The sequence below is a fragment of the Talpa europaea genome (assembly GCF_964194135.1).
Source record: "Talpa europaea genome assembly, chromosome: 7".
Classification (NCBI taxonomy): Eukaryota; Metazoa; Chordata; class Mammalia; order Eulipotyphla; family Talpidae; genus Talpa; species Talpa europaea.
Genome location: NC_140074.1, coordinates 132,986,372 through 133,054,803, shown reverse-complemented (window position 1 = coordinate 133,054,803; position 68,432 = coordinate 132,986,372). Strand labels below are relative to the sequence as shown.

At 54.9% G+C, this 68,432-nt stretch overlaps 6 protein-coding genes across 7 annotated transcripts; 2 read left to right on the top strand and 4 right to left on the bottom strand.

The window, feature by feature from the left end:
- Positions 1–1,673: 1,673 nt before the first annotated feature.
- Positions 1,674–3,134, top strand: NT5C (5', 3'-nucleotidase, cytosolic). Its single transcript, XM_084239145.1, has 5 exons — positions 1,674–1,952; positions 2,141–2,241; positions 2,328–2,388; positions 2,622–2,736; positions 2,854–3,134. Exons 1-5 carry the CDS (start codon positions 1,767–1,769, stop codon positions 3,033–3,035), a joined length of 645 nt encoding a protein of 214 aa, XP_084095271.1. The 5' UTR covers positions 1,674–1,766; the 3' UTR covers positions 3,036–3,134.
- Positions 3,135–4,336: 1,202 nt separating this feature from the next.
- Positions 4,337–13,318, bottom strand: ARMC7 (armadillo repeat containing 7; the record flags this gene model as incomplete). Of its 2 annotated transcripts, none has more annotated exons than XM_084239429.1 (3): positions 4,337–4,698; positions 13,006–13,149; positions 13,228–13,318. In XM_084239429.1, the coding sequence occupies 3 exons, from the start codon at positions 13,316–13,318 to the stop codon at positions 4,337–4,339; spliced, it is 597 nt and encodes a 198-aa protein (XP_084095555.1). The 2 variants fall into 2 exon arrangements, with proteins under 2 accessions (XP_084095555.1, XP_084095556.1); XM_084239430.1 differs by having other exon boundaries at positions 4,558–4,698; positions 13,070–13,149.
- Positions 13,319–16,848: 3,530 nt separating this feature from the next.
- Positions 16,849–22,875, bottom strand: SLC16A5 (solute carrier family 16 member 5; the record flags this gene model as incomplete). The annotated part of the gene is made up of 4 exons (XM_084238073.1): positions 22,665–22,875; positions 20,185–20,328; positions 18,127–18,936; positions 16,849–17,081 (listed from the first exon to the last, which is right to left on the bottom strand). The coding sequence occupies exons 1-4, from the start codon at positions 22,861–22,863 to the stop codon at positions 16,849–16,851; spliced, it is 1,386 nt and encodes a 461-aa protein (XP_084094199.1). The 5' UTR covers positions 22,864–22,875.
- A 13,882-nt stretch (positions 22,876–36,757) lies between these two features.
- On the bottom strand, positions 36,758–41,639 carry LOC311173987 (E3 ubiquitin-protein ligase TRIM47-like; the record flags this gene model as incomplete). The annotated part of the gene is made up of 6 exons (XM_084238072.1): positions 36,758–37,314; positions 38,169–38,231; positions 38,449–38,611; positions 39,338–39,571; positions 39,764–39,859; positions 41,043–41,639. The coding sequence occupies 6 exons, from the start codon at positions 41,637–41,639 to the stop codon at positions 36,758–36,760; spliced, it is 1,710 nt and encodes a 569-aa protein (XP_084094198.1).
- Positions 41,640–49,349: 7,710 nt separating this feature from the next.
- On the bottom strand, positions 49,350–61,457 carry KCTD2 (potassium channel tetramerization domain containing 2; the record flags this gene model as incomplete). The annotated part of the gene is made up of 6 exons (XM_084238539.1): positions 49,350–49,379; positions 50,364–50,489; positions 52,853–52,948; positions 57,508–57,599; positions 59,431–59,539; positions 61,122–61,457. 6 exons carry the CDS (start codon positions 61,455–61,457, stop codon positions 49,350–49,352), a joined length of 789 nt encoding a protein of 262 aa, XP_084094665.1.
- A 1,521-nt stretch (positions 61,458–62,978) lies between these two features.
- On the top strand, positions 62,979–67,087 carry ATP5PD (ATP synthase peripheral stalk subunit d; the record flags this gene model as incomplete). The annotated part of the gene is made up of 5 exons (XM_084238071.1): positions 62,979–63,103; positions 63,345–63,441; positions 64,660–64,731; positions 65,899–65,961; positions 66,956–67,087. The coding sequence occupies exons 1-5, from the start codon at positions 62,982–62,984 to the stop codon at positions 67,085–67,087; spliced, it is 486 nt and encodes a 161-aa protein (XP_084094197.1). The 5' UTR covers positions 62,979–62,981.
- Between the last annotated feature and the right edge of the window lie 1,345 nt (positions 67,088–68,432).

Genomic DNA, 68,432 nt, shown 5'->3' with positions numbered 1-68,432 from the left:
ATTAGGAAGTTTGGGGTATATAAGGAAATAAAGCAAATGAAACCGAAACTTTTAGCTACAGAGAAGAGATTGGTGGTTTCCAGGGGGTGGGGGTTAGAGGTGATTGGGTTCAATTTATGTGGCGTGGAGTGGAAATTCGACTTTGGTGGTTATGATGCTGTGCAACACAGATGCTGGACTGGAGACGTTATAAATCAATGTCTCCTCAGACTTTTTTTTTTTTTTTTTAAGATTTATTTATTTTACATACAAGAGCTGGGGTACAGGCCAGAGATGTGGGGGGTGAAAGGATTCACCAGAGAGTGTGGGGAATAGAACAGGAGACTGAGTGATATACACTGCTGAGGGGAGCAGCGGGCGAGGCAGGAGAGGTCTGCTGCGCCATGTGGGTTGCTCCCTGGCCAGCTGGGGATTGAACTCGTGCTGCAGAGGCTGCAGATTGCTTCATAGTGCGGTGCTTAACCCATTGTGCCACCAGGGAGGCCCCTCTCCTCAGACATTTTTGAAGGAAAGCTGAGGGTCTAGAAAGTGAAGTTGAATCATCTAAAAGTAAACATTAAACCTGCAGTCGGCAGAACCATTAGGTTTCCTTGGTGTTTTGCTATCCCAGGTTCACCATCAAGTTCTAGCGATTTGAAGGAGCATTTTGGTGCCCTTGGCATCACTTTCACGGGTGTCAGTGGTAAACAGGGGAGACCAGCCAGCCGGTCGGCAGCAACTTGAGTCCCCCCAAATCTCTATACCTCTTTTCTCTGGCGTTCTCTCGTGGTCTCTCCCTCTCGCAGCCCTTCGTCTAGGGGTGACTCCGCCTTGTAGCCCTGACCTCGAGGCGCAGGTGTGCACACTGGCACATGCGCACACACCCATGCGCAGGTGTCCAGTCAGGCACGCGCGCCCACACCCACAAGCCCAAGGCCGCAGGTGATAGCCACAGAGGCCAGCGGCTTAACAGCCTGACCAGCCTCATCCCCCTACACGTGGCGATGGGAGCTTTGACCCAGTTCGTGACTGTGGGGCGCAGTGAAGGAGCCCGGAGAGCAGTGGGGAACCCCGCGTTCTTAGGTCCCTGCTCCGAGCTTTAGAAATCACATCACCTTAGAAGGCCGAGCCAGGCTCCCCTTCGCAATGCTGGTTCCATTGGTTTGCAAATTCTGGGGTATCGGCTGGGGAACAGGAAGGTGGCCACTGGCTCAGATCTGAGTTTGCCATTTGTAGCTAAACAACCCGAGGCGGGCGTTGCAAGCAGCTGCCGCACCCACAAGCCGGGCTCCGCCAGGAACTCGCCTCTCAGGAGCGGGACCCGCTCTAACCACAGGGGCTCTGGGGTCCGGCTCTCAGGGGGGTACCGCATGGGGGCGCGCGCCCTCCGGCTCCGGGCCCCGCAGCCCCGGGGCTCGGTTCTGAGAAGGTGCCGCCAGGCCCCGGGTTAGCCCCCAGGTGCTCAGACAAGCCCCCCGCCCCACCCCACCCCGGTGCGTCGGGAGGGCCCCTGCGTGGCCCCGGGGCGGCCGCCTCCAGTAACTCTTGGGGTTCGCGGCTGGAGCGCGGGGGGCGACTGCAGGGGGCGCCGGCGTGCCCGCGGCCAAAGGGCAGTTTTCCGCCAGGAAAGCGCCCCCCCGACCCCCCGCCGCCCCGCCGGGCCCGGGAGCCTCCCGTTCCGGCCGCCCGCCCCCCGCGCCGCATGCAAATTAGCCCGCGGCGGCCCCGCCCGCGCGCGCTCCGGAAACCGCCTTCCCGCGCCCCGGCCCCGGCCCCGGCCCCCCGCGATGGCGGCGGCGCGCGCGCGGCCCGTGCGGGTGCTGGTGGACATGGACGGGGTGCTGGCCGACTTCGAGGCCGGGCTGCTGCGCGGCTTCCGCCGCCGCTTCCCCGGGGAGCCCCACGTGCCGCTGGAGCAGCGCCGCGGCTTCCTCGCGCGCGACCAGTACCGGGCGCTGCGCCCCGACCTGGCGGTAGGAGAGGGGCGGGGGTGGGCGGCCCCCCCGGGAACCCCCGGCACCCCCACTTCGGAAGCCGCGGTTCCCCCGAGACAGGCGCTGGGGAGGGCCCCCCGGGACAGAGCCCCGCGGATCGGTCCCTGCGGCCCGCGCCGGGCGCCTCTGCCGGAGGCGGCGCCGGGCCCAGCGCGTGTCTTTCTCAGGACAAAGTGGCCAGTGTGTACGAGGCCCCGGGCTTCTTCCTGGACCTGGAGCCCATCCCCGGAGCCCTGGCCGCCATGCGCGAGATGGACGCCATGCGCGAGTGAGGCGGGTGGGCGCGGGCGGGCGCGGGCGGGCGGGGAGCGGGCCCCGCGCGCGCCGCCGGCCCTCACGCGCCTCCCCCCGCAGCACCGAGGTCTTCATCTGCACCAGCCCCCTGCTGAAGTACGACCACTGCGTGGGCGAGAAGGTGCGCCGCCCGCGCCCCCGGCACCCGGAGCTCCCAAGCCCTCATTTTAAAACAATGCTTTCCTAGGCTTAGTCCTGATTTCAGAAATAAAACCCAGCAGCCGCCAAGTGCGGGGTGGGGCGGGACGGGGCAAGCGGCATCTCTTAGGGGACCCCACTCACACCCACTGGTTCACCGGCCCTGAATTCTGGGGCCCATCAAACCCTGCTGACAGCCTGTGTGTCCCCCACCAGTACCGCTGGGTAGAGAAGCACCTGGGGCCCCAGTTCGTGGAGCGCATCATCCTGACGAGGGACAAGACGCTGGTCTTGGGGGACCTGCTCATTGATGACAAGGACACGATTCGAGGTTGGGCCCGCGTTCGCGGCGGCCTCCAGGCACGGGCCTGCAGGCTGAGGGAGAAGGCGGGAAAAGCACCTGGCACCAGGTCACAGCAGGTACGCTTGGCCTTTCTCTCCTGTCCAGGCCAAGAGGCAACTCCGAGCTGGGAGCACATCTTGTTCACCTGCTGCCACAACCAGCACCTGGCCCTGCCCCCCACCAGGAGAAGGCTGCTCTCCTGGGGTGACAACTGGAGGGAGATCATAGACAGCAAACGGGGAGCCCTGCAGCTGGACCCAAAGGGCCTGGAGCTGCTGCGGGAATAAGCCGAGGGACACGACAGTGGGAGGGGAGGCAGACTGGCAGGGAACCCCGGCAGCACCCAGGGCAGGGCAGGGCAGTGCCGCGGCTGGGCAGGAGATAGTGACGTGTGGTCTCACAGGCCAGCCGGCGGAGCCTCGTGGGACAGCCGGCCTGGAAACCTGGTGGGAAAACAGTCAGGAAACTTTTAATAAAACACTTTGGCTGATTGGGTTTCTGAAGGTCCTTTATTTGGGAAAGTAAGGGATAGGGCCCCCTGGGAGCGCGGGGGGGTGTTGGGATGGAAGCTGATGAGTTGGCCCAACTCCATGCCCACCTGGATGCCATTACTCTGGCAACTGCTTTTCCTTAGCCCTAAGGGTCAAGCTTGAGATCAGGACCCCCACTGCTTCGAACCCCAACTTTCTATGGGGTCCTGTCCTGTCCCTGTGCTGACAGCACTCACTGTGACTAAGCCGCGCTTCACGCCAGGATCTGCGCCTCTTCTGCCCTGAGCACCCTTTTATCTGCATCCCCGAGGCCCTCCCGGGCCGGAGATGCACTTCTAGAGACCCTCGCCAACCCTGATGGCAGAGGAGGGCCAGGGTGGTGAGGGGAGAAAGGTCATGTCTTTATTAAGGTGGGTCATCACCCCCATGGCCTTGGCCTTAATGCCTGATGGCGATGTTAGTCACGGGGGCCACGCCACTCAGAGCAGGGCCCTAGCTAGCCTCAGTCCTTGAAGCCCTAACATGGCGTTTGGCAGACAGGGCCCTACAGAGAAACAGTTGACAGGTGGGCATTTGCCACTTCTAAACGGCCAGCCTGTAGAGTCTGGACGGCAGGTAGCCAGTCTCCAGAGCCCCAGAGTGAGTGTAACACCTTCGCATTTTCCCAGAGCCCCAGGAAACTCAGATCTTTAGTTTCTGGTCCTAAAGATGACTCCAGACCCCAGTGCAGGCAATTCTCCTAGGTGCAGGCCGAGCTCCTCCTCGTGAGTACCGCCTTCTGCACAGCCTCTGACCTAGGGTGCCAGCGGCTTACAGGAGGGTGAGCGCCTGGCAGGGGACTGCCCTTCACCTTCAGCTACTTGGCTGAGAGCAGGCCACCTGGGATTTCTGTCTCCACGTGTCTCAAGTCGAGCTTCCTCACTCACCTCCTAATACCTCATCACAGTGTAAATACCTATCATTTGGGCAAACTCACCTTTGAAATGGCCGGAAAGGCGCCATTTGGGAGAAGGTGCACAGTGGGAGCTATGCTGAGCTCCCAAAGGGAATTGGGTCTGTCTGGCATAAGGTTGCCATGGCCGTGAGGTCTCCTTAGATCAGGGCTGCTGTGGGGCCTCAGTCCTTGGCAGTGGGATACCCAGGGCAGAGTGAGCCTGCCAGCTGCGGGCTTCGGCCACCTGGCTGGGAGAACAGAAGTCTTCTAGGAAGATCTGGGCAAGGTTCCGGAGCCTGCTGTTGGCCGACAGAGAGAAGCGCAGCATGCACTGGACCACAGGCGTGGCCGTCAGCTCGGGGTGGGAGCTGGGGCCAGGCGAGCTCAGGTACATGATGGTGGTGACTGCCGACAGCACGGTCTCCTCGTTGGGACTGGACAGGCAGTTGATGATGAGAGGGACGCCCCCTGTCTGCAGGATGTACTCCTTGTTGGCCCTGTCTGGGCACAGGTTGCAGAGGCCTCCTGGGGAAGAGCATTGTGTGTGAACGCCTGGGCCTGTGGCTCCTCCCGCCTCCCTCTGCCTTATGAGTCCCAGGCCTGGGAGAAGGTGTCCCTGGGACAAAGGTCTCCTGGCCTCTCTTTCAAAGTTCCTGCCACTGCCCAGCCTTTGGACCCGCCACTAAAACCTTCTTGGTTCAGCCAGCCCAGTAAAAAAAAACAAACCCATAATACATCATCACTTTAGGAGAATTTTAACGTACAGGAAAGGTGACAGTTACATAGGTGTGTGTGTATATATATGTATACATAGGTGTGTGCGTGTATATATACACTTATATACATATACACATATATATGCACACACATATCAAAAAATGTATCAAATCGAACCCTTTAAATACGTAGTTTACGATGTCAAGGCTATCTCCATAAAGCTGTTAAAAAATCAGAAAGCCAAACACAGGCCATCTCAATCTACTGCCCATTTAACATTTGCTTTTCATTTTGCAATTTTTGAGTACATATATTTAAGCAAAATCTTTTTTTATTTCATCACCCCTGCGGGGCCCTCCTGTCCACTGTCTGTCCCCACCACTGGGCACCATCTGGCGGGTCCCTGCTTGCTGGTTTACCTCTGCATCAGGTGCCTGCAAATGTGATGGATACTTACTGGACACATTCTGAGAACAGGACCAAACCCCGCAACCCCCATTAATGGAAAAAGCTGACGGGGGGGGGGGGGGGTGGGGGGCGGGAGGGGAGGGATTGGTGTCAGAATGGGGGGGGTTGCAATTGTATGGGGAATATAAAAATAAAATTTATCATTAAAAAATAAATAAATAAAATAAAATAAATCTTTAAAAAAAAAAAAAAGCTGAGTAACTTGTCCAAAGGTGATGGAGAACTCTTTGTCACTCCCATGGAAAGTCCCTCTAGAAGACACAAGGACAACTAATCCCGCCACGGGCAGATGCCAGGCTCAGCCAGGAGGGACAAGTGGGAAGGCTCTGGTGCGCTTCTCAGACACGTCTACACCTCTTGTGAGCTGAGAGCCAGGAACCAGCTTCCTACCACAGCGCACGCAACTTGGGGGGTGGGGGGGTGGGCGAGGGGCCTTATCTCTGCTGTGAGTGAGATACGATGAAGCCTGAGTCACTCTCTGGCTGGTGAGTCATCTCTCACCCAGGTGTGCTGGGTGGGGCACTGCCACCCTGCCCAGGGCATAATCTGCTGGGGGTGGGGCAGGAGAAGGCCCCAGCTGCTCCCATCTGGAGACCTGGCAGGCCTCTGAGGGTGTTTAGCCTCCTGGACCCCCAACGCAGGGAACTCTCTACACCCCCCTGCCTTTCGGCAGTGACCCAAGAGGAGAAGAGTGAGGGCCTGGGAAGAGAAGGGCCACAAGGGGCAAGAGGCCAAGTTGGAGAATCGAAGGTGGAGATAGGACCCATAGGAGGGGAGGCCATGCTGCAGTGAGCTTCCCTCCCGTGCCCATTTCTGTGAACTCACCCTGAAGAACAGAGGAGGGTGATAGAAAAACAATGCAGAACCTGGAAGCACCCTCCATAATGCCCAGCGACAGCAAGCTGGTTAACTACATCAGGCGCATTTGTCGAGCAAAAAATGACACAGTTCTGTGCCTCCCCGGTGGCACAGTGGGTTGAGTGCAGCGCTCTGAAGCTGTCCGCAGCTTCTGTAGTGCCGGTTCGATTCCCGGGGCCGGCCAGGGAGATTCCCACATGGCGTGGCAGACCTTTCCTGTCTCGCCTGCTGCTCCCCTCAGCAGTGTATTTCGTTAGTCTGCCTGTTCTGTTTCCCGCTCTGTTTCCGGTGAATCCTCTCACCCTCCCATGCATCTGGCCTGCACCCCAGTTCTTGTATAAAAATAAATCTTTAAAAAAAAAGAGGCAAAAGGAAAAGATATTCATAGACAGAGAACTTGCCTTAGAATCTAAAGAACTCCTTCCAGCATATCAATAAAAGGTGAAAACAATTAAAAAATGAGCAAAAATATTTCAACAAACTTTCACAAAAAGGTCAATATAGATGAACATGTGCTCACTGTTATTTTTCAGAGAAATGAAAATTAAATTGATAACAAGATGTCGCTGACCACACACCCGCCATGACGGCTAAAACGAAGAGGGCAGGCAACACCAAGTGCAGACAGGGGCAGGCTATGTTTTTATGGACAGTGTGCCACGGCATGATTGTTTTCGGAAACAATTTGGCAGCTTCTAATAAAGTTAAACATATATTCATTCACCCTATGACTCAGCAACTCTACTCCTATGGGAACCCCAGAAAAGTGAGTACATATGTGTACAAGAAGACCTGCATAAAAAAAGATCATAACAGCCCCATTCATAGAGGATCCCAACTGGAAACAAGGCAAATCTTCATCACAGGTGAATGGATGAGCAAATTGTGGCCCATTCATTCAAAGACCTGAACTGCTGATACTTTAACAATTTGTTGTTTTTTTTTAAATATTTATTTATTTATGCATACAAGAGCTGGGGTACAGGCCAGAGATGCGGGGGTGAGAGTATCCACCAGAGACAGAGTGGGGAATAGAACAGGCAGATTGACTGAAGTACACTGCTGAGGGGAGCAGCGGGCAAGTCAGAAGAGGTCTGCTGCACCATGTGGGTAGCTCCCTGGCTGGCCGGGGATTGAACTCGTGCTGCAGAGGCTGTGGACAGCATCATAGGTTGCATCTTAACCCTTGTGCCACCAGGGAGGCCCTGAGACTTTAAAAATTTGGATGAATCTCAGTAACACTGAGAGAAAGAAAGCAGACACAAGAGTTCACCCTATGTGATTCTAGGTACATGAAGCTCAAGAACACACATGTCCCATGGGGGTGGGAGGGGAGAAGTTGGGAAATGGGTGTCTTGGGGTAGGAGATACTAACTGGGAGAGCCTGTAGGAGACATTTCTGGGGAGATGGACACATCTTCTATCTTAAATGCTGAGTACATAAAACTGTACTGAGTTTAAAAAAAAAAAACATCAAGCTGACACTTGATATGTGCATTTTACTGTGATGATCACGCTGTAATTTAAAAAAATGATTACCAAACAAAAAGGACAAGCTCTGACTGGCTGATGAACATGTTTTGGGCAAATCAGAAGAGGCAGAGAGAAACAACAGGCAAAAACAGGGCCCTCCTAGGAAGCAGGAGGCTCAGGCGGCCCTCAGTAGAGGCAAAAGAGAAAACTCAAGTGCTCCTGGGCTGAGACAGCCAGAGGTTCAGAGAGGTCAGGCAGGGGACTCTGGATGGATCACACAGCAAGTAGGGCATGGGGTGCTGGGAGATTAGGTCACGCAGACAAGTGCTTCGCCAGGACTGGTGCCTGGGCCTGGGCAGGGCTTCCCGCCCCCCGGCCCCCCCCACGAGGGCACTGGGCTGGCTGTAGTCCATCCCGCAGGTGAAGCCACTCTGGGATGGGGGACGACAGATATAGAAGTATATGCGCACATTTGGGGGCTAAGGGGGAAAGACCAAGAATGGAGGTGAGAGCTCTCTGAAAATACCTTGCAGAACAGTTCTGCCTTACACCGAGGAAGCTTTCATATGATAAACAACAGTAAACTACATGGAAAGAAAAAAAAAAATTATGGCTTTTCTACCTCTGATTGAGATAGGTCACGTCTACAAATTTATTGCAAAATGACACACAAATCAGGTTCCCCAGGGCAGCAGCGGTGAGAGTGGCCAGACAGAAGCTGAATGTCCAGTCCCAGGCGGAGGCGGTGCTAACTGACCAGCACAGGGAACCAGGCAGCTCTGTGTGAATGGATGCTGCAGGTGCACCGACATACAACATTGGAGAAATTAAAAAAAGAAGCAGGACGGACCTCCCTGATGGCGCAAGGGGTTAAGTCTAAGCACTATGAAGCTATTTGCAGCCTCTGAAGCACCAGTTTGATCCCCGGCCAGGGAGCTGCCCACATGGCGCAGCAGACCTCTCCTGACTCACCCGCTGCTCCCCTCAGCAGTGTGTTTCAGTCAATTCGCCCGTTCTTTCTCTGATGAATCCACTCACCCCCTGCGCCTCTGGCCTGTACCTCAGTTCTCACATGCATAAATAATTAAATCTTGAAAAAAAAAAAAAAGCAGGACATATAAACGTGGTCTAACACTGTCATATTTGTAGACCATGCAAAAAAGCAGATGCGTAAACAAATACATATTTGTTTGGAAATCCCAAACCTATCTCTGGGAGGATACACAAGAAACTAGGAAGAGAGGATGCCTCCAGGAAAGGCTCCAGAGACATCGCCTTTAGAATTTAGTAATGTGAACAATGTAGTCACGTAAATTATATTCACATAAATTGATCTCTCTTTCTCTCTCTCTTTCTGGGACTAGGACAGGGAGTTGGTCTCTACCAGTCAAGGAGGGATGGCAGAGGCCAACCTGGTCCAAGTGAGGATGCCCAGGAGACAGCCTCCCGGGCGAGGGAGGGAGAAGCAGTGGGGTAAGAACTGATGGTACCACCTCCTCTTAAGGGGATCCTGCCGTGAGCTAATGGCTGAGGAATCTCTTTGAAGCAGAAGACCCCAGTCTAACTGACCCATGACAAGAGGTGCAGAGGAGCCCCAGAATCAGTGTGGGTCCAGTGGGCATCCCAGAGCTGCCGCTGAAATCTAGGTGACCAGAGCAAGCAGCTCTGCTTCTTGAAGCCTCGGTTTCCTCAGCAGTCAAGTGGGCAGAGTTAAGAAGGACAAAGTCTCCTCCCTGGCACACAGCAGGACCAAGCACACCTGTTTATAGCCCCAGAGGTGGGCACAGAGCCGTAACTGCAACCCACACATACAGAAAATACAGCCATTTAACAGACGGATAGCAGGTGCCATGTGACCAGTGCAGAGGTCAAGCAACAAAACACTGTCAGCAATTCAGCCTCTGCAGGTCCCTCCTAGATCCAATTCTCTCCTTCCGTCAGAGATGGACGCCTTCCTGATTTGTAATCATTTAATAAAACAAATTTTAATTGATAAGTAGGACCTGGACATTTTTTTTTAATTTTTTTTTTTTTTATAGAGGCATGTTATTTATTTATTTATTTATTTGTTGGTTTGTTTTTGTTTATACAAGCACTGGGTACAGTCAGAAGCGTGGGAGGGTGAGAGAATTCACCAGAGCCAGAGCGGGGAGCAGAGCAGGCAGAAGGACCGAAGTACACTGCTGAGGGGAGCAGCGGGCGGCAGGAGAGGTCTGCGCGCCATGTGGGACCCTCTTCGGGAGGCCGGGGAGCAACCGGGGATTGAACCGGCACCGCAGAGGCCGCGGGAGCGTCGCAACCCAGCGCTCAACTGCTGCGCCACCGGGGAGGCCCGGACCTGGACATTTTTTATTTATACAAGAACCAGGGTATAGGCCAGATGTGCGGGAGGGTGAGAGGACTCACCAGAGACAGAGCGGGAAACAGAACAGGCAGACAGATGAAATACACTGCTGAGGGGAGCAACGGGTGAGACAGGATAGGTCTGCTGCGCCATATGGGACCCTCGCCGGCCAGCCGGGATCGAACCGGCGCTGCAGAGGCTGCGGACAACTTCATAGCAGTGCTCAACCGCCTGCACCACCAGGGGAGGCCCTCTGGAAATTTTTTAATTAAAAAAAATTTAGTATTGGGCCTCCCTGGTGGCTCAAAGGGTTAAGCACAATGCTATGAAGCAATCCACAGCCTCTGCGGCACCAGTTCGATCCCCAGCTGGTCAGGGAGCTACCCACATGGCACAGAAGACCTCTCCTGTCTCACCTGCTGCTCCCCTCAGCAGTGTGTTTCAGTCGGTCTGTCTGTTCTGTTCCCTACTCTGTCTCTGGTAAATCCTCTCACCTCCCACCCCACACCTCTGGCCTGTACCCCCAGTTCTTGTATGCATAAATAAATCTTATAAAAAAAATTTTACTATCCACACAAGTGGAATCACGTTGCCTGTTATGATGTGCCTGGCACAAGAGATACATCGTTTACTTAACATTATGTGTGCAAGATTACCGCAGGGAGCTGTGGACTCATTTACAGCACCCCACAGCGCTGGTCTCCATTCTACCATTGTGTTTCCATTGTGGGGCTGTTACAGCCTGTTTGGAGGTGCATGTTCCCTGAGTATAATGTAACCGTTGGGGGTGTGCTACCTTCGGTTGTGCTAAATACTGTCTTCCGAGAAAGGCCCCTGAGGTTTTGTTTATACTTTTGTTTAGAGGAAAAATAGCCAATTTTTAAAATGTGTTCATTTCTTGCATTTGAAGTATTCCTCCAGGATGTCCTTGGCCTGGGACACTTTGCCGCAGACCTTAACTACCACACAGCTGCACCCTATACTTGGGTTTCCCTTCTCTGTCAATTTTAGAGGAGTCCCCAACCCCTAGCTGTGCTGTCATCAGCCATAACTGGGTTGATCTGGTGTCCAACACAACGGGCCTCTGCCAACCCGACAGACACAGCTTACCAGCTGCATGCAGCACACAAAGACGGGCTTGGCGCGCGGCTAGGCGCTCAGCTCTGCAAATTCTGTGTCCTGGACTGTTGTGGGTAAGGGCGGTCTTCAGCATTTCTTCTCAGGCAGTAGTAACGTGCATTACACCCATAGCAGCAATGACTTCCTCAGCCATGGCAGTGGGTTAGGTTTCCGATGGCGAATCCTGAATGCACAGGGGTCTCCACCTCCACCCAACTCAGTGGGCAGAGAAAGAGCAGTGAGCATTTCCCAGCAGTTTCCTGAGCACCACCACCATCTGGTGGCAGCTCTATGTATTTCAGGAAATAGAACTCAGGAAAGCAAGTCAACCTGAGATCTCAGAGGCCATCTCCTTGAATCCCGCGTTAGTAACAAAACTGCCAAACATTCTGTGATGTCCTAGGTTTTGGTGAGTTGTCATGGAAACCACTCATGAACATTAGCAAGCCAGAAAGATGCAGAGGAGGGCCTCCCCGGTGGCGCAGTGGTTGAGCACTGGGTTGCGAAGCTGCCTGCGGCCTCTGCGGCGCCAGTTCGATCCCCGGCTGCTCCCCGGCCACCGGAGGAGGGTTCCACATGGCGCGCAGACCTCTCCTGCCGCCCGCTGCTCCCCTCAGCAGTGTACTTCGCTCCTTCTGCCTGCTCTGCTCCCCGCTCTGGCTCTGGTGAATCCTCTCACCCTCCCGCGCTTCTGACTGTACCCAGTGCATGTATAAATGAAACAAACAAACAAACAAATAAATAAATAAACATGCCTCTAAAAAAAAAAAAAAGAAAGATGCAGAGGAAACAAAGAACAAGCTTAGGAAGACACCCGGACTTTGGGCCTTGGCTCTGTCAGCTGGGTCCCCTGGGCCGGAACTGGAAGGCAAGACTGAAACGGTGAGCCTTGGGCAATGGACCTAAGCTCACCTCGAGTTGCCTCCTCGAATGGAGAAAACCTAGCACTACCTGCTGTGCCTCTGCCAGAGAGCGTAGAAGAAACCCTTTCTCCTCCTGCTCCATTTTATGGTTCTGTTTATTCCTTCAGAATCTCAGCTTTTTTGTTTGTGCACTGCCCATCTCCCCAAGGATAGAAAGCTCCTGGATGGTGAATCCATCTTCCCAATTTGTCCACCCTCTCTCCAGCATTTAGAACAGTACTGTACTCACATGGTACATGCTCAGCAAGCAAGTCAACAGGTCCCAGATCATACCAACTACAGGAGCCATCAGCTACATGTCCCATACAAGTCACCTCTACTTCTCTTGATATTAAAAATTTTAAGTAGGGGGCCTCCCTGGTGGTGCAGGGGTTAAGCATCGCACTATGAAGCAATCCGCGGCCTCTGTAGCACGAGTTTGATCTCCGGCTGGCCAGGGAGCAACCCACATGGCACAGCAGACCTCTCCTGTCCCCCTGCTGTTCCCCTCAGCAGTGTATTTCAGTCAGTCTGCCTGTTCTGTTCCCCACTCTGTCTCTGGTAAATCCTCTCAGCCCCCGCAACTCTGGCCTATACCCCAGCTCTTGTATGCATAAATAAATAAATCTTTAAAAAAAATTTTAAAGTAAAGCTTTTTTTTTTTTTTTAAAGAGCACTAAACATTTTTCCCTCCAAGCACCTTCAGTCCATTCCCTCATTTATATTATCATTCCCTCATCTCTAAGCAGGGGGAAGGGTGGACATGCAGAGGGAGGCCTGGGCAGTGAGTTCCCTAACTCAAGGTAGCTGCCTGTGACATACACGAGACAACCCCGGAGGCGGCACAGACACGTGAAGGTTTGCAGCTGAGCAACTGTCTTCCTTTCCCGACAAATCACGGTTAACTCTCCCACATCCCACTGGCATGTGGGCGGGCGGTCGCATTCTTACCAATAGCAAACTCCACGAGGGTCTCATTCTCCTCCGACAGCGAATCGAGGAATAAATCCAGGACCTGCAGCTGCCTGAGATACTGGTAGTTGCTGGGGTCATAGGCGAAGTTGGCTAGGTTGGCCAGGACTTGCTCCTTGGCGTCTGCAGCGGGAAAGAGACACTGGAGGCAGGTCCGGGGCGACCTCGACCTGGCCCCGACCCCGACCCCGCCGCTCTCACCTTGGCTCTCAGTCTCCTGGAATTCCGTGACCAGCGCCTGCAGGTAGCCCAGCCGCCCGACGTGGGGGTCTACCTTGGGCTTCTGGGCCATGGCCGGGCGGCGGGACCCCCGGGGGGCGGGCAGGAGTGTGAGGTGAGGCCGGCGCGTCGGGCAAACCTCTCCGGGCCAGGCGGGCCCGACCCTGGCAAGCGGGTCCTCTCCCGGGCTCGGGCCTGCAGTCACTTGCAGCTGTAGGTGGGGTGAGGGGAGAGGAGCGGGGTCTCAGGACACGGTAAAAGCTAGGCGTGAAAAGCTCCAGTGGGGCGCCGGGCTCGAGAAGCCGGCAGCGAGGCGGAGCGGGGGTCGCGCGGCCCAGACCAACAGCGAGTTCGGCTGCCCGCCGGTTCCGGCTTCCGGCGGCGCCGCGCTTAGCCCCGCCCAGGGCCGGAAGGGGCGGGGCTAGTCACAAGCTCCGCGCGTGCGCAGCGCGCTGCCTGCGGCGTGGCCGCGGCCTCTGCAGAGCAGGGCGGCGGGGTCTTGGGGTTGCGGCGGGAGCTCCCTGGGCGGCGCCGGTGCGGGGGTATCTCCCCACTCCCCCGCACCTGACGGGAGGGGGGGAGTTCAGCTTTCGCCACTTAGGGTCACCCCGCTTGGAGCGCCGTCGGCTCCCTTGACCCCAGCGACTCGGGCCCTTTGACACTCCCTTCCAAAAGCCGGGCGACCCCTGCTCCCCAGCCTGGCACTGAATCCCCGAGCCCTGTCTAGACATCCCGGGAGCTGGGTAACCGGGAGCGCCAGTGCTCCCCGTTGGCCCTGGAAGGAGCCTCTGTTTAGCCAGATATTTCACTTTGGCAGCTTTTTTTTTTTTTTTTTTAAGATTTATTTATTTATGCATACAGGAGCTGGGGCACCGGCCGGAGTTGCGGGGGGGGGGGGGGGGTGAGAGGATCCACCAGAGACAGAGTGGGGAGCTTGACAGGCGGACCCACTGAAATACACTGCTGAAGGAAACAGTGGGAAAGACAGGAGAGGTCTGCCTGGCCAAGTCAGTGTCTCCCTGGCCGGCAGGTATCGAACTCCTGATGCAGAGGCTTCAGATTGCTTCATAGTGCAGTGCCTAACCCCTTGCGCCACCAGGGAGGCCCTTTGGCTGCTTTTGAGGTGTGGAACACAGGATTCAGGAGCCCTTCGGCCCATTCCTTCTCAGGAAGGTGGCGATTGATGAAGACAGTGGCTGCCATACTCCAGCTGAGGACAGCCCCACTGAGGGCGGGCCTACTGCATGTCCTCAGATCCCTGGGCAGCCCCTGCCCTTTGCACAGTCCCAGGGCCAGAGCTAGTACCATAGTCTGGCTCTGTGACAGCTGTGGCCCCAGTTCCCTCACCAGGCCCTTCAGCTTCTGTGGGGAACTGATGAGACCTGAGGATGTACTTCTTAGCCCAGGGTGTGTGTGTAGGGAGGGTGGGGGTGCTTCTGGCCAGAGAGATCAGCAAAAGCCTGGGGAGCAGGAGCTCAGGGCTTAGAGACAACATAGCAGTGCATTCAACCCTGCGCTGGTCAGGAACTGCTCCAGACTCTAGGAATCCCGGGACTCAGCCAAGAGGGAGTGCTGAAATCAGATGTGCCACATCACCCTCCCTCCTCTGTTCCCTCCAAGGCCTCCGGGGCCCTCCTCCTGGGGAAGCTTTTGTCTTGGCTTTGTGCTGTGGGCAGCAACTAGGTGTTACTACTCTCTCTCTAGTCCTTGGCACACAGTGGATGCCAAGCTTGGCACACAGCAACATGTCTTCAAGGGATGCTGTCCAGAGATTATTGTCACTCTTGCCAGGGCCAGCTGAGGTGGAAGATTGTCTATACTGATATGCTGAATGTTCACTTATTTTTTTTTTTTTATCCTTAAAAGACAATGTTTGTCCTTAAAAGAAATGTTTTCAGGAAGTGACATTTAGGGGATGCACATTTCAAAGCCTGGTGGCTACCAGCACCAAAAGCATTCAGCTGCCCCCAGGCCCAGCTCCCACTCCCTCCTTTTCCACTCAATGAAGGTGGGGAAGCTAGAACCTGGTAAAATAGGTCCAAGAATCCCCCACTCAGTACATAAACTGTGGGTAGTGGCCAAGCACAGAATTGGGTGAGGCGCAGGAAGGCAACGCCAATCCTCAGGATAACACCTTCCAAGCTGGAAGAGACTGTAACCAACCTCCTTTCTAATGGCCTAGAGATGAACAATTTGCCAAAGGCAGGCGGCTGCAAATGGTGGCACCCCCAAATATGAAGTTTGCCCCTGCACTACTGTCTTTGGCCATATGGGGGCACTCGTGGCAGAGCCCTGGAAAGACAAGCAGTCCCCAAGGATGGTGATTCTTGCCAGCTGGACTTGGAGGGGAGGGAGGCTGCTGTTGGGTCATAAAAATAAAATCAATTCTCCTGATAAGGTTTTCTTGTTGGAGCCGGGTTTAGACTGAATCAACAAACAAGGCTCAGGGCAGACGCTGCCCCTGCTGAGTTAGGAGAACTGAAGAGGGAGCGAGGGAGAAACTTACTCCAGGCCTGTTCTCCAGTTTCATTAGTTCACAGGCTTTATAACCTGCTGCAGGAAACATTTTTCTCTGCCAAATTCAAACAAAATCTGTTTTTCCATTCCCTCTGTTGGACAGGCCTAGGCTGATGACAGCCAGCCCCCAGGTTATGACATCAGGGAAGGGTACCTGCAAAAAAGCCTGTGTATGGGGGAGCTCTGACCTCCAGACCACAAACACAGGCCAACAGCTACTTACTCTAGGGTTGACACTCAGACAGGGTGGTGAGGTGGGGGTGGGGGCTCCATTTCCACAGAGGTCCTCAGGGCCTGCCTAGCACCTCTTCCCCTACTCCACTCCCCTTTCAGCCTAATGCTGAAAGATGCTCTGCATCTTCCGCCCAAGATGCAGAGAAGAAGATGCTGGAGCAGGACCTGTGAGTGCCCAGGGTACCTCTCACACTTCACTAATGCTAGGACCCAAGCCAGGGGCTCCCTTCCAGTTCTCTGCCCAGGGAACAGGATGGGGACTGCACCCAACATTTAACCCAGGCTGATTCCTCAGCCCGGCCCTCCACCACCGCAGGTCACCACTGGTTCTCACAAGGCCCGTCTTCCCAGAGCTCTAGTCAGTGTGAGGCCCAGCTAACTGTGCTGAGTGCAACCAAAGTGCCAGCCTTGGTTACCCCAACAATGATGTGGGCTGGGTCACTTGGGAATGGGGACGGGGGGGCGGAGGAGGGGTGAGCTCCTTTGGAACCATCTGGAAGCTAGAGAAGGACAAAGAGATTACATTGGAGGCAGCCAGGCTGGACTTCGAAGTCCAGTGTATTGAGTCATAGCAACAGCTGCACTGGGGCAGCCCCCAGCAGGGCCCTGACCCACACCCCAGGAAGCCGGTGCCCAAGGAACATGAGGAGGATCTGCTCCTGGAGTCCACTAGTTGGCAGGACCTCTGAGTCTTCAGAGGGGGCCTGCAAGGCCCCAGCTCCTAGCTGAGTCCCGATGCACAGACCCTGGCCAGCCTGTGGCCTAGGTTTCCTGGGCAGCCCTCCATCCCAGTCCTGGCACAGCAGCTGGACATCCCATTCTTGTCCGAGGCAGAGGTCACTCACTGAGGACTCAGATGCTGGTCACAGATGTGGCCTCTGAGCACAGGCGCTTCTCGGAACCATCTGCGCCCTCCACGGGGTGGCCCTTGCTGGCTTCTTCTGCTTCAGCCTGCCTACCCTGCCTCTCCTTCTTCTGCAAGACACAGAAGCTGCTGCCCATGAAGAGAGCAGCTGAGATGAGGAAGAAGCTGGCCATGTAGAACACATAGCTGAAGTTGTTATTGGTGGTATCCAGGAGGAGGCCTAGGGGACACAAGCAAGTTAGGTCACTGCCTGAAGCTACTGGGCCTCCCCAGCTAAACTGCTTTCAGCCAGGGTACTCAGTGACCATCTGCTGAGTAAAAGAAGGAGCAGGAGATAGGAAGCCTGTTCTGGCCTGGGCAGGAAGAATGCTCAAGAGGAGGAGACTTCAGGGCACGTCTCCTTTGCCCTTGCCAGCAGGAAGTCCAGGACAAGGGGGCCGGTGGAATATGGGATCTCTGCTCGGTCACACCCTGGCCCTACCTGCATTTCTCCTGGATAGCTCTCCCCACTTGTTGGCTTGGAGAACAAACTTGGAGACCGGGGATACCTCGCCACCCCTGGAAGAGTGCCCTCTGTCTTCCTGTAATAGCCACAGGTCCGTGTCCATGATTGCCCGCAGCCCGAGGGCGCCACCAACCTTTCCAAGGACTCCCAATGCCCTGCTCTCGTGCGGGTCGCTGCTTCCCTGCCTGTTTCCAAGCACCATTGGGATCACACATGTGTCCCTGCTTTGATTTCCGAATCTCCCACCAGGAGGTAAGAGAACGGAATTCCTCTCTGCCCTCAGCCATGCCCACCCAGTGACTGGCATGGGGGAACTGGGGCTTGTGACAGGTTCTTTTCTGCATTTTGCAGATGACACTGTGGCTCAGAGGAGGAAAATGACTTGCCCAGGCCCCATGGGCAGGAAGTGTGAGAACTGGGGAGTAACTGAGTGCTTACTCGGCCCTTAAGCTCTTTGCTTTACAAACCTCCCAGGTAGATTCTATTGTCACCCCCATTTCCCTGATAGGGAAACAAAGGTAGAGATGGGAAGATGAAGGACTCAGATAAGTCTGCTATGCAAACCCTATTTTTAACTCTTCACACCTCAAATGCCAGTTGGGAAACAGGCTGTAGCCAGTCCCCAGAGGTGCTTCAGAAAATCCCAGAGTCCAAGTCCCTACCCCTTGACACTGAACTCCATCTATCCAGACGGTTCTCCTTTGCCCCATCCCATGTTCTGCCCACTCACGTCTGGCCACCCTCCCTCCCAGGGCCTCACCAGCCAGCGGCGGGGCGATGAGGATGGAGATGCTCTCCAGGACGGTGACGAGTCCCAGGGCGCTGGAGAAGCGATCCATGGGGACGAGGTCCATGAGGACCTGGAAGAGGAGGGCACCCACGCCGCTCATGGACACGCTGTACACCAGGCAGTAGCCCACCAGCACCCAGAAGTTGGCTGACACTGTGCACACCAGGTTGGTGAGCCCGTTGAGCAGGATGGCCAAGGTGAACAGGTACTTGCGGTGGCCAGCAAAGGTGGGCCGGCCGGCCAGCATCCCTGCCAAAGGCCGCAGGAAGATGTTGCTGAAGCCGATGATGGAAATGAGCAGGGCCGCCTTGTGCTCGTCCACCCCGTGCCTCATGGCGTAAGGCACCAGGAAGATGTGAGGCAGCGGGAAACCTAGGATCATCCACATGATGCCCAGGGTGTACACGCGATAGCCTGCGTTGTGCAGCAGGACGTCGAAGGCCAGGTGGCGCTGGATGGCCTGGCCGCACTTTGCCAGGCAGCTGGGAGCCGGTGTCTTGGAAGGCGGGTGGGGGACTTCTCTGGTCTTAGCGGCCACCCTGGTGGCCATGGGCCGCATGATGGCTCCACAGACGCAGCAGTGGAGAAAGACCCCACCGAAGATAAGGAAGGTGCCCCTCCAGCCTAGGTCCTCCAGGAGGTAGCGGGAGAGTAGTGGCCACAGCGTGATGCCCAGGGAGACGCCCATGGAGGCCAGGGCATTGGCCAGCGGCCGTCGGCGGGAGAAGTAGAAGCCCAGCACAGTGATGCTGGACTGGAAGCTGAAACACAAGCCCAGGCCTGCAGGAGAGAGGGAAGGCCAGCTCGAGGGCATTCGAGGCCTCCCATCCGCCCCCGAGTGGGGCTAGGAGGTCATGTCCCACATCTGGCCTCCTTCCTTTCTAGCCCAGACCCACTTCCAGGTCCCCAGGTGTGTAAGATGAAATTGGCCTGCCTTGACACCTCCCTGATCTGCCTTCCTGAGGCTGCCAGGGCCACACCCACTCCCCTGGGCATAGCACCAGGGTGCCCTTTAAGAAAGGAATTAGATTGCATCTCTTCCCTGCTTATCACCTTCCAAAGATTCCCCACTGCACCTAGGAAAAAATCCAGAATATTTACTCTGCCCTGGAAGGCTCCATGTGGGTTGGCTCTTGGCCACCTCCTCTCTCAGGCCACTGCCTGTCACTCACCCTGATCACGTCACGTCAGCGGCTCTTCTCTGCCCCTGGACACCAAGCAGCCCCCTCCCTTGGGACACTGGTGGTTGCCTCTGCCTAGAATCTGCTTCCAGACCGTCCTCTCCTGACTCAGTCCAGTGGGGCCTGTCCGTGCCCCCCTCACGCCTGCACTTGCGTAGCCGAATACGCTGGGGAGGAAGCTCACGACCAGGCCACGAGCCCTGGTCCCAGGTCCTTGCCCCCTTCATTTCCCACCTTCTAAATGAGCCCCTGGACGTCTTCCTCTGAGCACGGCCTCAGGGTGGCGCTACAATCACCCTCACCCCAGTCAGGACCTGGCCCCTGCCCCCGCCCCCAGCTGGCTCCGCGTTGTGTTCTCAACACCACAACAGAGGGGGGCTTTATGAATAAGGGTTGCGTAATAGGAATGAGACCCCCATATTCATGCCCCTCTACCCTTCTGGCCCCCTCAATGTTCCCTGACAGTTCCGGCTGTTCCTTCTCTGTGGAATGCTCTTCCCGGGAGACCCTCATGGCAGACTCCCTCACAGCCTTGGGTCTCTGCCAGCTTCTCTAACTGCCATGTTGAAACATGGTGGCCTCCCCAGCCCTCCTGTCCCTGCTGCGCCTGGTATTCTCCTGACTCACTTGATCTCTGCCCACCCTCGCCCGAGCCGGGACACTGCCCCATCGGTGGTCCTGTCTTGTCAGGTGCTGGTCACGAGCAGAAACCACCCTTCTTAGTATTCTGTTCATTGTTGCTCATGCTCCCTTGCAAAACTGGGGGTGGCCCCATAAGTAGGTGCTGTGCCCGCCCTGTTCACCTGCACCAGGCGCCTGGTGAGCCTTGTCATGGAATGGCAGTCACCTGTGATGAATCCTGCTGTGATGTACAGCTCGCTGAGGGTGCGGCAGAAGGAGCTGGCCACCATGCCCAGGCAGGCCAGCACGCCCCCCAGCATCGCTGCCACTCGGCAGCCAAAGCGGTCCACCAGGATGCTGCAAAGGGGTCCTGCGGAAAGGGGAGGGGAGTGAGGAGCCAGCCAGTTGACTGCAGAGGTCTGTGGGGAGGGGACAGTGAGGCTGGGACAGGTTCTAGCAGGAACCAGCCAGCTGGCTTGAAGGGCACCAGCCCTGGAAGCTCCAGGCCTAGATTCTGATCCCCAACCCGCCACGGAAGGTTGATGCCTCGCTGTGCCTCAGTTTCCTCCCCGACAGAGGGAGGGCTCAGACTGGGTCATGTCTGGGCAGTGGTGAGGTGAGGTGCTACAAACATTCAGTCTCACCTGGTAGGGATCCCCAGGGAGACAGATCGAGGGCCTCCTCTGCACTGACCTGAGGGCACCTCCAGCCTGAACCAGGATTGGCTCATGACCTGAATGGACACAGCCCAGGGCATCTAAATCCTGGTGAGCAGGGCCTCCCGGGTGGTGCAGGGGTTAAAGTCTCAGCACTATGAAGCTATCAGCAGCCACTGCTGCTTGAGTTCAATCCCCAGCCAGGGAGTGACCCACATGGCGCAGGAGACCGCTCCTGTCTCTCTGCTGCTCCTCTCAGCACTATTCTGCTCCCCACTCTTGCCCCCAGAAGTTTGGTTGCTGGTGGAGGGGGCTGTTCCCCTCCCTGACCTTGACCTGCTTTCTCATCAGCCCAGACCCAGAAATGAACCAGTCCTGGCTGGGCTGCTCCACACACACCAAAGGGAGGGCCCAGTCCCACAAGCCCACATAGTGGTGTTTCTCTGGAGTTCCTCTCCCAGAGTGGGGTAAAGGGATAGGGAAAGCATGTGTGCACATGGGGAGTGTGTGAGCCAGTGTGAGCGCCAGATGGCAGAGGAAGCCAGTACCCATCCCAAGAGAAACAAGAAGAGGCTGCTGACCCACTGTCCCTGTGGTGGCAGAGGGAGAGGCGAGGCCCTGGAGGACACGCTGATCCATGCTCTGGCCTGATATAGCAAAGGCGGCTCTGGAGAAAAGTCCTGAGTCATTGAGTTGGGGTGGGAGCTGGGATATGCCAGTTTCACTGATATTGGAGGGTGCTGGGCAGAGGGAACAGGTGGAGGGGATTTCCCTGTGTCAGCCGCTTCTTCTGCCATGGACTCACGGCTGCCTGGGGCAGGACTACCACATGGCGCTTGCTTGCTCTCTGGGGTGGGGTGGGAAATGCTTAGGACTCATGATACTTCCAGGTTTAAAATGCCTGTGATATCTGGAATGAGCGTAGGCAAGGGTGTGTGGGTATGGGAGAGAGAGACAGACACAGGAATCCCAGGCTGATGGAGATGTGGAGTGCCTGGAGGGTGAGTCTAACGCTGGCCAGAGAGTGGGGACCCCACTGGACGCCTTGGTTCCCAGCCCCTGGCCCAGATCCTTCTCTGAACTAGAGTCCCACGTCTGCCCCAACCTCCAAGGCCAAAAGAGCAGGTGATCTGGGCTAGGCCTGGACTTTTCTCTTGCCCTGAGACCCCCCACCTTGGGTGGCAGGTTTCGGGGTCATCCTAGCCAGGGTGGCAATCTACCCCAGTCTGGCCTTCTCCTGAGTGGGGGGAAGAACCCGGAATAACAAGCAGGCTTCTGATGTCAAGTGGAGGGAGAGTGGCAAGAGGTAGGCAAGGAGATGGGGTCAGCCGAGGCAGCAAACAGGCATGGGGAGAGCACTGTGGTCCATTGTCTGCCTCCAGCTGACCGGCCTCCCCATGAAGTGGCTGTCTGTGGAGTCTCCTTGGAGAACTCCCAGGAGACAGGCCCTGGGCCCAAGGCTCTTGTGCAGGACCCGGAGGGTAGGTAGGTGGGGGTGGTGAGGCTCCTGGAAAAGTCATCCAGGAAATGGGGGGTCGGGCAGAGTGAGGCCTGCCTTCCCTCCATCTCCCAGCCCTGGCAGTCCCCCGCCCCATCAGAGGCTCTAAAACACAAGGCCTCATGTGCTCGTCCCTGTCAGCCTATGTGGAAGGGGGGCAGGAAGCTGGGTGTAGCGCCCATATGGGAGAGGAATAAACTGTGCCTCGGGGAGGTGACGTAGCTGGTTTCTGACCTCCGGTCATGCCTGGGGTCTGCGCCAGCACCCAGCCTGCCTCCGGTCGGGATGGATCCTCCAGCAGCAGCCAAGAGGACAGGCGCCTCCACCCCAAGCTCTGCCTGGCCCAGCCTGGCAGACTCCGCACAGGTGCTCCCCACACACATGGGGATTCCAGGCAGGGGGCAGGCCCTGCTGACATCAGGTGACTCCAGGGATTCACCCCACCAGGCAGCGTTTCCAGCCACAGAGAGAGGGATTCAGGAGGCCGGGGAGCATGGCTTCCTCCCCAGCCCAGGCTCTCATCCCGCCCTGGGCCCTCCCCAGGCTGCTCACCCCCTGCGTGAAGCATGGCTGTCAGGATGGAGGGGAACCAGGAGGTCTCGCTGTTGCTGGCCTGGAACTCACGCTGGAGTTCGGTGAAGAAGATGCCGATGCAGGTGGGGAAGCCCAGGGTGAGGCCCTGGGTCACCATGGAGGACAGCAGCACCACCCAGGCCCAGCTGCCCTCGGGGCGCTCCAGGGCCTGGGCCATCCTCTGCTAGGAGTGTTGCCACAGCCCCGCCACTGCTGCTACCACGGCTCCGGCCACCTGGGGAGGGGACAGAATGGAGCCAGGCAGCCGGCAGGCGGCAGCCCTCTCCCAGCCCACCCGCCACCTCCCCGGTGGCTGAAACCCTCCCTTCCTCTTGCCCTGGCACCAGGTATCACAGAGGGGCACCTCCCCTGGGAGGTGGCCAGAGGCCCACGCACTGGCCTTGGCATCTCCTTTCACCCACTTCCTAGAGCCAGCCTGGCAGGAGGGACAGGAGGGGCGGCCAGGTGAGCAATCGGCAGGACAGGGCAGGTGGGGTGAATTCTTGGAATTCTTTCTGCTGGGTGCATCACTAGGTGGTCAGTGGGCGGGACTTCCTGGCCTGGTCTTGGGCCCCTGCACCCAGGAGCATTCAATCATTCCTGGCGAGTGGAGCCGCCCCCAGCCAGGGCAGTCCCGAAGCAGGCACACAGGCACATTCTCATTCATATCCAGGGCTCCTGGCTCACACACAGGCTTTCGCAACGCCGCGTGACAGCAAAGTTCACCATCAGTGCTATCTTGAAGGACAAGGTGAGCCAGCCAGGACTGGGAGCAGCCCAGAAATGTACACACACACAGAACACCGAAAAAAGTGCCACACAAGCAGTTTTCAAGAAGGTGCAGGTCTCGTCTGAAATCACCCTACAAACTAGCTCTCCGGGGCGCCCCCGGCCACGCGCAGCACATCCACAACAGGCACAGGCCGCCCGCCACGGTCCGAGAGTCACCCTCACACACACAAGCACGGAGACCTCAGGCACTCGGGCAGACACGCGGGCGGACACGGACACTGAGAAATGGACTCGTAGAGACACACACAGACACACACACAGAGAAAATCTACAGACATACATACGTGGACACACAGAGACTTAGGAATACACAGATACACACACGGATACAAGGCAAACCCAGAGAGATTTAAACAAAAGCACACAGACATGACACACAGACATGCAGATACACATAACACACATGGTCACCCACTGGGCAGTGCGCGCACACCCCCCTTGTGGTTTTTGGCTCATTCTGGGCCACCATCAGGCCACTGCCCCCACCCCAGAAGCCCAGAAGCTGCCCTCACCAGTCGTCCCAGGTTCCAAGGTAGATAGCCCTGTTCCAATCACCCCGCCCCACCTGCTTGCTCCCCTGCTCCGTGGCACCCCACCACCCGCAGACCTCACCTGCACTTGGGGATCCTTTCGCCTCAGTGAAGCCAGCGTATTCCACAAGCTACTGCTCCCACAGCCTCCCTCCTTTTAGCCCCAGGTCCTGGATCCCATGGAAACTCAGGAAATTCTCAGAAATATGAAACCCCCTCTTCCTGCCAAGTCCAGCACCTCACACCTTCCCCCCAGGCCCAGGAGCTTTGAAATAGCACCCAAGCTGCATCCACCCTAAACTGTCTCCTTCGAGGCTCCAGTCCTCCCTCCCCAAAGGACCCCAGAAGCCCAGCCAAGAAGGGTGTCCCGGACTTCCCTGGTGGTACAAGGGTTAAGACACAACCCATGAAGCTATCCGCAGCCACTGCAGCACAAGTTCGATCCCCAGCCAGCCAGGGAGCAACCCCCATGGGGCGCAGACCTCTCCTGACTTGCCTGCTGCTCCCCTCAGCAGTGTACTTCAGTCAGTCTGCCTGTTCTGCTCCCCACTGTCTCTGGTGAGTCCCCTCACACACACACACCCCTCCCCCACGCCTCTGGCCTGTACCCCAGCTCTCGGGTGCATAAATAAATAAATCTTTGAGAAAAAAAAAAGGTGTCCCATTCACCCCAGCCTCAGGGGTGAAGGAGCAAGCATGTGTGCGTGCGACCTTGAGCCCTGCTTGTGGCAGGAAAACACCTCTTGCCCTCCCCGTCCCCATATGCCTCGACTGCTGGCCCTAGAGGATCCAGCCCCCCAGCTCCCCAGCCCATCCCCTGTCCTCCTGGCCCAGCTCTAGGCTGAGGGCAAACCTCAGACGCACGCTCCTCCAGCACACTGGCTCTGACACATCCGGGAGGCCCCTTGAAGTCCTCTACTTTCCCCTCTCGCTCCCAGAAGGTCCACCTACCTTCCTTGGCCGCCTCACCTCCTCCTGCCCTGCCCTTCACCGCTGCCCCACCCCTGGTACGCCCAAGCCCTGGGAACCTGCCGGTTTCACTTAGAAGCCGCATGCTGTCAACTGACCCCGGGGAGGCAGTGAGAAAGGGAGAGCAGAGAGGAGACCGGAGGGGGTTCTGGAGGCTGGGGCCCAGCCCAGCTGTCCATCCCCCCCAGCCCTGGCCCCTTCTTGTTCATCCCGTCCTGCTCCCCTTTGGGAGCACTTCTAGTAGCACTTCCCCACAGTCCCTTGGGGACTTTGCCCAGGATTCTGACCTCCACTCTGCACCAGCCTTTGCCCCAGAGCCTCTCAAAGCCCTAGGCTCCTCAAGGCTTCTCCCTCTAGGTCTCCCGGGCATCAGAGCGCAGAAGACAAAGTCTCAGCTCCTGTGTTCTCTCTTTGCCAGCTGGGAGACCTGCCTCTTAAGGCCAAGGACCTCTGCGCCCACTCCTCAGGAGACTCAGCCCTCCCACCAGGGGCCGTCTCCCCCCAGGCTCCCTGCAACACCAGGTCACACAGTTTTTATGGCCAGTTGGCCCTCTGGCTCCCTCCCCTCGCAGGCCAGTCCCTCCTCAGGAATTTAGTTCCAAAACCCACAGCCAGAGACAAGCCCCACTGTTGCTTCAAGATTCAGCTCTGACAGCACTCCAAGGAGCTTCTGCTGCCCGCCTCCCCACGCTGGGCCGGGCCCCCTGCCTATAGTGGTTCTCACTCCGCATTGGGGTGGACCATTTGCTGGTTTCTCATTGCAACTGCCACCCCCTCTTCTACAGCGGCAGCAGGCACCTGCTCATGAACCCCAGCCGCCACCCAGTCTCCAGCAGAGCTCAAACGATAACATTAATGTGACCCACCTGTGCTCCCCAGGAGGGCAGACAAGTCCAGGGGTGACCCCACTTCTTGGCAGGCAGGTCCATTCCCGAAGACTCAAGGGGGACAGAGAAGCCATGGGGCTGGGGGGCTCTGGTTTTGCCTCTACCCCAGCAGGGAAGTGGTCCTTCCTTTGCACGGGAGCCAGGGCACCACACCGCTGCCGGTGCCCACGGGAGACGGGGCTGCTGAGGCTTTGCTCTTCCTTCCTGGGGCGGAGGTGAGCAGCTTTCCACGGAGCTGCGGACCTCAGACCTCAAGGACCCCAGCCCAGAGCGCCCACATCACCAAGGCCCAATGGCCTGAGGTTGGGTTTGTGGGCACAGCAACAATTCAGATGATGCTTCCTGTCCTCCTCCCGTGGCACATACCCCCCTTCTCAGGGCTTCCCATCTGATGGCAGATTCCTTGCGAGACCCTCAGGATCCTTTCCCAGTGCCTCCGAGTTTGTGGTCATGGTCACAGGGCCAGCTGACACTCTCATGGCAGAGATTTGGAGTTGGGGGGCCGGTAGCCAGAGTGCAGGGGCCTCCTCCCGCATCTCCAGGCTCTCTTCCACAGTGAGGAGGAGGAGCCCCAGTCCCAGAAGCAGAGAAAAGATGGGCACCCCCCCCCCTGGCTCCGGCGATCCCCTCCCTCCCCAGACTCCACAGCTGGCGGGGTGCAGGGCCTAGAGCCCAGAACACCCGGCAGCAGTGGGGCTCCCACTGGAGGGCAGAGCAGGCGGAGCAGTGAACTTGGGGCTGACCTGACTGCAAACCCCGGCCGGCTGTGCAAGCCCCCGGCCCACCAGGAGGGAGTGGGTTCCGCATGCCAAGCGGGACTGGCCCCCCTCCTTCCATCTTGGACCGAAAACGTACCCCTGTGCCCCGTACCCCACCCCCAGGCTTAAGCAACAGGAGTTCCATGACCTCTGCTCACCCTGGCCCGCCTGGCCCCCCAATCCGGCCGGCCGCCTCCCAGCGCGCTCTCCCGGGTGGGGTGGGGTTGCCGGACGCCCCGGCGGCGCCAGCGCGGAGCCCGCGGGCCGGGCCTGGGGAGGCGCCCGGTCCCGCCCACGCCGCCCGGTCCCGCCCACGCGCCCGTCTCCGGCCGTGGCGGGCGAGGAGTCGCTCTGGAGCCCCCCCCACCCCCCGGCGTGGGGTCCCCAGCAGCCGAGGCTGCGGCCGCCGGGACCCGGACAGGAAGACGTTTCTGGATCCTCACCCCGGACCCACCCCCGCGGAGGGGCCCGGGGGCCGCGGCGGGACGCGCGGGGCCGCGGCCCGGAGCTGCGGTTCGGCTCCCGCGGGGCGAGCGCGCGCGGCGCAGGCGGCCCGGGCGGGCGCCGTGGGCGGGACCACCTGGGAGCCGGCCCGGCGGTGTCGGGAGGCGCGAGGCGGGAGGGGGCGCGGCCTCTCCGGGGCGCGGCCGCGGGCACGGGCGGGGGAGCCGGCTCCGCGGGGGGGTTTCACACGAGCATGTCGTTGGCACAGGCCCTGCGTGGCCTCCGCGCCTTCGCCTGCTCCTGCTGGGGCTCCCGGGCCCGGGCGGGAAGGGAGAAAGCCTGGGATGGAGAGGCACCACCTCCGGCGGGCGTGGGGTGGGAGCGTCCCTTCTTTGGGGACTTAGCTGCTGGGAGTCCGTCCTGTCAATGCCTAGGGCTGGGGCCTCCCTGGTGGCGCAAGGGGCTAAGCGCCAGCACTGTGGAGCAATCCCAGCTCTGCAGCCCGAGCTCAGGTCCCCACCAGGGAGCTGACCCACATGGCGCCACGCACCTCTCCTGCCTCACCAGCTGCTCCCCTCAGCACTGGATTTCAGTAGATCTGCCTGTTCTGCTCCCCACTCTGTCTCTGGGGAGTCCTCTCACCTCTGACCTACATCCCAGCTCTTTTTTTTAAAAAAAGATTTATTTATACAAGAACTGGGGTACAGGCCAGATGTGCAGGAGGGTGAGAGCATTCACCAGAGACAGAGCGGGAAACAGAACAGGCAGACTGACCGAAATCCACTGCTGAGGGGAGCAGCGGGTGAGACAGGAGAGGTCTGCGGCTCCATGTGGGTAGCTCCCAGGCCGGCAGTGATCGAACCCACACCGCAGAGACTGCAGACAGCTTCACAGTGTTGGGCTCAACAGCCTGCATCATCAGGGAGGTCCCACCCCAGCTCTTGTATGCATAAATAAATCTAAAAAAAAAAAAAAAAAAACCCAAAAATCAAACCTAGAGATGAGCTTCAGGGGAGCAGAAAAGAGAGGGTGACTCCTCAGTCCTGGAGCAGGTGAGAGGAGGCCCACCCACCTCCTCTGCAAGTGCCTCTGGGAATTGCAGTCTCTTTTCCAGCTTTTTCCCCACTTAATCCACCCTGGATAAACATATAATTTCTACAAAGTTGCAGTAATCGGGCCTCCCTGGTGGCGCAAGGGATTAAGCACTGCACTATAAAGCACTGTGAAGCAATCCACAGCCTCTGCAGCTTGAATTCAATCCCTGGCTGGCCAGGGAGAAACCCACACGGCGCGGCAGACCTCTCCTGTCTCATCTGCTGCTCCCCTCAGCAGTGTATTTTGGTCGTCTGCCTGTTCTGTTCCCCACTCTGTCTCTGGTGGATCCTCTCACCCCCCGCATCTCTGGCCTGTACCCCAGCTCTTGTATGAATAAATAAATAAATCTTTAAAAAAAAAAGTTACAGTAATCAAGACAGTATAGCACAGAGAGACACATTTATGATCAGTTGATTTCCACAAGGGTGCTGAGATAATCCAATAAGAAAAATGAGGTCTTTTCAGCAAATGGTTCTGAAACAACCCTAAATCCCCGTGGAAAAGGATGACGTTGGACTTCTACCACGCATCTTTTTTGACAATCATAAATGAAGATATAAAAACCAAAAGGATAAAACCTTGTATTAGGCAATGGATTCTTGGAAACAACAACAAAGCATCAAAATAACAAAGGGAAAAAAACCACAAATTGGACATTGTTGAAATTAAAAATTATTTTTTGTGCCCAAACACTATGAAGTGAAACGGGGAACCTAGGAGGGGAGAAAATATTTGCAAACCCTATATGTGAAGTATTCTCACAATTCAATGATAAAAAGGCAAACAACCCCATTTAAAAGTGGGCAAAGGATCTGACTAGACATTTCTTCAAGATGATACACAACTGGGGACCTCCCTGGTGGCGCAGGGGTTAAAGACACAGCGTTATCAAGCTGTGGCCAGCATGATCCCTGGCCAGAGAGCTGACCTCTGGCACAGCAGACCTCTCCTGTCTCCCCACTGCTCCCCTCAGCAGTGTATTTCAGTAGATCCTCCTGTTCTGCTCCTCACTCTGTCTCTGGTGAATCCTCTCACACCACCCCCCGCGCCTCTGGCCTGCACCCCAGTTCTTGTATGCAAAATAAATAAATTTTAAAATAAAAAATACACAACTGGCCAAGAAGCACATGAAAAGATGCCCAACATCATTAGTCATCAAGGAAATGCAAATCAAACCCATGATGCCTAGTGGGTGAAATGTCTCTCCAACCCACAAGGATGGCTCAACTTCTGGGTGAGTTACGTAGGAGATACTTGTGTCGAGTTGTAAGGTGCAACTCAGACATAAATCATACTGTGCTTGTGATTCTTTTTTTCCCCATCTGCAGACAGCAAATTTATCAAGGAAAAGAAAAAAAGGAGAGATCTGCAGAGACACAGGCGGGCAGGAGAGCTGCTGATCATTTTCTTTTTTTTTTTTTTTTTTTTAAAGATTTATTTTATTTATTTATACAAGCACTGGGTACAGTCAGAAGCACGGGAGGGTGAGAGAATTCACCAGAGCCAGAGCGGGGAGCAGAGCAGGCAGAAGGACCGAAGTACACTGCTGAGGGGAGCAGCGGGCGGCAGGAGAGGTCTGCGCGCCATGTGGGACCCTCCTCCGGTGGCCGGGGAGCAGCCGGGGATCGAACTGGCGCCGCAGAGGCAGCGGGCAGCTTCGCAACCCAGCGTTCAACCGCTGCGCCACCGGGGAGGCCCTGCTGATCATTTTCTTAGGGCTCACCCAGAGCTGGACTTGGCTCTGACAAGGGAGGGTATTCAGCTTAGACTGAGGCATACCCCACTGTCCCATAAGGATGGTCCTAGGTCTTAGGAGGTCGTGTGTGGGGTTCAGCAGGGGTCTGCACATCTCAGCACCCCTTATCTCAGTGCAACCTCACCCTGTGAGCAGCAGTACCTCCCCAGGCTCCTCAGAGCAGGCTGGATTCAATACCTGGGACTCCCTGGAGACTCCTAACTTCTGAAAAAGTCAAATAGGGAGGTTTTTCCTGGTAGTGCAGAGGTTAAAGTCTCAGCCCTATCAAGCTGTTGCCAGCCACTGTGGCCTGAGTTGGATCCCCGGCCAGGGAGCTGACCCACTTGGCACAGCAGACCCCTCCTGTCTCCCCGCCACTCCCCTCAGCAGTGTATTTCAGTCGATCCTCCTGTTCTGTTCCCCACTCTGTTGCTAGTGAATCCTCTTACCTCCTGCACCTCTGGCCTATACTCCAGTTCTTCTATGCATAAATAAATGAAATAAATCTTTAAAAACAAAACCTGGGAGGTTTCCCAGGATGCCACCATCCTCTGGGGACTCCCATCCTAAAACTTCATCTTCTACTTCATCAAGATGGAATTAGTAGCATCTGCCCACCTAGACTCTGTGCCCAGAGTTTGGAGTGGGCCACTGTGCTGAGACTCTCAGAGATGGGATGGGGACCCTCCACAGGTCGCCCTGCAGCCCTCCCCAGACTTGTGCTGTCACTTTGTCCCTTAAGCGCAAGTCTGAGCCCCCAGATTAGCCACCAGATCCAATTTTACTAGGGTCTTATGACAGCTGTCAATGAGGTGGGTGACCAGGACCCCAGGGTTGAAAGGGGCGATATCCTACAGATAAGGGAACTAAGACACCTGCCAAGATGATACATCTTTTTGAAATGAACAGTAAGGAGTTAGAGAATAGCGTAGTTGCCATTCATCATTAAAAGTCGACACCAGGGGCCTCCCCGGTGGCGCAGCGGTTGAGCGCTGGGTTGCGAAGCTGCCCGCAGCCTCTGCAGAGCCGGTTCGATCCCCAGCTGCTCCCCGGCCACCAGAGGAGGGTCCCACATGGTGCGCAGACCTCTCCTGCCGCCCGCTGCTCCCCTCAGCAGTGTACTTCGGTCCTTCTGCCTGTTCTGCTCCCCGCTCTGGCTCTGGTGAATTCTCTCACCCTCCCGCGCTTCTGACTGTACCCAGTGCTTGTATAAATAAATAAATAAATCTTTAAAAAAAAAAAAAAAAAAAAAAGTCGACACCAGGGCCTCCCCAGTGGCACAGTGGTTGAACGCTGGGTTGCGAAGCTGCCCACAGCCTCTGCAGCACTGGTTCGATCCCTGGCCACCAGCGAGGGTCCCACATGGCGCGCAGACCTTTCCTGCCGCCTGCTGCTCCCCTCAGCAGTGTACTTCGGTCCTTCTGCCTGCTCTGCTCCCCGCTCTGTCTCTGGTGAATTCTCTCACCCTCCTGTGCTTCTGACTGTACCCAGTGCTTGTATAAATAAATAAATAAATCTTTAAAAAAAAAAAAAAAAAGTCGACACCACCATCACTTTCTGTTGGTGGTCTGTGGACTCCCCTGAGATCTTTCATGTGCTTGGTTGCTTCCTTTCCCTGGAACTCTCTATCCTGATGGTTTTCCTCTTCACCTCGTTGACCTTCAGGTGACAGCTCAGAAGCCCCTTCCTCCAGGAAGTCCTCCCAGACCTCCCAAGTTGTGGCATTAGTCCTGCTGAGTGATATGCATTTCCCCACTAAGCCTCCTGAGGCCCATTGTTTCCCCAGCACTCAGCACAGTGCTGGGCACAGAACAGTGGGATGATGACAAGGGTACCGAGCACAGTGATAAGGGCTGTTTACTTGCTGACTTGTTGGCTGGGTGGAGGAATGGAGTGTTGCCCTGTCAAGTTGCTTCTCCCTTCCAGGGTCTTAACTACCACAAGCCCAGGTCCTGGGAGCCTTTAAAAATATTTTAATTACTGTGACTTCCAGAATAGGCTTCTAGTTTCTCTGTCCTCTCCCCAGCTCTTGACTTCTGGCCGTACCCCATGTCCTTAGCACAGCCAGCGTGCGTGTTCAGCCTCTCCTAGACGCTACTGGCAGCTGGGACACTTCAGCACCTTCTCGTTCCCGGCCCCAGAGGCAGCTTCTTTGTTCTGTTTCCACATCACCCTCCTTGGCCTGCTCTACCCAGGGAATGTGGCAGCTTGTCAGCTGACCCCAGAGTTTAAGGCTTTACTCCTGCCCCCCCCCCCACTTTGAAGAGCCACTGAATGCAGCTCTGATGGGCAATCTGTCTGGGGCTGCCTGCAGATGTTGGCCCTGGGCAGATGGGCACCTGCTACCCCTGCCCCTGGCGCTACAACAGCCCCTTGTTCCTGGACAGACATGTCCTGGTCCCTTCCACTCAGGGGCAGCAGCTTGCCTGATGGGGGACAGCTGGGGAGGAGGAGAGGGCAAATCACAGGTGACCTCATACCGCCTGTGAGGTTTCCCGAGCTGAGCCCGGGCTGATTTCGGGTATGTGGGCACAGATCAGGTGGGCGGCACTCCCAGAGGGTCGGCCTGGAAACAGTCCTGGCTTCGAACCCCCCCACCCTTGCCCTCTCCCAGCTCCGGAAGGCGCTGTTGGAGTTGGGTTCCTGAGGTTTTGGGGTCACCCCCACATCCTGAGCCTCTTCATTCTCCTGCTTCCTCCCTGCCTCTTAGCAGCCTCTGGCCAGCCCCCTTCCTGGAGCTCCCCCCATCTCCTGACCTTCTCACTGCTACCCCAGCTCAGCCTGCCCCACGCCACCCCGGCCCCACCTCCACTCTGTCTCAGGGACCTGCTTCCCTCCCGTGCCCCTTCGCCTTCAGCTTCTTTGCCAGCCACAGCTCTGCCACCTGCCTTTGCCCTCGTTCCCCGGCCTCTCTTCCTGAAGCGGGGGCCAGCACAGGCCCACCCCGCCTTCCATTCTCCAAAAGCACCTCACTTTCCAGGTGCTCCACTGGAAACCTGCCTTTTGAGTTCCCAGAACACCCCACCCATATGGGGGGGCTCTGGCATACTCACCCACTTCCCAACCCGCCCAGCTCTAGCGCCTGAAAGCTCCCTGATCGGTGCATCTCTTCACCCACTGCCACCGGAGTTGCCTTAGCTCCGGCGCCCCCCTCGCGCTCCCCGCTCAGCCTGAGGGTGTGTGGGCGCCGTCTGTGTGCAGAGGAGGGCAAGTGCAAAGGCGTAATCACTTTCCTGATTTCTGGACTGCACCGTGGCGATGCCAAGGCTGGTACCCACTGTTAAATCTTCTCTATCTGGTTCTTCCATCATTTATGGGGGTGAAAGGCTGGCTTCCCTGCAGGCAGCAGATTTTCGTAGGGCCATTCACAGAGCAAGACCGGGAGCCAGCTCTGGCTTAAAAGCCTATGCAGACGGCTTTACTCTCTTGCCTGCTGGGCCAGGAGCGTGGGTGTTGCCACCACATTTTGCAAAGCATTCACACCCACTGACAAGCTACTGTCCCCCATTCATGTCCCTTCCCTGCTCGGCCCCACCTCCTCTGGCCCGCTGGGTCTGGGAGGTGCCCTTCCCCTGGGTCTGTGCACACCGCCTGCCTCCGCCCCCCAACTCCATGGGACAAGAGATTCCGTGCTCGTGCTCGGATCACTCCATGTTCCCACCTCCAGTGGCAGCATTTAGTCCTCATCTGACCTCATCGACCACACCCTCTTGAAATGTGCTTTTCTGGGCTTGCAGGGCCTCATTCTCTCCGGGTTCCCTCCAGTCCTGGCCACTCATTTACACTTGACCTTTAAGGGCAGAGCCCCAGGGCTCTCTCCTTCACCCTCTCCTCACTCTACATGGGTGGCTCCAGCCCTATCACCTCCTGTCTACTGATGACCCCACCGATGACCCCACCACTATGTCTCGCCCAGATAGTTAACCTGGCACCTAGGTGCTGCAAATGCCCCCAAACTCAACATCCACTGAAACTTGCCATTTACACCGTCACCCTCCACCCCAACTTAGTCTTCCTTCATGCGCCCTGTTTCAGTAAATGGCAGCCTCAGGAGCCACTTAGGTGCCAAGTCCCATGGATTTCCTTGGACTTCCTTGACTGTCTCATGCCCCACATCCAGCCCATAACCAAGTCCTGCTGACGTTACTTTCTATTTCTCCAGTCTGACCATTAGCCCCTCTGTCCTATCACTACCACCCCAGGCCCACCTGCCAACGGTCATCCAGCCTAGACCGCAAGTCCCTTTCCAACACCTTACTAAGACTGATCTCTCTGAGATGTCAATCTCATTGTGCCCACTGCTCCCCCTGCAGTGGGCTTCCAGCACTGGCAGGGTAAAGATGAGCCCCTGGTACAGCCCCAAGGCCCCTGATGCCTGGCTCCTGCCCACGCTTCTAGCTGGCATCTCTCTCCCTCGCTTGCTGCCCTCCTGCCACATCAGTGTCTCTGCTGGCCGTGGCCCCCCAGCTGCCAGGGCGCTGAGACACTGTCCTCACCCTCTTGGCCTGGATTACTCTGTCATCTCAGATCACAGCTCAAACATCACCCCACCAGAGAGTCTTCCCTGAGCTCAGGGGTCAGGATGGCCCCCAAAGAATCCTTCTAGCATCATCTACCTCTCCTTACAGCCCTTTCCACTACCGTGTGTTTATATTAACTCGAATCAAGAGCTGGCAAACTTCCTATAAATGGCAGATATTCTGGGCTTGGCGAGCTGGGCAGGCTGTGATGCAGTTACTACTCTCTGCTACCGTGGGCTGAGCAGACCAACAGAAGAGAGCGCAAAGCCTGCTGGTGTTCCAGAAAGCTCCATTTATGGGCACGGAAGTTTGAAGATCATGTTATTTGCAGATTGCAGAAGATCTTTTGAATTTTCCCTATTAAAAAAATGTGAAAACTGGGCCACCCTGGTGGCCAAGGGGTTAAGTCTCAGCATTATCACCCCTATGGCCTGAGTTTGTTTGATCCCCAGCCAGGGAGCTGACCCACATGGCCCGGCAGACCTCTCCTGTCTCCCCGCTGCTCCCCTCAGCAGTGTATTTCAGTCACTCCACCTGTTCTGCTCCCCACTCTCTCTGGTCAATCCTCTCACCCCGCTTCTGGCCTGCACCCCAGTTCTTCTGTTACAGGGCAGCCCCGATATAAAATGGGTTGCCTGGCTGTGGGTCCTCACCTGCACGCTTCAAAGGGACTTATTAATACTCCACTGCAGGCGCACACAGAAGGTTCATAAAAGGTTTATTTACAAGGGAAGGGGAAATGAGGAAATGGACAACTCAGGGAGAAAAAAGGGAAATAAAGTCTTAAATGCGTCCTACCGGATCCGCTGACCTGGGAACCCAATGGCACTCTGAGAGCTGGCCGAGAGCCAAGAGCTGGTGGAGAGTCAAAAGAAGACCCCCCCAAGGCCCACGTGTCTGGTTTTTATACCAAACCTGGCTGCTGAACCCCACCCTCAGGTCCCAGCCACCTTCCCTTTGGTGGTGACGGGATTTGTCTTTCCCAATGTCCTAACCGCTGTGGTCTGGAGTGGGGGTAGAGTCCACAAAGCCTCCATGGGATTAGCTCAGGACATCCTCTCCCCCTAACACTTCTACTCACGCAAGAGATAGGAATTGGTGCTTGCTGCAGGGAAGCCCCTCTCCCAATCTGTGCCCACAGGCAGGGCAGGCTCAGAGGAGCCCCAGGGCACCCCTCCCTTGCAAGACCTTCTGAGCACACCCTACCCCCTCTGCTCTGCCCCTGACTCAAAATGACTGCTTTTTAAGGAGAAACTGGGGTTACTAATTCCTCAGAGAACGTGCCAGGCAGTTGGAATTCGGGAACACCCAGTGGGGACTCCACCGATTGGCTGGTTCTGGACCACCTTGCCCCAGGGATTTCCCCTTGGTGACTTTTATCTTTCCTCTTCAGAGCCAATCATTAACCTTACTGCCCCCGCTCCCTCCCGGCCCCCAGGATTCACCGGAGTGGGTGGTGGTTGAGACTGGAGTCGCCAGGGCTGAGTTCCCCAGCTCTGCTCCCGCCAAGGTCGTTGGACTGTGACCAGGTGGGGCCTAGCCTCGCTGCTGAATTGCACGCATCTGGCCTGGCAAGGTCAGATGGCAGATGACTGGATGCGGGAGGAGTCTCTTTGGGGACAGTGCTACTACCCTCTGGGGGTTGAGTCGGGTGGGTCTATGGTCAAAGGGCTGGGAAGCAGCTTTCCAGAACACTGCGGAGGGGGTAGAGTGCTTTAAGGAGGGGGTAGAGTGCTTTAAGGTTTCCCCACTCGGGAGGGCCTCAGGGCCACTCTCTCCCAGCGGAAAACACCAGCCAGCCGTGACAGCTCTGCTCTGCGCAGCGGGCCAGCAGCCTCCGCCTGCCTGGACCCCGGTCCTCACCCCTTTCCTGTCTGGATCTGAGATAGGATCATTTCCTTCAGCGCCATTCGGTGCCACAGAACCCCTACCCCATGGGACAAGTGCCCCTTCTCAGCCAGGCCACCTGAGCCTAAGAGGCAGACAGGCCACAGGTGGGCTAGGCTTGCCCCTGCGCCCCTGGTACTGAGTAGCCAGATTCCCGCCTGGAGAACGCTCTAATGGGATCTCTTATAGGGCCTGGGAAGGTAGGGGTCAGGAATCCCCCCTCTGGGGGTGTCCGGGTTGTCCCCAATTCCACGGGGCACTCTGGCCTGTTTCCGAGCCCTGCAGTGGGTGGCTCTGGGAAGCCGGGGGTCCACTGCGTGGCGTCTGTGGGTGCCACCCAGGCAGCAGGTGGGCAGCAAGGTCTCCGCCCCCTCCCCCGCGGGGCCGCGCGCCCCCCGCCCCCCGTGGCTCCCCTCCCGCTGCAGCCAGCGCTCCAGTCCAGCTTTATTGCCGCCCTACGCCTCCGGGCGCTGCTTGAGCGTGACCGAGGCGCCGCTGCTGACCATGACGGCGGGGTAGAGCGGCTCGGGGAAGGCGGCGAGGAAGCGGTAGAGCAGGCTCACGCCGCCCGCCACGCCGTAGAAGGACAGGCAGCCCGCGCCGCAGTCGAGCGCCACGCCCAGCGTGCGGTGGTAGCCGCCGTGCAGCACCGTCTGCGTGTTGTTGTGCCACACCGAGAACCGCAGCGAGTCCCACTCCAGGCACCACGAGTAGGGGTTGCGGCCCAGCAGGTAGACGATGCTGCGGCGCGGGCGGCCGCCGAGCGGGGAGCCGCGGCGGTAGGAGACGCCCAGGCACACCCACGAGTTGGACACCTCGGCCTCCCAGTAGTGGCGGCCCTCGGACAGGCCGTGCGAGCACAGCACCTGCGGCCACTGCTTGAAGCCCGGGGAGGGGCCGCCCGCCGCCAGGGGCTCCAGCAGGATGCCCAGGTTCAGCACTGAGTGCGTCTCCTTGAAGAGGAACAGCTCCTCGCTCGCTGTGGTGGGGTCGAAGTTGAGGTTGCAGTAATCTGTGGGAAGCGGGAGGGTGTGGGAGCCGGGTCAGTGGCCTCCAGGGGAGAGCCCTGGAGCCGGGAGGGTGAGGAAGGTGTTCCCTTGAGTGCCATTTGCAAGGAAGTCGCCCAGGGTTGGCACCCAAGCTCCCCCTCTTCCTTGCCCCCACCGCTGGCCCTCAGGTGCCCCTGACTTAGCCGGAGGAAGGATTAGCTGCCATCCAAGGCCCGCCTTTCTAAAGACGCAGAGAACCAAGAGACCCCTGCCCTGCCCCCCCAGACCCAGCCCTCCTCTCCCTTTTTGTTGGTTCAGGAGGCAGGACCCAGTGAAATGGAGGCTGCGTCAAGGGCAACTTGACGGTGTGACTCAGAGGGGCTTACCAAGGACTTTCACCTTGGCCTCTGAGATGTCAGAGACGTCAGTGGGATTTGGCCTGCAGCCCAGCCTGCAAAAGGCACTTCAGGAATGTCAAGTGAAAAGGGAGGTTGTCCAGGAAGAAATGCACAGGGTCATCCAAGCAGCCTGGCTGACTGGGAGGGTGGGGGGTTGTTGTTCCGCAGGCACACAGTTGAGGACCAACGTTGTGCCACGCGGCCCGAGAGGGCTGGAGAGCCCCACCCGCAGGGGAGAGGAAGGGGGGACAGGATGGAGCCTTCTCCCCTTCCTGTTAGGGCCTGGGAGCCTCAGCCTGATTCCTTCTCAGGTCTCCAGCCCTGCGCGGGCGATTAGGGCATAAGAGAGCAGGCCTCCCCTGGAACCTTGGCCTGTATGGCGGTGGGGCTGGGGAAGATGGGGCACCCCAGGGCTCTTTTCCCCTTCCTCTCCCTGCCCCCCACCCCCCGTGGGCCGGACCCCAGTGTTGAGGACTCACACTGGAGAAGAGCTTTCCTGTCCATAACTGTGGGCAGCACCTCGTAGGAGTTCATCTTAATGCCTGGGAGAGATGGGGGGGCTTTGCTGAGGACCCTCTCACAGCCCAGCATCCTTCTGGGGCGAGGCATGGGCTTCCAGGAGGCTGACACCTGGGGGGATGCACATGGGCGGGCAGGGCTCTTTCCAAGTGCCTGGAACCTCAACTGCTGCCCTGTAGGGCAGTGCAGCCCCCCAAATGCAGGGAGATCTCTGGTGGCCCCAGGCCACCAGGTACTGACCCTTCAGGAGGAGCTGGCTGATGAAGCTGAGACCCACGTCCCGCAGCCGGGTCCTGAGCTCTGCCAGGGTCTCTGGCAGCTGGAGGAAGCTCTGCTTCTCATCGCAGTTGGTGCCCATCAGGGATTCCGTGCAGGCCGGGAAGTGCATCAGCCTGGGGAGCTCCTGTGGGCAGGGAGGGACAGGGCCACCACCTGTGAGCCAGGACCCAGGCAGATGCCAGAAGTCCTGCTTCTGCGTGGTGGTCCCCAGAACCTCGGGGCTGGTAGAGAAGTTGCCCATTCCAAACCCCGACATCTCTATTTCCTGTTTGGTCGGATGCGGTAGGTTAGGGCCGCCACTGGGCCTAGTGCATTAAGCCAAGTGGCTCTTCAGAAAGGCATGGAAGGGAACTCTTGAGCTCCCATTGCTTACTGAAAAATCTTGCCAAACACTGTTATGCATGGGGACAAGGTGGGCATCTCCTCGGGGTGTGATGGCCTCTGAAGTGAGGGGGACTGCTGTAGGAGCTTCTGGGCATAGGGTTTGTTGGGGGCAGTTCTGGGTCCTGCCCAGACCAGGCTGCAGAGGCCTGGGCCCGGGAAAGAAAAGGGATTTCCATGTAGGCTATGCAGGTTGTTGTGGTCTCACTCTGGCCCTCATCTGAGGGTGTCTGGAGAAACTCAGGGGTCAGATGCCATGGATATACCCCCATCTCCAGGGAAATGCAGGCTGGAAGTTAGTGGAGGAAGATACCAAGGGTGTTGGTGTGACCCCAGATGGGGAGGCTCTGCAGAAGGGCATGGGCCAAGGATGCCACCCCAGACACTGACACTCTCTAAGGTCTGGGCAGATCTGGTGTGCTGGGTAGAGGGTGTGAAGGGGCCCGGGCTAGAGGTGGGGGCGGCCTGCCTGCAGAAACTGCTGGTCGCTCCGGTTGGTGAGCAGCGTGCGCAGCCAGATGCTGTCTCCCTCCAGCTTCAGCAGCCGCTCGTGGCTCTGCTGGATGGAGCTGCCCAGCTTTCCTAGGGCGGTCGCCTCCTCTTTCTCCACAAAATCCAAGACCTTTGCCTGCAGCTGTTTGACCTCCTGGATGATCTCCGAGAAGCAGGTGTTGACCTCATCACGAGTTGTCCGTATCAGTTTCTGGGGGGCGGGAGAGTGCCTTGAGAGGCTTTTCTGAGCCCCAGTCCGTGCCCCCACTGCCATGGCCCAGAGCTGGTTTAGGAGTCCTTTCTCTGCCTGGTCCCACACTCTCCACGGTAAGCCCCATGTGTTCCCCTCCAGCCTGCGCAGGGTGTGGGGGGTAGGCGGGGGGGGGGGCGGGGCGGAGTTTACCGAGAGAAAGGCCACCTGCCCCCGATGCTTCTGGCTGTCGGAGGTGATCATCAGCATCTGGTTCTCCACGTTGGCTTGAATCTTCTTAACCTCGACCTAGGAGGTAAGGGAAGAGGCAGAGGCCCCTGATTCAGAGACGGCCTAAGAGAGGCCCTTCTGCAAGCAGCCCCAGTCAAAACCCAGAAGAGATAGCTGGGAGAGAGCAGAGCCGGAGGGCTGGCGGCGTGGGCACCCTCATGCCTGCCTCTCACTCCTGAGGGCCTCTCTTGCTCCTGGCAGATGAGCAGGGGGTTCAGGTCATGGGCAGGGGTTGTGGAGGGTTCAATGACTTGGGAAGCTGTGGGGTGAAGCTGTGGGGTGGGCGTCGCTGCCCGGTGCAGGTGGGACTGTGTCCCCCCAGCCCTACACAAGCCTTCTGTCTCCTCCGAGCAGTGGACATTGCTTCCTCTCTTCTCCAACAGCTGCTCCAAACACCTGCCCGCAGCCTCTGCAGACCCCACAACAAAGCCTAAGCTCATGCTGGGCGACACTACACTTGATTTGGCCACGAGGCTGAGAAGCCCTCCACGCTGGACTGTCCACCAACACAGCACTTCCTGCCCTGAGGGTCTTGCCGTGAAAAAAAGCGTGGGCCAAGCCGAACAGTGTGACGAACTTACGCTCCGGCACACGCTCCTGGCCTGGCGTGGACTGTCTCGGGGCGCTGCACGGTCACTGTACTATTGCAGAACAGTACGAGTGTCTGAGATACACTATCTGCTGAAAACAGCAGTGCAAAGAGAGTAAACAAAATTTGGAAAGAGAAAAGGATGGCTTCGTGTTTTGATGTTTCCTTTCCGCCTTCCCTTTTTCCATGCACACTATTAACATAGATTCATCCAGATCATCTGGGATCCTGATTTGCTGAACTCAGGGTGAGTTCACATCAGGCGTGACCCTGCTGATCATCTTTTTTTAAAAATGTATTTATTTATGCATACAAGAGCTGGGGTGCAGGCCAGAGATGTGGGGGGTGAGAGGATTCACCAGAGACAGAGTGGGGAGCAGAACAGGCAATGTACTGAAACACACTGCTAAGGGGAACAGCGGGGAGACAGGAGAGGTCTGTTGTGCCATGTGGGTACCTCCCTGGATTGGGATCGAACTTGTGCAGTGGCTTCAGACAGCTTCATAGTGCTGAGACTGACCCCTGCGCCACCAGGGAGGCCCACCTACTGACCATCTTGGCCTACTTAGGCTGGTGCCAGCCGCAGTGACCCTGCCCCGTCTGGCCCCTGACCTCCTTGTGGGCGCGCTCCTCCTCCAGGGGGATGGTGTCGTGGTTCTTGTGCTCCTCCAGCAGACACGCCCCGCACACGCAGCAGCCCTCTGTGCGGCAGTACAGCCGCTGCAGCTTGCGGTGCTTCGGGCACAGGTGACTCTTGAGATCCCACACGGGCTCCAGCAGCTTGTGGTCCTGGAAGACCCGGTCCTCATAGTGGCTGCGCAGGTGCTTCTCGCACAGGGACGCCATGCACTGCAGGCATGACTTGACCGACTTGAGTTTCTGGGGGGAACAGAAGTCACAGGGCACGTCCGTGGGCCCGGCCAAGCTCCACGAGGACCCCGAGCTCTGGCCCTGGGTCTGGGTGAAGCAGGCCACCATCTCCTCCAGGGTGACGTTCTTGCAGAGGTTCGGCCTGGAGGGGAAGTGCTCCCGGCACTGGGGACAATAGAGGGCCTCGCCCACGGTGGCCTGGTGGTCCCAGAAACTCTGGAGGCAGGCCATGCAGAAGTTGTGTCCGCAGGCTGTGGTGACCGGGTTGCAGAACACCTCCAGGCAAATGGGACAGAGGGCTTGGTCCTCAAAGGTACGGCTGTTGCTGTTGTTATTCATCAGGGACTGATTCTGGGAAAGCCTGGAAGGCAGCTGCGGGGCTGGGACTTGGTCCTGGCTTGGTCCTGGGGAGACAGAGCAAAGTCAAGGGACTGGAGCAGTGGCAGGGACTAAGGGGCACGCCCGGGACTGTGTCATCGGTCAAGCCACATGGGGGGCACGGACTGGGGATTGTGGTCTCGTCCTGGTCCTAACTCCTTGAACAAATCCTGGACAAAGGGGTGGATGGGCAGGAAGAAGCCACATGGTGACAAGGAAAGGGGCCGCTTCCTTGGCCCTGCAGAAGAAAGGCCACACAGGCACTTACGGGAAATCCTTGCGTGTGAGGGAGAACCAGAGGTTTGGCTGACCGTGACAGAAGGGAAAAGAGCTGTTGGCACATGGGAGAGAGGATCTCACCCCAGGTCTCATGTCCCCAACTGCTGACGTGGGTGTCCCCATCAGCCCGGTGTGCTCCCAGCCCAGCCCCTTCCATCTCTTGGGGTCTGTGACCACCTTCTCACCTTTCCCTTGGCGCTGTTTAGCGGTCTCCCTGTGACGGCGGCCCTCTCCTCAAAGCCTGCCCGCAATTTTGATCCCTGACGTCACAATTCTAGTGTGACCAGCCCCGGCTGTTGTGATGTCAACAGGGCAAAAGGTGTGCGCTGGGCATGCTGTGGTGCCCACACGGCCTCTCTGCAGGAGGCCTTACCCCAAAGACTTCACCCGGGAGGGAAGTGGGGGCCACACATCACCCTCAGAGAGGAAAACTAGCCACTGAGCCGCGGTGGGATCTCGGGCAGGCAGCTCGTTTAATTCTCTGAGAGGCTTGCATCCATTTTTTTTTTAAGATTTATTTATTTATTTATACAAGCACTGGGTACAGTCAGAAGCGCGGGAGGGTGAGAGAATTCACCAGAGCCAGAGCGGGGAGCAGAGCAGGCAGAAGGACCGAAGTACACTGCTGAGGGGAGCAGCGGGCGGCAGGAGAGGTCTGCGCGCCATGCGGGACCCTCCTCCGGTGGCCGGGGAGCAGCCGGGGATCGAACCGGCACTGCAGAGGCTGCGGGCAGCTTCGCAACCCAGCGCTCAACCGCTGCGCCACCGGGGAGGCCCTTGTTTAATTCTCTGGACCGCAGTTCTCTGGTATGGACAGGGCTTGTTGTAGGACATGATATTTCAGGTTCCTTTCTTGGTTTAAAGCTGGACAAGGCAAATGTTATTCCATTGGTGGTCCCGAGGATTATGGCTTCCACTCTGGCTCTGATTCTTTTGTTTGCCGGTTTGGGGGTGATTTTATTTTTTCCAGCTCTGATTCTTGGAAGAAGAAAAAAGCAGTGAAAAAAGCTGAACTTTTGTCACCCTATAATAGCTCCTTGGCAATCTGTTTCTCAATCTGCCTCCAAATGGATGAATTCCCTGAAAATTTTGTAACACATTGCTCTCTCGCTTCAAAAAGTGAGTTGGCCCCTGATGTAGGATAGAAACAATAAATAGAACGTCTCCTTCCCTCCTCTCTCTGCCTCAGAGGAATATTTCCAACATTTCTGCATTAAGTATGATTTTTGCTATAGGTGTTTTATAGATATCTCCTGTCAGATTAAAAGACTCCCTTAGGGCCTCCCTGGTGGTGCAAGGGGTTAAGTCTCTGACTATGAAGCAATCTACAGCCTCTGCAGCATGAGTTCCACTGGATCCCCTGCCAGGGAGCTACCCACACAGCGCAGCAGACCTCTCCTGCCTCCCTGCTGTCCCCTCAGCAGTGTATTTCAGTCAGTCTGTCTGCTCTACTCCCCACTCTGTCTCTGGTGAATCCTCACACTGACCCCGCTGCCCCGTCACACCTCTGGTCTACACCCCAGCTCTTGTATCCATACATAAATAAATCTTTAAAAAAAAGAAGACTCCCTTGGATTCTTAGTTTGCTAAGCATTTTTATTTGCAATGGATGTTAAGTTTTATCAGATTTCTTTCTCCATGTTTTGAGATGGTCATAAATTTGGCCATTTTGATTCTGCTAACATGTTAAATGAATTGGTACCTATTAAGTGTCAGCTATGAAACCAACCTGGCTTCTGCAGGTATCTGACTTGAGTTGATGTATGCTTTCTATCAATATATATGCTGGGTGCTGATATTTTCTTAGGATTTCTACATCTATGTTCATGAATGAGATTGACTTCTAATTTTCTTCTTTTTATGCAGCATCTTAGTCAAATTTTGGTATTCAGGTATGCGACCACCTTGAAGTCAGTGGGGAAGAGTTGTTTGGAAGCGTAAGATTTTATTTCTTCCTCAGATGTTCAGTAGAATTCTCTCACACTGCCACGGAGGCCCAGATTTTCTCTGAAAAGGTTATTAATTATATAGGTCACTTCTTTTGGTGATTTAGAATAGTTACAGTGTCTATTCCTTCCTGTATCAGTTTTAGTAAACAGTATTTCCTTAGGAATTTGTCTCCTTCATCTACTTTTTCAGATGTTTTTGGTATAGAATAGTTCATAATATTCACTTAGAATTTTAAAAACAAAATTTGCCTTTTAAATCATTTCTGTGTACATACAATTCAGTGGTATTAGGTACCTTTACAATGTTGTGTCACCATCACGTCCATTTATATCCAAAACTTTTTCATTATTCCTAAGGAAAATTTTGTAACCATAAAGTAACAGAATCTTTACTCTCAAGATCCTCCAGCCTGGAACATCTAATCAATTTTCTGTCTCTGAATTTGCCTGTTCTGGACCTTTCACAAGAGTGGAGTCATACAATATCTGTCCTTTTGAGTCCAGCTTATTTCACTTAGATAATGTAGAGAAACAGACCAAACACTGGCGGACCGGGTTGACTCCTGGTGGGTGACACTGCAAGAATTCAGGACTCAAAGCAAGCAAAGGCAGATTCACAGGGAGAAGCAACAATAACAGGGTTATTTACACAGGGCGTGAAGAAAGGAAGAGGAGAGGAGAGAGGTGCGGAGAGATGGGGAGGGAAGGAAAGGAGAAGGAGGATTTACAGGTTGTCACATGGCCAGATGCTGTCCTGCCCCTGGTAGCATACACTGAGCAGAGACCAAGATACAAGCTGAAGCTGCACATGGCAAGCTGGGGGCTTCCCTGAGACACCCCTCTCATCCGTAGTTAGTTCTACTACCAAAGAGCAGCAGTTTAACTGCCTCAAAGCCCCCATAGTTTAACTGCCCTAAAAACCCAAGTCACTGCTTTTCCCCATCAATGCCCAGTAAGGGAGTGGAGTCTGGAAAGCTCCACCTTCTACCACTCAGTTGGCTGTGAGCGCCACCCACTGGCCCAGAGACTGCTCCTCACTGTTCCTCTTGCAGCATCATGTACACGAAATTTGGTCCGACTTATAGTTGAATAATCAATGTCCCACTGTAAGAACAGACCACATTGTTTATCCCCTCATCGGCTGATGGGCGCTTGGCTTGGCTATTGAGAATATGCTGTGATGAACGCTGACAAGTATCTGTTTGAGTCCCTTTTTTTTTTTTTTTTTAACAAAAAGATTTATGCATAGGAGAACTGGAGTGTAGGCCAGAGGTGGGGCGGGGGTGGGGGTGGGGGCGCAGTTTGAGAGGACTCATCAGCGTGGAGAGCACAATAGGAGGATTGACTGAAATACACTGCTGAAGGGAGCAGTGGGGAGACAGGAGAGGTCTGCAGCACCCTGTGGGTCAGCTCCCTGGCCGGGGATCAAACTCAAGCTGCAGTGGCTGTGGACAGCTTCATTGTGCTGAGACTTAACCCCTTGTGCCACCAGGCAGGCCCCGAGTCCCTGCATTTTCAGTACCTTGGGGTACATATCTGAGAATGACACTTGTGATGTTTATCAAGACATAGGATCTGCAGTTATGTCTCCCATTTATATTCTTGATATCATTTGTATTTTCTTTTTTTAAAAAAGATTTATTTGTGCATACAAGAACTGGGGTACAGGCCAGAGGTGTGGGGGTGAGAGGATTCACCAGAGACAGTGGGGAGCAGAACAGGCAGATCTACTGAAATACACTGCTGAGGGGAGCAGCAGGTAAGTCAGGAGAGGTCTGCTGCGCCATGTGGGTTGCTCCCTGGCCAGCCAGAGATCAAACTTTTGCTGCAATGGCTGTGGACAGCTTCATAGGTTGCAGCTCAACCCCTTGCACCACCAGGGAGGCCCTGTATTTTCTTTTTTCTTAATGAGTCTCACTAGGAGACTTGGTACCCACAAGCTGGTAAAGGAGAAGTGTGCTTGGCAGGGTCCCAGCCCCAGCAGCACAGGGCATTCTGGAGGGTGGGTTGGGACTAAGAGGTAACAACCAGAGCTGCCCCCTCTGTGTGTGAGTCTAGGCGTATGTAAGCTTCCTGCAATGGTGAAGTCAACACGAGGATGTGGAGTGGCTTGTGGGGACCAAGAGCGGGACACTACAAGGCTGGAGGGGAGATGCAGGGACATGCTTCTTCCTGTTGTCAGTGGAGCCACAGCAATGCAGCTTCACTCTGGCAGCAACAGCTGATCCGGTGTTTTCCTGTGGCACGGGCCTGTGTGGTTTCCCGTGCTTCCAGAACCTGCCTCACTGAGCCTGGAGGCAGTAGCCTCCCCTCTCCCAAAGCCCCCTGCACCCACCTGTCTTAAAGACCCCAGCCTCTTCCCTTTACTCCTGTCCCTCAGTCACTACTTTGACATCCAGGCCCTCTCCTTTTGCCATGTCTCCAGCTGCCATGGCCCTGTGTCTCGTGGTGTGCAGGCTTCTGTGCCCACCTCCACGGGCCCTCCAGGAGGGGCTAGCTAATGCCCTGAGGATTCCATGCTCTGCGAGATCCCTTAAGTGACTAAAACCTCACTTGTTACTAGATGCTCACCTTGTATTTCTCTTTCTCTTCCTTGCTGAGAGAACAGGGGCCCCTAGGAAAGATTCCAGGATGACTTTCCCCTTAAAACTACCTCCTCCTCCTTCCCTCATCTTCCCAGCTCTCTGATGGGCTGACCTCTGTTGATCTCTTGGGTCTTGCCGAATTCAGTACAATGAGAGGAGGAGGGCCCCATGCCCCACGAGCAGTTTAGCAGCAGGAGAAAGGGGGAATTCGGAGGCAGCGTCCCCCATCGAGCACTGCTGAGAACCACAAGGGACTGGAAGGCAGGGAGCAGGTGGCGCTGGAGAAGTACCCCAAAGGCTCCGAGACCCAGAGTTTGTTTCATGTCTTTATTGACAAAAAAAGCTACAGCGTTTCAGACTTTTTTCAAACACGCAAACAGTAACAAAGGGCACCCACAAGTGACAGGCATGGTTCTGAACGTCTGGATCAAAGGCCACGCTGGGGGGTGGGTGTCCTCCTGGCCCTACTCCCTCAGCATTTCCATCCTGCCTCCCCTCTGCCTCCCCAGACACCCTGAGATCAGTTAAAGCTCGGAAACAGTCCCTTTACAGGAGGCTGGGCCCCACCTCACAGGCCAGGAACCAGCGCAGGCCCTGAGCACTGACACTCCAGCGTCGTCCTGCGATGCCAGGCGGCTGCTCGGCCCCCCCAGAGGAGGAAGCAGGGGTCCGCCCCACCTGGCAGCATCAGGCCGCTGGAGAGCGTGGGTGCCTGGTCACGCGACACCACAAACCAGTGACTGGGCCTCTTTCTGAGGTGATCAGCCGGACGTCCCCAGGTGGGAGAAGGCTTTCAAGAAAAAAAATACTGAGACTTGGTTCATAAAGGAAACAGGTGAAATAGTCTTCCACAGGCCTTAAGAAACGAGTCACCTTCACTTCTGGAGCACTGGAACCACTGTCACGGGGCTGCCATGGGTGGCGGGAGCCAGCCCTCGGAGCGCGAGCGGCCTGGGGGCCCGTAGCTAGGGGGTCAGTGTCTTGCAGGCTCCAGGTGCAATTCTGCAAACCAACCCATGGAGCTGCCGGGCTGAGGGACCTGCCCCGTCTGCCCTCAGGTCCTCCCACTCCTTCCCACTGGCTGGGGATCAGAGGCTGGCTGTGGGGTCCCCAGAAGCAACCTGCGCCCCCATCATTTCATGCCACTCACTGTGGCCCCTCCAAGGCCCTCGCCACTCCCATTGCCCCGACTCCGCCACACGTCCAAGTCGTTCCCCCTTGAAAGCTGACTGGGTAGAGGCCTGTGACCTTTTTTGAAGGGGTGACTGCTTTTGCTGTTGGCAGAAGCTGCGCGAACCTGGCCTGGCTGTGAGACTCATGGGACAGAGCCACGCCTGCCAGCAGACCCCCTGCACCCACCCTGCTCTACACACAGGAATCTGACAAAGTGCGAGCCTGGAGAGGAGAGGAGCACGGGCAGCGCGTGGGCTCAGGCGACACTGGCACAGTCCATCGTCACTTCTGGAAACGGCCCCAGGCCCCGCTTGGGAGCAGGACCCCACTGTGAAGGAAGCCAGGCTCCAGCCGGTGGGGGGTGGGGGTGGCTTTCAGGTGGAGTGTTCCCCAGAGCAGCTCCCCAGACTCCGGACCACGCGCCACGCTGCTGAAGGTTGTCCAGCACAGGAAGGGTGCTCCGGCCCGTGCTCGCCAAGACTGCAAAGTGCGGAGAGAAGTCCAGTCACAGGCCCCAAGGAGGGCTGGCTCCTGGGCCAGGAAGCGTGTCCGCGGCGGCACGGCGCTCCAGAGCAAGCAGCGACAGGGAGGGCATGTGGGGTGGGGGCACCAGGAGGCGGCAGACTGCCCGGTTCACACAAATGCACTGTGGGCTGGGGGCCACCGCCGCCGCCGTGGGGCCGGTGTGCCAGGTCAGACACAAGAGACACAAATACCACGTACTCTGTCCAGGCGTTTCCAAGAGACAAGCACAGAAATAACGACACTTTGGGATACAACAAGAGAACACATTTGGCAACTTCCAAAGGAACAGCCGTCTCCACCCCACGCCATCAGAGGGGCCAAAGTCCCTTCTATCCCTGGTCCAGTTAGAAAGTCAAGGAAGGAAGACGAGCCAAAGGAAGGTGAGAAAGGGCTGCAGAAGCAGTCACGCCGACGACCAAAGACTCTCCTCTGATGCAGCGCGGGCGCCTCAAACCTCTCCTCGGGGAGAAGGTCAGCCACATGGAGGATCCAGGCCGCTGCAGACAACCGGGCCAGAGCAGACGTGGCAGCAGCCAAGTGCCCCGAATCCAGAGCAGCGATCCCCAACCACAACCAAGGACACCTCAGGCCCCTTGGAGAAGAGGCTTTGTTCAGAGGAGCGTGGGGTACTTGGCAGCTCTGGCCTTTATCCAGACCCTCCTTGGACAGACTGACGCTTGGGTCCTCTGAGTCTGCTGTGTGGTTCTGGGTACACAGCAGGTGGGGGGAGTGTCACAAAGCGGCTGCCAACACCCCATGTGGCGCATGCACCTGGTGAAAACCTGTCACCATTCAGGGACCATCTCCTGTTTTCTGCTCCAGCTTCCTTGAGGTACAGACACATACAAGGAGCTAGGCCTTCCTCTCCCCTTCCCCCAGGTCCCCAGAAGGGTTCTGCCTGGGAACCCAGCCCTGCAGCTGCTGTAAAGATCTGTTCTGACACCGGCTGAGGAAACAAAAGCAGGTTTCTGCGCTGGAAGGTGCATCTGTCCTTGGGTTCCTGTGGGTGGGTGTGGGGCGCCTTTGGTTTTGACCGAAACACTTCTCGGCTGGGGCCAGGCTCAGCGTTGCTTTGCAGTAGCTCGGTTACTGTACAGGAGCGAGATTGAACTTCAGAGTGGTCTGCAGGGTCGCTCTCTTGACCTTCAGGATCCTGGAGTTTACATCCGAGATCCTCTCTCCTGAAGAATCTTAAAAAGGAAGATGGAGGAGGGCTGAGGCTGAGACCCTGGGTGTAGACTGCTTTTAGGCCGAGGGAGCAGAACAGCAAGTCGGGGAGACACCCACAGCTGCTCCTCACCGGCCCCGAGATCCCAGGAAGCCAGGCAGGACCAGAGCCTCAGCCTCCCTGGAAGTGATGCTGACATGCCACATGCTGACCGAGAAGCTGAGTGTGACGTGTGAGCGCGTGTGTTTGAGGAAGAAGTCACAGCTTGTGGCGACTCCCTAACAGCTTAAGTGGAAAAGTCACAAAAATAACCAAAATACCTTTTCTCGAGACAGAAAACAAAACAAAACAGGTAGTTTCAAAGAACAAAAATACTTTCCAGTTTTTGAGTTTTAGGATTTTCACCTTGCAGCAACTAGCGTCCTAAATAAGCTTTCCTTTTCACTGACAGGAAGGCACTGGGAAGTTCACCTGCCTTCAGTTCATACTTCCCGACGAAAGCCTGTCATGGCTCCATCAGGCCTGCTTTATTATTATTATTATTTTTTTTAATTTTCTAGAGGCATGTTTTATTTATTTATTTATTTGCTTGCTTGTTTTTTTGTTTATACAAGCACTGGGCACAGTCAGAAGCGCAGGAGGGTGAGAGAATGCACCAGAGCCAAAGCGGGGAGCAGAGCAGGCAGAAGGAGCGAAGTACACTGCTGAGGGGAGCAGCGGGCGGCAGAGGAGGTCTGCGCGCCATGCAGGACCCTCCTCTGGTGGCCGGGGAGCAGCCGGGGATCGAACCGGCGCCGCAGAGGCTGACGGGCAGCTTTGCAACCCAGCGCTCAACCACTGCGCCACCGGGGAGGCCCATCATCAGGCCTGCTTTAAATTACGACAATCAAAAGACCATAATGAAGGGGAAACGCAGACGCCAGAGAAGGAAAGCCCAGAAGCAGCGAGCCACGGGGGTCTGCGAGCAGATGCGCCCTGGACGGGCTTCTGGCGAAGGGTTTCTTACCTTTGCCTTTTCACTCGGCTCTATGACGATGCCATTGGTGGAATTATTTAGTTCTCTGGAGACGACACAGAGGAATTCTGCCTGGTCCTCGTTTCCATAGTTATAGGAAGATCCAATACTGATCAGCTGATAAAACAAGAACAGGGCGAACATGTAAAATTCGAAGGTGCCACACTGTCAAACTCTCCGGTCGGAACTATGGTTTCACTTTTCCCAGGCTGAGGAATTCTTTGGGGCTGTCATACCCCCGTGGGCAGCTGGATCTCAGTCTTTCATCAGGGCATCACGGGTAGAACTTCCCCAAAGCAGCAGTGAGTCCTGCAATGTCACTTGCAACAACCCCAAAGGCGGCAACTAGGATGAACACAATCGTGCCCCTCTAGCTAACACTCCGGGGAAAGAGAATGTTTCTGTGAATGAAAATGGACACTTGATTCACAGTCAAACCACCTACACAGATTGCTCATCCTTTTTTTTTTTTTTAAAAGATTTATTTATTTATATAAGCACTGGGGTACAGGTCAGAGGCGCAGGAGTGTGAGAGACTCCACCAGAGACAGAGCAGGGAGCAGAACAGGCAGAAGGACCAAAATCCACTGCTGAGGGGTGCAGCGGGCGAGACAGGAGAGGTCTGCTGCGCCATGTGGGAATCTCTCTGGCCGGCAGGGAATAGAACTGGCATCGCGGAGGCTGTGGACAAGCCCACAGTGCTGGGCTCAATCTGCTGTGCCACCAGGGAGGCCCCTACTCATCCTTAACACAGAAGTCCTAAACAAGAGACTGGCACTTGGAAGGCTCTAGACAGCACCAAGCCAATCACTAGATAGTTATATAAGCCACACGCTGCTGGTGCTCCACCCTTTTCGTAGAGCTGAATTCAGGATTCAGTTTTAGCTGGGAAGAGCACATGTGGAGGGAGAAGCTGAGCTCAGGGTGAGGCCATCCTGGTAAAACCCAGAGCCTCACACTGGAGAGCGTGACGGACTCGCCATGGGGCAGGGGTCCACAGCCCAGACCTCCCGTGCTTTACCTCCCTCCCCACAGGACAGAGTCAAGGGAGCATACGTGCCCCTCCCACGGGACATTAAATAGAGATAGACAGTAAATTATTCACTGTATTTCACAAAGTACACTTAAATACTTTACTCTTTGCTTAAACTTTACATTAGGGAAAGCATTTCTGGGGTGCAAGCATGGCAACTTTTTGCATTGCACACCTGAACAAGACCTAAGCCCACACAGGGCCTCCCTGGTGGCGCAGGGGTTAAAGTCTCAGCGCTATCAAGTTATCCGCAGCCACTAGGGCACAAGTTCCATCCCTGGCCAGGGAGCTACCCACATGGCACAGCAGACCTCTCCTGTCTCCCCGCTACTCCTCTCAGCTGCGGATTTCAGTAGATCTGCTTGTTCTGATCCCCACTCTGTCTCTGGCGAATCCTCTCACTCCCTCTCCTACCTCTGGCCTACACCCTAGTTTTTGTATGCATAAATAAATAAAAATAAATCTTTAAAAAAAAAAAGATCTAAGTCCACACAGTAGCGCCTTACAGTGTGGAGTGGAGAGGGGAGTAATGCGGGCTTGGCTCTGGAGACAGAGGCCCCGTCGTATTTGACCTACAAGCCAGCACTGTGTAAAATGCAGAGTGAATTTTATTTTAGAAGGTGACAGTTGGACCGACCTCTTAAATGCCACATAAAAATAGCACAATCCATATCAAATTATAACAAATTCACACGAGGCACGCTCAGTCTCCCTGTGTACTGAGGACAGAGGTGAGCTGAACAATCCTGCCATCTAATGGAAACAAACAGGAAAGCTGATTCTCAGTTGCTTTGTTTTGCTACCTCCCTCTGCCACAGACTGCAGGAACAGAGCTGGAGAGACTGGGGAAGCGCCCACGTCACACCTCGCAGCATGTCTGGCTCCTTCAGTCACGCCAGTTCGTGGAGAGGGTTACAGATATATTCAGAAGACAGAGCTCCGGCCCTGCAGCGGGGAAGGGAGGGCTGCTGAATTCCAGTCTTCATTTGGTACTTCTAGAAAGTGTCCACAGAGCACTTTCCCCACGAAATGCCTGTGCTTCAGTGGCAGAACTAGAAGAGCGCCCCGTGGCCATCCCACAACCTCCAGGAGTGGCTTTTTTCTACACCACTGCTAACTCAGCTGTAGCCATAAAGCACTCCTGAAAGCCTCCCTCTGAGGGAACACCGCCAAGGGGAGGCTCTGTCAGATCTAAACAAGCTGGCGGGCTCCCTCCGGGCACCGTCAAGCTGAAGCTGCGGACTGAAACTGTAGTGGCCTCCGTTTTCCCAGCTTACCGCACGGGCCACACAGCCGTCCCCCTTGAGTTGCTCTCTCTCGCTGTGATTTTGGACAGGCCGACACCTGGCCCAAGGGAACACTCCCGGCTGGCCTGGCTACCAAAACGGGCCTTCGAAGCGTGGACTTGCAGGTTGGGAGGTGAGGCTGCCCCCCGTCAGCGACTTACCTGTTCAAACTTCCAGCCGTCAGACATAGTGGAGACCATCTGCGTGAGCTCCTCCTCCTGGCACTGCAGGACTCTGTACACGTGCTTCACGGGCCCCTGCCGGCACCACATAGACGTTAAAGTACAGTGTCAAGGACATGACAGCCTGCAGAGGCCTCGGCGAGGCTCTTCAAAAGAATAAACCCCGAAAAGCCCTGTGCTCAGGTGTTTTTCCTTGGTAGCCCTCCGCTTTCACAAGCAGCACAGTAGTCTTTCTATGAAAAGATTACCCAGGAAAGAAAGAGAAAAAAAAGGCTAAGAGCACAGATCAGTGATAGAACAGTTCTGAACTTCAGAGGGCTGGATCAGGTGAGCATGATTCTGAGAGACTTAGATTTCATCATCTATTTTCCTATGGAGAAAACAGTGGAATTACTTTGAACAAGAAATCCACTTTTTTTTTTTAAATCCTTCACATCCACAAGGTATTTTTACCCTGCTGATGCTACTTGAAAGCGAAAGTGACACCATACTAAAGGGCACCTCTCTTGTTACAGAAATGTGGTGAGTAAAACATATCTGGTCTTTGTACCAGGTTCCTGGCACAGAAAACCTGAGACCCTGGGACTCTCCAGAGCAATAAATGTGTCCCGAGTATGCTAATGAGCTGGTCCCCAGAAAGACCAGGCTTGAGGGTGAGGACTTCCAGCCATACCCCGACCTGCAGAGGGGGTAGGGGTTCCAGTCTCCAACGGTCAACATGTTTAGATTTGATCAACCATGCTTCTGTAATGACACCTTAAAACCCCCTAAACAATGGGGTTCAGGCAGCTTCCAGTTTGCAAGCACTCGGGCACACCCTGCCTGCCCTCCTACCCAAGGGCCCTTTAGGACCTCGCCCAGACCAGGAAACCACCTGGTGGTTCATTTGCATCCTTCGTAATGAACAACAGTGAGGATACCATTTTCCTGAGTTCTAGCAACTTATCAAACCTGAAGCAGGGAGCCCTCTGATTTGTAGTCAAGTTGGACAGAAGTTGTCAGCCTGGGACGATGCGGGACTCGTGAGTGGCGCCTTGAGTGAGCGCACCTGTGGCCTGAGCCCCGAGGAGGGGCGGGAGGGCCTCATGTAGAGTCGTCCACAGGTTCTTGAAAACTGTGACTTTAAGCCAAACAACATATATTGAAACCAATTTACCACAGGCCAACTGACATAAACAAGAGTTAAATTACGATGGCAGGGGCCTCCCTGGTGGCGCAAGGGGTTAAGACGCAACCTATGAAGTTGTCCACGGCCACTGTAGCACGAGTTTCATTCCCGGCCAGCCAGGGAGCTACCCACATGGCGCAGCAGACCTCTCCTGTCTCACCCGCTGCTCCCCTCAGCAGTGGATTTCAGTAGATCTGCCTATTTTACTCCCTACTCTGTCTCTGGTGAATCTTCTCACCCCCGACACCTCTGGCCTGTACCCCAGCTCTTGCATGCACAAATAAATAAATCTTTAAAATAAATTACTATGGCATATTTCTTTTTTTTTTTTTTTTATAAAGATGTATTTTATGTATACACGAGCTGGGGCACAGGCCAGAGGTGTGGGAGGATGAGAGAATTCACCAGAGACACAGCGGGGAGAAGAACAGGCAGACGACTGAAGACACTGCTGAGGGGAGCAGCGGGTGAGTCAGGAGAGGTCTGCCATGCCATGTGGGTTGCTTCCTGGCTGGCTGGGCACTGCAGAGGCTGTGGACAGCTTCACAGCACTGCACTCAACCACTGTGCCGCCGGGGAGGCCCCTGGAATATTTCTGGTCACAAAAACATCACCAAACTTCTGATATTAAACAAGAATTTGTATTCATTCATTCACCTTTCTAACCTGCTTATTTCGGTACAGGGTCAGCTGTTGTTGGCAGCCCGAGGTGGGCCCCACGCTGGACAGCACATCCGCCCACAGCAGGTGCACTCCCACCTGCACCCCTCAGACGGGGACTGAGACGCACTAATGAACCTGCTGTGCAATCTCTGGGATGTGGGAGGTAACCAGAGTCCCCGGAGGAAACCCACACAGATGTGGGGAGGACGTGCAGGGAACCATTTTTTTCCTCTCATTGTTGTAACTAAACGTTGTAGGGCCCAAAGCAGTTACGACTTCTGTGTAGTTAGAATCAGGATTGAGGCCAGGTGGTGCCAGAGGAACCATTTGCTGCTGGCTCGACTCCAGCGCACGGGGCCCAGGCAGAAACTGAAAGGGTGAGAACTGGAAGTGACACCCCTGACCACTGACACTTCAGGTTTGGTGACAGGGGGTGAAAAGTCAAAGTTAGCGAGGGTGTGGGTGGTCCTGGGCAGCAGGTGCCCCTCATAGAAGTTCCTGCTCACGGAAGGGAGGCCCAGGAGGGCTCAGTGTTTAGCCATCTGGGCTCCTCGGAGTTGGGGCCGACAGCTGCACCCCTGCAGCCTACGAGGTAGGCCTGGAAGCACAAACAGCAACAGGGCTGCAGCAAGGATGCCCAGTCACAGGGGCCAGTTATGCGCTGTAAGATTGAAAGAAAATATGGACCGTTTCCTTAAGAGTAATGAAAACTTACACTCAGGACTTTTTCCAAAGGATGGGAGGGCTGCAGAAGAGCAGTTTTAGACCAGCTCACTACGTGGGAACGTGGACAAGCAAAAGCAACCACTGGTCACTGAGTTCCATAAGCCCACAATGCTACCCACTTCTCTTGGCTCCACTGCGGTCCTGAAAGGCAGGTTTTGGCTCCTGTCTACACTTGGGCGTCTATACTGGGTGCTGATGTTCAGATGCAGCCTTAGCCCCGCTGCACAGCTGACGTGGATGAAGGTAGAGCTGGGACTTGGGCCCACATCTGCCTGATGTAACTGTATTCTTTTTTCTACACTTTCTCCTAAGTGATGAACAGTTACCATCAACCAAGTTACCAACATTAAAAAAAAATAAAAACTTCCTGGGCCTCCCCGGTGGCGCAGCGGTTGAGCACTGGGTTGCGAAGCTGCCCACAGCCTCTGCGGCGCCGGTTCGATCCCCGGCTGCTCCCCGGCCACTGGAGGAGGGTCCCTCATGGCGCGCAGACCTCTCCTGCCGCCTGCTGCTCCCTTCAGCAGTGTACTTCGGTCCTTCTGCCTGCTCTGCAACCTGCTCCGGCTCTGGTGAATTCTCTCACCCTCCCGCACTTCTGACTGTACCCAGTGTTTGTAAAAATAAACAAAAAAAAATATATATCTTAAAATAAATAAATAAAAATAAAAACTTCCTTCCCTATAAAATCTAGGACAAATCTTCCAAGGATTTCAATAGCTCTAAACCACACATTCTGGAAACAACCAGGTGTTTTATATTACAAACTCAGAGCATCACAAAAGGTCTATGGTTCTACCAAAGTCCCAGCCAGCGGAGATGTCTTTATTGCCTTTTCACTTTTCTCTTCCAAAGTAAACCACTGGTGGTCAAGCGAACCAAGGTCAAGCACCTAGCAAAGAATGTCCTCAGAGACAGCAAAGCACAAGCTGGTGGCCACCACTAAAGAAGATGAGGGGGTCACTATAAAGAGGGCAGGACCCCCACATTTTGGGCCTCACCTTAATGTCTGCCCCATATACTTCCTTTAAATGCGAACCCGTAAAAGGTCTGAATGTGAAGGGGCAGCTGTGGAAATCCACACGAGGCTGAGCCCATCTTAGAGCCATGTGCCCTCAAGTGCAGAAGAGAACATCTCTGAGCAGCAGCACACCCAGTGCTGAGTTTCACCAAGTAAAAAGGACAGATGGGAAGATCAATTAACATAAAAAATGCCTTGACATTCTTAGAATAAAAAAGCTTCCAACTGGGTATAAATCCATGAGCCTTGAGAATCTAGAGGACTAATTAGCTTAACTGCTGTCATCAGATAGAAACCTCATGGTGCTCGAGGACTCAGCTGGTGGCACGCCCAGGTGTGACGACCTGAATGGTCTCCAATCATACAGGTCATAGGGCCATTAATAAGCAATCCAGAGGTTTTTTGGTATGTGGAAAATTGAGGATCAAGCTGTCACAGTGTACGATGCCACGTAAATACAACATGAGGCGACAAAAAATTTGGCGACACTAGGTAGTATTTTCAATCTGTAAACCAAACGTTCATCTTTGAATCTTAGCAAGGAGTCTTTCAACTGCTGGTCAGATGAAAGAGAATGTGAAGAGTAAGTCCTGCTTCCCACCTCTGCAAGTGGGGAGAAGGAGGGTAAGAGAATTTATTTTTTGTCATTGATTCAGTTATTCAACCAGATAATTCCATTTAGAGCCAGGAAACTTTGACACATGAAGCCTAACACAGAAAGGGGATGGAACCATTTTTTGTGAAAAGAAATAGAGGCTTCCCCAGTGGCGCAAGGAGTTAAGCACCAGCACTATGAAGCTATCTGCAGCTACTGCAGCACAAGTTCGATCCCGGCCAAGGAGCTGACCCACGTGGCACAGCAGACCTCTCCTGTCTCCCTGCTGCTCCCCGCAGCAGTGTATTTCAGTACCTCCACCTGCTCTGCTCCCTACCGTCTCTGGTGAATCCTCTCACCCCCTGCCCCCCGCCCAACACCTCTGGCCTATACCCTAGCTCTTGTATGCATAAATAAATAAAAATAAATCTTAAAAAAAAAAAAAAGAGTTCAAAACCCATTACTTGTGATGTTCTGTTCTCATTGTCCCGTATCCTTTCCTTAACCAGGCGCACCAGAGATGCGATGTTGTAGAACTCTGCTTCTTCCAGCACACCTAGAACAAGGACCAAACCAGAGTTAGAGATGAGTGTGAACTTCCCAGAAAAACAGCAAGAACAGACTGGGGTCTACATGCTTGCTTGCTAAGAATTGCTTTTGCAAGTCTGGGCTCACTCTTTCAGCCTTAGGGGCATTTCTTTGGTGTTTAGGGTATACCTGTTGCAGTCCCCAACATAAATGATCAAGCACAAGGTTCTGCCCAGCTCCCTCTGTGGCACTCCTGTGATGCCCCACCTGGCACCTGGCACCTTCCCATTAGCAGTAGGACACGTTTCCCATCTGTCACCTAGTTTCTGGAACTGGTCACACTGGACAACTCTGGAGCTTGCAATTTTTACCCAGTTTGTCCTAAAGATGACTGAGGGTAGGGGCGAATGTACAAATTTATGTGGACCAAATTTAACAGGATGCTTATTATTTGAACAATATGAAAGCAATCAATGTAAGATTTTCATGTTAAATGAAATCAAAGGACTTAGACAGGACGACTAAATGGGATATGTGATCCTGTGCCAGGAAAATAATTTGCTATACAGGTCATTATGGGAACAACTTAAAAAACTATAAAGTTATTTATACACACACACACAAATATATTTATCAATATTAAACCTCCCACATCTGATGAATACATTGTATTTATGTAAATCACACTGAAGTATTCAGGGATAAAGTCTCTATCCTCAAATGGTTCAGAAATAAAAGCTATGGGGAGGCAGGCAAATGAATGAATGATAATGCAAATATGACCAAAAAAGTTAAAAATCAGTGAATCTGGATAAGGGAATTCTTTGCACTATTCCTACTCTTATACTCTAAGTTTGAAATTATCTCAAGATAAAACTTTTTTTTAAGGTAATAGGAACATATATAAGATTCTTCTTTGCAAGAAATAAGATTACCCATGAGTCTGCATTGTCCAAGCTGAATGGTGACCACATGGAATTTCCAGTACTATTACCATTACTTTTCCATGCATTTAAAATGTTTCTCTTTTTAAGGGAGCATTAAAAAGAACTAGAGAGAGAGAGAGAGAGAGAGAGAGAGAGAGAGAGAGAGAGAGAGTAGAGTAGGGAGGGAGAAAGACTGGTTCTTCTTTTTACTGTAACAGAGGTTTTGCAGACACTTCATTAACAGGTGCAGCCATTACAGCTGTCTTACTCAGAGCTAAAGCTCTGAGATCAGGGTGCTCTGGATTTAAGGACATGGCCCAATCTTCTTCAACTGAACACCTTCAGGGAGACCAAACCAAGCCTTTCAGAGAGATGTCTAGACCCACCTACACTCCAAATGCCCTACAAACCAAAAAGATGAGGCAACAGATGATGTACTCGACAATGGGCTGCAGAATGAATTAGGTCAGCTGCAAAAATTTACAAGGAAGCATGAGACCAGTCTTAAAAGAAATGAGGCCAAGCCTTTATTTTTTTTTTTTTTACAGCTGCAAGTTCAAATGAAAACTTAAAATATAAATATCTAAATGTCAGAGATGTGTTACTTCAGGCTACGGACATTCGCAGCTCTCACATTAGCAGATGCAAAAAGAGATCCTGAGAATTCTGCAAAAAAAAACCCCTGAAGCTGTCTGCAAAGCTGAGCTACCTGTTTTCCTTTGCACTGAGGAGGCTGAACTGAGCCCGCTGGGCTCCCTTAAACAAGACGCCCTTGGAGGAGACGAGGTAACTGCAGGCTGCCTGCTTACTGTCATAACCCTTCACATACCTGCACATTAAGTCGATGAACGTCGCATACAAAATTCAAATCTATGAGAGTGTTACAGATTTGACCTAAATCCTGAAAATGCCCAGTGCAGACATGGTTCCTACCTTCTTCAGCCAGCTCCTTGGTAATGATGAGCTTCCCGTGGCGGAGGTAGTTTAGGATAGGACCAAAGTAGGTGGGGTCCCTGTCAATCAGATAGGCCCCTGTCTCATCCTGTCAACCAAACACAAGGGTATCCAACAGTAAGGATGGGGTTTCAACCCCCCTCTCACAATTTATTACTCAGAGGGCAAGTTTTGCTAGAGGTTTGCTTACCACAAACTACTGGCAAGAAGGCCAGCTTTAGGTATCCTGTCCTTGAAGATCATTTCAGGGAGGGTGTTACGGATGTACACATGTAGGGTTTACTTTAACTTCTAAAATCTTTACTTGGACCCAATCACCAACATCCTTTTGTGGAATATTTGTTAGAAAGGAAGAAAATGCCATAGTTGCATGACTAATTTTTTGCTTGAGATGGACAATCTGACTTTTCTATTGTCCCTGAAATCACATTCCTAAATCTAAGAAAACCTCTGTTTGGTTGGCAATGCTTGGGATCTCAAGGCCAACACCAGTGGGAGTCTGCATTGCCAGCTGTAATCTCACACACCCCAGCACTGTGCCCAGAGGAAACTTGGCACTGCCCAGGACTTGGCTGTGAACAGCTTTAATCCTCTTCATCTTTACAGTAAAAGGAATGAGAAGAGATGCTTCTATTACAACAAGGAAGATTAGGGTAGAGAAAAACAATTCCTTTATAAGCAAGGGATCTGGGAACTCTTTAAAGTTAGGGCAGGACAGGCTGCCATCAATCCGAGATTTACTAGATAGGTAGGAGATGAATAAATGAAACCAACAAAAGTTTAATCCACCCAACTCTTGCAAGGTAAGAGCTGAGTACTGCGTGGATAGAAAGTGGGGTACTCAATGGTCAATGCCTGTTAGGAACTGATACAAGTTAGGAACTGAAACTATATATGAATATATAGTGTAAAAATAAAGTCAAAGAACAGCTCAAACAGGAAATGGGTTAAGTGTCTTGTCACCTCTCAACCCTTGGGTTAACAGCCATGCATCTTGTCCTACAACATTCTTCGCTTTGCAGTTTCCCTCAGTCTAAACCTGTTGGTTTAGATTTGCACTGGCAAGGGGCAACCTCTTTCCAAGGAATGTAGATCGTGATCTCCAACATGGACCTAAGCTAAAGCAGTGACTGTCACCAGATCCAAGTTCAGGGACACAGACCACAGTGTCATCCCAGCAGCGGCCCTTCCCGCAGCCTCAATCAGGGTCAGACTCGGGCTTTGCCCCACTTGGCAGAGGGGTCCGGGAGGAAGTATAAGAAAGCTACAAAGATGCCTAAGCTCACCCTGACCCAGTTCTGGAGGCATCTGGCACAGGCAGTGAGAGGCTGAGGAAGAGCCAGGGAGAAACTCATGCCGATCTCAGGGGCTGGGAAGAGGCGTGGGGGAGAACACGGAGAAGGGGTGTGGAGCAGGTGCTCGTCGGTGCGGGTGGGCACAAAGTGTGGGGAAGGAGTAGCTGAGAGCCAAGGGCGGGGTCAGAGAGAAAGCGGGGTGCGCCCGAGGATGCGGGAGAAGCGTCCCCGGGGCGAGCCTGGCCGGGAGGGGGGCGGGAAGGGGTCCCGGCGCGGGGCCTCCGCCGGCGAGGAGCGTGTGGCGGGGGTCTGGGGCCGGCTGCGGCGGAGCGCGGGGCTCCGCAGGCCAGGGGCGCGCCCGAGGGCGGGGCGCACCTTGTCCGAGTCGAGCTCCGGGTCCTCCTGGCAGCAGAGGCGGCAGAGGAACGATTTGGGCTCCCGGCCCAGGGTCTGTCTGGTGGTCACGAAGTAGGTGCCGCCCACGTTCAGCCGGACCCAGCGGGCCGCGCCGCCGCCCCCCGCCCGCTCGGGCGGCCCGGGACCCGGCTCCAGCGGCTGCGCGGCGGCGGGCGGGCGGCTGTGCGCGCGGGCCGCGGGGCCGGCGGGGCGAGGGCTGGGGGGGCCGCGCCCCGGGCCGCCCGCGTCGCCCAGCGCACCCCCGCCGCCCCCACCCAGCCCCGCCATCGCCGGGTCCAGCTGCAGCTCCGCCATCTTGGGCCGCCGCCGCCGCTGCCCGCGCGCCGCCGGGCCGGCCCATCCCGCGGCAGGGAGAGCCGGGCCGGCCCATCGGCGGGGGCGGGGCCGGGGGAGAGGGACGCGAGCGCCCCCAACCAGCGCCCGGAGACCCGCGAGGCGGCGGCGCTGTGCCCGCCCCCGGGGGCGGGACGTCCGGGGCCGACCCGCGTCTCCATTGGTTATCCCGCGATGCCAGCCCCGCCCCTCTAGCGCTGTGGTTGGCTGAGGGGAGGACTTCCGGCAACCCGCTTCCGTCGCTTCCTGAGGTGGACTCTGGGCCGTCGGGGTCGCTGAAGGTGAGTGGAGCTGGGGGCCTCGGCGCCTCGGCCCTGCCGCCTCCGACACTCGCGCGCCGACCCAGGTCGCACCCCAGAGCGGGGCGCCGGGCCCTGCGGCTGCCCCGTCGGCCGAGTGCTGCGCTCGGCCCTGCCTTCCCCCCTTGCCCCGCGCGCGAGGTCGCGGGACCCGGCGTGAGCGGCCGCCGCGGGCCGGCTCGGGCTGGGGGAGCGGCAGCTGACGGCTTGGTCGGGGTAACGGCGGGCGGGGCGGGATTCCGGGGTTCCGGCTCCCGCGAGGGGGGCGCCCAGCGCCCAAGGGCAGGACCCCAGCAGGTGTCCGGCCGGCGCCTCTCGCGGCCTGTCCAGTCTGGGCTCCCGCTGCGGGCGGCGCACCCCTTCGTCGCCGAAGCCCGGTTCCTGCCGTGTTTGGAAAAGTCCCTGTGAGCGCCCTGGTATCCCCGGCGTCTCGAGAGGACCAGGACATAACAGCTTTCCCGAGAAGGAAAGAAACAGCAGGTGTTGGACAGGTGTTTCTTGAAGACCCCGGGAAGATTTCTTCCACTTCCCTTGTGGGTCGGGCCCATCCAGCCCACAGTCTGGTAAAGACCTAGGGCTTTTCAAGTCCTTCTCCTGCTGTCTGATCCTGATCTCATTTCGTTTAAGTTGACTATTTAACTACTTTGCCATATTCTGTCTGGGTATTTTTTTTTTTTTTTAGAAAAAGGCCTGTGACCACTTTGCATCTGTTGTCACGTTCACTAGGTAGTGAATACCTCTTAGGAGGGTGTTACTAGTATGTGTAGGGAATGCGTTAATGCCGCAGGGCATAATCAGGCACGAATAGGAAGGTGTTGGTTGTGCACCTTGAATTTGTAAAGCTTAACTGCCCTTACCTGTCCTGATTTCTTTAATTGATAACACACACACACACACACACACACGCACACCCCTTAAATAGAGCGGACTGTAGGCCAGAATTTCTTCATCTGTAAATGGAGATAATATCAGCCCTGCTTATTTCAGGCTGTTGAAATTGTCAGATGAAATTGGGCAGGTCATTGGCTCTACAGTTTTATCCAGACTTAAGGGGGCTTTCTGCCCCCTCCCTGTCAGATTGTGATATTCCTGCACCTTAAAGACTTGCTTGAGCCTAAGATGCCCTTTTGGGAACTCCAAGAACACTGTTTTGTTCTGACCTATTTTATTTTTCCAGGATCTCAAGATGGCTGGGCGAAAACTTGCTTTAAAAGCCATTGACTGGGTAGCTTTTGGAGAGATCATTCCCCGAAACCAAAAGGCTATTGCCAACTCCCTGAAATCCTGGAATGAGACCCTCACCTCCAGGTCAGTGCCTTTCTGAGAGAGCTTCTTGCCACTGGATATGGAATTACATGCCTGATAGTCTCCTGAAAAGGAACATAAAGAAATCCAGTCATTTTACAGATCCTTTTGTATGCGTCTGCTCTCCCTCCTAGAGAAAGGTGGGATGGTAGCTCCAGGTCAGGAATGAGGAGCCGGGGAATGACTGTGTGGGACTTTTGTTGGTCATGGGGCAATTGCTGACTTGGCTTTTCCGTGTGAGCAGGTTGGCTACTCTTCCTGAGAATCCCCCTGCTATCGACTGGGCTTACTACAAGGCCAATGTGAAGAAGGCTGGCTTGGTAGATGACTTTGAGAAGCAGGTGAGACCACACAATTTGTAATGTGGCTTTTGGGGGGAGCAGGAAGGTAGATAATTACAAACATAAGATGACAGTGAGGAAAGAAGGGTGGTGTTAAGACTCAGACCCCAAAAGAAGCTCAGGAGATGGGTTTGGCCAGAGGTCATGTGGTGGTAGCTTGAAATGGTGAATCAGAGAACTCAGGGGCTCTCCATTTCAGCAGGCTTCTTATCCAAAGAAACAGTCTGTGTGGCCTGAGCTGTGGGGCCGGACGGCAGTCACCTTAAATATTTCTGCTCATTTTGTCTCCCATTTAAACAAGATAACATCTTTTTCTACCTTTTTATTATTTTCGTCCTTTCTCTGCTCTTTTTCGCTGTTCCTTATAGCTACGATTTCTTATCCCCTTATCCTCTTCCCATATTACGCATTGAACCTCCGTATCTAAAGTTTGTTTGTTCATTCAATAGATGCTCGTTGAGGGCCTGCTCAGTGCCAGGTATAGTGCCGCGTGCCAGGCCGTCACACCGAGCACTTTCTTAGGAGACCGTCTCTTTCTCCCTTACGAACCCCATACTTTTGCCAATAAGTCCACTGGGGTTTGGTTTAAAAGAGAGATCAGAATTCCTTTAGAACTGCGAGGTTCTAAGAAACCAATTTCAAGCTCCTCAGTTCCAGCTGACCTTTCAGATGAAGAAACTCAGGCTCATAATAAAGCATTTTCCAGTTAGTGACAGTGGAGAAGAACCTCGAGCCCCCATTCCCGGCCTGCTTATTGTCCCCCGAAACACCCAGGTGCACACTGGTGTCCTCTTGAACGGGGAATGCGTTTCTATACGATCTGGAAGGGTTCGCAGCTTTGAGCCCTTTTTTTTTTTTTTTTAATTTTCTAGAGGCATGTCTTATTTATTTATTATTTGTTTGTTTGGTTTATACAAGCACTGGGTACAGTCAGAAACGCGGGAGGGTGAGAGAATTCACCAGAGCGGGGAGCAGAGCAGGCAGAAGGACCGAAGTACACTGCTGAGGGGAGCAGCGGGTGGCAGGAGAGGTCTGCTCGCCATGTGGGACCCTCCTCCGGTGGCCGGGGAGCAGCCGGGGATCGAACTGGCTGCAGAGGCTGCAGGCAGCTTCGCAACCCAGCGCTCAACTGCTGCGCCACCGGGGAGGCCCAGCTTTGAGCCCTTTCTTTTGGCTCCTAAGTAAACTGATAACAACTCCCTACCCCTGTGTTTGTAGTTTAAGGCCCTGAAGGTTCCTGTGCCAGAGGATAAATATACTGCCCTGGTGGATGCTGAAGAAAAAGAAGATGTAAGTCATTTGCTTGTTCTCGCTTTTGTTTATTCTCAATTCATTCTCTTCATCCTGACGGCTCTGTATTCCATAACAGTTATGTTAAGGTCAAGTGAATTTTTTTAAAGATTTATTTATTTATGCATACAGGAACTAGGGTGTAGACAGAGGTGTGGGGTGTGAGAGGATTCACCAGAGACAGAGTGGGGGGGCAGAACAGACGGATCTACTGAGATACACGGCTGAGGGGAGCAGCGGGGGGACAGGCAAGGTCTGCTGTGTCCTGTGGGTCAGCTCCCTGGCTGAGGATCAAACCTCAGGCTGCAGTGGCTGCCGATAGCTTGATTATGCCATGACTTAACCCCCGCACCACCAGGGTGGCCTAAGGTCGAGTGAATTTTAAAAAAGGAGCATGAAAAGAAGTCAGCTTCTAAGCAGTGCAGTAACAGGGATGAACCTCAGAATAATGATGCTGAGTGAAAGAAACCAGCAGAGATGTGCATAGCACATGATTCCATTTCTCTAAGCTCTTTTTTTTTTTTTTTTTAAATTTTCTAGAGGCATGCCTTATTTATTTATTTATTTATTATTTGTTTTTTTGTTTGGTTTATACATGCACTGGGTACAGTCAGAAGCATGGGAGGGTGAGAGAATTCACCAGAGCCAGAGTGGGGAGCAGAGCAGGCAGAAGGACCGAAGTACACTGCTGAGGGGAGCAGCGGGCGGCAGGAGAGGTCTGCGCGCCATGTGGGACCCTCCTCCGGTGGCCGGGGAGCAGCCGGGGATCGAACCGGCTGCAGAGGCTGCAGGCAGCTTCGCAACCCAGCGCTCAACCGCTGCGCCACCGGGGAGGCCCTCTCTAAGCTCTTGAAGTACTCCGAATCCATGGAAAATCCACACAAGTAGCTACCTGGAGGGGCTGATACATTTGTTGGCCATTTTGATGGTGGTGGATGGTTTCCTGATGGACGCTTAGCAAATGGTCCTCTTTCCACATCGCATTTTATTGTGCATCAGTGGCACCTCAGCAAAGCTGTGAAAAATCATGAGGGAGTTAGAATGAGGCAGGAAAATTATCCAACATAGTATTTAGATACCTGACTATTTGCTGGCAAATAGTTGGAATGCGGTGCTCCACCAAAAAGAAATGATTTTGAAAACAGAAATTTTTCCCTTCTCTTAAAGGTGAAAAGTTGTGCTGAGTTTTTGAACCTCTCAAAGGTCAGGATTGAAGAGTACCAGAAAGAGGTAAGGATGAGCCTTGGCCTTTGCCTGTGATATGTTTCCTTTCATGGCCACACCTTTCACCTAGCAGTCACCTGCCTTGGCTACCTTTTTTTTTTTTTTTTTTAAGGATTTATTTATTTATTTATTTTTACAAGCACTGGGTACAGTCAGAAGCGCGGGAGGGTGAGAGAATTCACCAGAGCAGGGAACAGAAAAGGCAGACTGACGAAATACACTGCTGAGGGGAGCAGTGGGCGTGGCAGGAGAGGTCTCCATGCTATGTGGGACTCTCGCCGGTGGCCGGGGATGGAACAGGCGCTGCAGAGGCTGCGGGAAGCTTCGCAGCCCAGCGCTCAACTGCTGCGCCACCAGGGGAGGCACTGTTTATTTATTTTTATTAAAGATTTATTTATTTATCTATTTATTTATTTATTTATACAAGCACTGGGTACAGTCAGAAGCGCAGGAGGGTGAGAGAAGGTGAGAGAATTCACCAGAGTCAGAGTGGAGAACAGAGCAGGCAGACCGACGAAGTACACTGCTGAGGGGAGCAGCAGGCGGCAGGAGAGGTCTGCGCGCTATGTGGGACCCTCACCCAGCGGCTGGGGATCGAACAGAGGCTGCGGGCAGCTTCGCAACCCAGCACTAAACCGCTGCGCCACCGGGGAGGCCCAGTTTATTTTAAAGATTTTTTTTTTTAAAGATTGATTTATGCATACAAGAACTGGAGTACAGGGCAGAGGTGTATGGGGTGAGTGGATTCACCAGAGACAGAGTAGGGAGCAGAACAGGAGATCTACTGAAATAAACTGCTGAGAGGAGCAGCGGGCAAGACAGGAGAAATTTGCTGCTCCATGTGGGTTGCTCCCTGGCCGGCCAGGGATCGAACTCTTGCTGTAGAGTTTGCTGATAGTTTCATCGTGCTGTGCTTAACCCCTTGCTCCACCAGGGAGGCCCCTGGCTTGGATTCCTTTTGTGTCTCTGCTTCCCTTAACACATTTTCCCCTCTTTCCAGCTGGAGAAGATAAAGAACATAATTCCTTTTGATCAGATGACCATCGAGGACTTGAATGAAGTCTTCCCAGAAACCAAGTTAGACAAGAAGAAGTATCCCTACTGGCCGCACAAGCCCATTGAGAATATGTAAACTTGAGTCCAGGAGAAAGTTCTGGTTCTCCTAATTCTGAATATTAAAAGTAATTATTATAGTGCTAGGTATGCCTGCTCCTTTGTGGTTGAGACAGTTACAGCTCTAAGGTGGCCTCATGAGAAGCTGGTTCTTGCTGAAATGGAAAGGTGAGGCGACAGGTGTGTGCTGGGCCACTTGGCTGAGGGTCAGGATATGTGGGTGCTAATTACTGTGCCCGCAGGGCTGTTGAAATGGTAAGGAATAACAGTGGGGGCGATGACAGTGGATTTCCCTGGAATATGAAAAAGAAGGATCATTATCTGCTGATTCCCTTGAACTTCCTCTTTGCTTTCAACCTCCGTGTTCCCTGGGGAGTGTGCTTCTCCGTTAGCAGATGGGCCGGGCCTGGCCGCAGCCGTAGTGCTAGGTGAATCATGGTGAGCTCCAGCGGGGACCTGCTGTTTTGTACTTTAGTTCTTGCGCATAAATGTGCTGCAAAAGGGACTTTTATTGCAGAGTCAAAACCTGTTAGAGCTTTGTGTTTGAACCTGGAAAGTTATTCTAGTTCCATTATTTCACTAAAAAGAAAAATTGCTGCTGTTTATCACAGCAGGATCCTGTGCAATGCCAGGAAATACAGGTGGGGTGAAGTTGGGGAGGCGTAATGAGCACTAATGGGGGGCACTGTAATTGAGTCACCTGGATACATCGTGCTTAAAATTCAGTCAGGAATTCGCCAGGGAGTCATCGAGAGGAGGCTGGATGAATCAAAGTGATTCATCTATAACTTTTCAAATCTATTTGTCTTGACATTGACTATGTTAACTTTATTGTGCTGTCGTTTGTTAGTGTCTTTGTTATACACATAAAAATAATTGTATTTTAAGGAAAAGAAGAATAAAGCAGGGGAGGGGGTGGAGGCCAGAGGACCTGGGATACCCACTGCTCACTCCCCTGATGTTTAGTTGCTGGCTTTAGGCTAATGTTCACAGTCGTGCCACCTCCTTTTTCTCAGAAAAATAACAGGACTGTAGTGGGAATAAAAAGGTAACCTGGAAAGCCTCTAGGGTAGAAAGTGATATATAAGCAAAGGGGACAGAAGGGTAGCATGCCCAGGCCAACAGTTTTGTGACGTCGCTAGCAAGGGTCACGGTGACTGATGCTCCCCAGTATAAGCCCATAAGCAAGCAGAGCCTGGCAGCATCACCCCTGATGTGTGGGGGCAGGGAAAGTGCAACTGAGGGGCAGGGTGTGCCCCACTTAGAGCTGCTTTAGTCATAACACAATCTGCCATGTTCCTGGCAGCTGCCACAGAAGGCTTTCATGCACAAAACAAAACAGACAAGCTCCTCATCCCTCCCCC

Coding starts and splice junctions, on each gene's coding strand:
- NT5C (XM_084239145.1), top strand. CDS start 1,767: ATGGCGGCGGCGCGCGCGCGGCCCGTGCGGGTGCTGGTGGACATGGAC. Junction 2,242..2,327: donor GAGATGGACGCCATGCGCGA/GTGAGGCGGGTG, acceptor CTCCCCCCGCAG/CACCGAGGTCTTCATCTGCA. Junction 2,737..2,853: donor TGACAAGGACACGATTCGAG/GTTGGGCCCGCG, acceptor TCTCCTGTCCAG/GCCAAGAGGCAACTCCGAGC.